Source organism: Tenrec ecaudatus, chromosome 18 (genome assembly GCF_050624435.1).
Source record: "Tenrec ecaudatus isolate mTenEca1 chromosome 18, mTenEca1.hap1, whole genome shotgun sequence".
Taxonomy (NCBI): domain Eukaryota; kingdom Metazoa; phylum Chordata; class Mammalia; order Afrosoricida; family Tenrecidae; genus Tenrec; species Tenrec ecaudatus.
This window is the reverse complement of record NC_134547.1, coordinates 3,036,959-3,106,101: the sequence shown is the minus strand read 5'-3', so window position 1 is coordinate 3,106,101 and position 69,143 is coordinate 3,036,959. Positions and strand designations below refer to the sequence as shown.

At 53.2% G+C, this 69,143-nt stretch overlaps 4 protein-coding genes across 6 annotated transcripts in view; 1 reads left to right on the top strand and 3 right to left on the bottom strand.

The window, feature by feature from the left end:
* The first annotated feature begins 10,552 nt into the window (after positions 1-10,552).
* On the top strand, positions 10,553-16,145 carry KMT5C (lysine methyltransferase 5C). Of its 2 annotated transcripts, XM_075537351.1 has the most exons (9): positions 10,553-10,614; positions 12,280-12,413; positions 12,523-12,688; positions 12,969-13,078; positions 13,811-13,974; positions 14,086-14,105; positions 14,536-14,672; positions 14,797-14,987; positions 15,147-16,145. In XM_075537351.1, exons 2-9 carry the CDS (start codon positions 12,304-12,306, stop codon positions 15,620-15,622), a joined length of 1,374 nt encoding a protein of 457 aa, XP_075393466.1. In that variant the 5' UTR covers positions 10,553-10,614; positions 12,280-12,303; the 3' UTR covers positions 15,623-16,145. The 2 variants fall into 2 exon arrangements, with proteins under 2 accessions (XP_075393466.1, XP_075393468.1); XM_075537353.1 differs by lacking the exons at positions 10,553-10,614; positions 12,523-12,688 and having other exon boundaries at positions 12,289-12,413.
* Positions 16,146-17,456: 1,311 nt separating this feature from the next.
* COX6B2 (cytochrome c oxidase subunit 6B2) lies at positions 17,457-18,488 on the bottom strand. Of its 2 annotated transcripts, none has more exons than XR_012780879.1 (3): positions 18,050-18,172; positions 17,654-17,754; positions 17,457-17,564 (listed from the first exon to the last, which is right to left on the bottom strand). XR_012780879.1 is itself a non-coding variant. In XM_075537451.1 (3 exons), exons 1-3 carry the CDS (start codon positions 18,486-18,488, stop codon positions 17,511-17,513), a joined length of 264 nt encoding a protein of 87 aa, XP_075393566.1. In that variant the 3' UTR covers positions 17,457-17,510. The 2 variants fall into 2 exon arrangements, 1 of the variants encoding a protein (XP_075393566.1); XM_075537451.1 differs by lacking the exon at positions 18,050-18,172 and adding an exon at positions 18,380-18,488.
* Positions 18,489-37,779: 19,291 nt separating this feature from the next.
* Positions 37,780-54,897, bottom strand: GARIN5B (golgi associated RAB2 interactor family member 5B). Its single transcript, XM_075537816.1, has 10 exons — positions 54,748-54,897; positions 53,077-53,231; positions 48,677-48,938; positions 46,718-46,745; positions 46,477-46,538; positions 46,288-46,391; positions 41,125-41,177; positions 40,955-41,028; positions 39,655-39,903; positions 37,780-39,045 (listed from the first exon to the last, which is right to left on the bottom strand). The coding sequence occupies exons 1-10, from the start codon at positions 54,895-54,897 to the stop codon at positions 37,780-37,782; spliced, it is 2,403 nt and encodes an 800-aa protein (XP_075393931.1).
* A 10,362-nt stretch (positions 54,898-65,259) lies between these two features.
* The window catches only part of IL11 (interleukin 11), a 4,148-nt gene continuing 264 nt past the window's right edge, over positions 65,260-69,143 (bottom strand). The window contains exons 2-5 of the mRNA XM_075537431.1: positions 67,906-68,078; positions 67,413-67,499; positions 67,154-67,315; positions 65,260-65,979 (exon numbers count right to left, since the gene is read on the bottom strand). Coding sequence (XP_075393546.1) covers positions 65,809-65,979; positions 67,154-67,315; positions 67,413-67,499; positions 67,906-68,078 — 593 coding nt within the window. The 3' untranslated portion in view covers positions 65,260-65,808. The remainder of the gene's footprint in view (positions 65,980-67,153; positions 67,316-67,412; positions 67,500-67,905; positions 68,079-69,143) is intronic.

Sequence of the window (69,143 nt, the reverse complement as noted above, 5' to 3'; positions counted from 1 at the left end):
CCCAATCGATTGTGGACCCTGGTACCCCACATCCTGCCACCATTCATTTCACTTCAATGCCTTTCATGCAAAACATTTCCCTACCACCCACTGCCCTCCCTCTTCCTCCTACCATGTCTTCTGCCTTGGCATCAGATTAGACTCATAGTGACACATAGTGACAGTGTTAATGGGTGCAGACAGCCTCATCTTTCTCTCAAAGAGTGACTGGTAGGTTCGAACCACTGGCCTTATGGTTGGCAGCACAACTCCTAACCCACGGCCCCATGAGGACTCCTTTGGCTTGGTCTTCTAGAGTCACTGCCATCAAGTTGATTCTGGCTCATAGCGACTCCATGGTGTTGGTATTAGATGTCATTAAGCTTGTTCCAACCTCTGGTGTCCGCCCTGTGCACAACAGAACCAAACCGCCCGGTCCCTTGCCATCCCCACAGTTGTTCTCAGCTTGAGCCCTTTGTTGCAGCATTGGTGTCTGTGTTAGTCTGGGTGGATTAGAGAAACAAACCCAGAGACATGCATACGTGTATAAGAAAGATCTTTATATCAAAGAGTAATGTATATGAAGAATACATCCTATTCAGTCCACATCAAGTCCATAAGTCTGATATTAGCACATATGTCCGATACCAGTCGATAAATTCCTCTTCAGACTCATGCAATGCATGCAATGATGCCAAATGCAGGGAAATCAGAGGACAGTGGGTGGAAAGTCTTGTGGACGCAGTGGGGTGGAAGCATCTCAACGCTGGCATGGGTCTCCATGTGACTCTTCCAGCTCCAGGGCTCTGGCTCTATCAGTGTACCTCTGTGTGGCTTGTCCGCAGGAATATGAAGCAGAGAGACTGTGTCTGGACTCCAGTGAGCTATTTATCTCCTTAGCCCCTCCAAATGAAGTCATCAAGCTACAACCTGATTAACTGGCTAAACTCCACCTCTTCACTTAATAGTCTCAAGTTGACACCAAATTATGTAACTACCACAGATTGATGGTCACAGCGGCTGCAACAATGGGCTGAGACACAGCTGTTGATTGTGAAGAGGGTCCAGGACTGTGCAATTCTGCTGTACAACCAGATGACAGAACTGTGTCCTCCCATTCCACCATCCTTTAAAAGACACACGAAACCAAACCCACTGCCAACCCATCGATTCCAATTCATAGCAGCCCTGTAGGATAGGGTAGAAGTGCACCTGTGGGTTTCCAAGACTGTAACTCGTCTTGTTTTGTTTTTGTTTAATCATTTTATCAGGGGCTCTTACACATGTGATGATGATCCATGTGTCAATTAGATGAGGCACAGTTGTACCATGGATGCCACCATCTTTCCATAGCACGCTCTTTCTTCTGGAGCTCCTTCATAGTAGCTCCCCTTTAGCCCGCCCCTCCAACTCCTTATTATTATATCTTATTACGGTCATGACTGTTAGACTTTCATTTTTTATCTATTTAAGTTTTGGGTTTCATTTATTAATTTTTAAGCCTCCACCGGTGAGTTTATTTATTACAAAGGTGTGGTTTTTTTGGTGTGGTTTTGCCCTCCCCTGCATATTCTCTCTCTCTCTCTCTCTCTCTCTCTCTCTCTCTCTCTCTCTCTCTCTCTCTCTCTCTCTCTTCTTGTACTCTTAATGGAGTTTTTTTTAATTGGGAGTAAATACATCAATCATATCATTTCATGGCTGAATCACATCAAGCAGTATTGTGCAATGACTACCACAATCTGTGTCCAAACTCTCTTCTCCTTCCTGGACTCCTTGACATCATCTCCCTTTTACAACTGCCCCCCCACCCCCACCCCAGACTGTAACTCTTTAGGGGAGTAGAAAGCCTTGGCTTTCTCCTGTGGAGCAGTGGGTAGTTTTGAACTGTGGGCCTTGCAGCCCAATACGTAACCACAATGCCACCAGGTTCTCCCTGATACTCCGTTAGAGGGGTCCTGGGGTAGTTACAAGATCTTGCATCAACATGAGGGTATTAAGAGGAAAGGGGTAGCATTTACCTTGTCAGTCGGGTCAAAGCTTGTTTGGAGGGTGGCTGAGATAAATGGCTTTCTGAAGACCGGCCTCCCTCTCTCTCTGCTTCACCTTCCTGTTGACAAGCCACACAGAGACCTGCGAGAGCCCTGGAGATGTTTCCACCACCACTGGATCCACAAGACTTTGCACCCACCAGCCTGGGGTCTTCCAGCATTTTGCATCATTGCATGTGCTGCATCAGTCTGAAGAGGGATTTAAGGTCTAGAATGTGATGGGTGGGCTAATATCGGACTTATGGGCTTGATCTGGACTAGGTTGGGCTGTTTTCTTAATAGACAATTACTCTGTAATAGAAAGCTTTTTCTTATACCTAGATGAATGTCTCTAGATTTGTTTCTCTAGTCAACCTGGACTAACACGCATGTACATTTCTGCCTCCTTGGATTGGAAGCCTGTTTCCCAATGGAACTGGAGATCCCTCCTTCCTGGGCAAGGACCAAGTAACTTTGCATTGGGGATCACCCTGGACCGAGACCACTCATGTCCGTGTCTGTCCTCAGCATCACCCAGAGGGCAGCTCCATGCAAGCCCTGGTTCACCCCTGGGCTCCCAGTTGCATGCAAAGGCCCTGGAAAAACCAATTCCCTTCTGGAAAGGGCTTTTGACAGTTCACGGAAGCTCAGGAGGTGGGGCCACTTTCCACGGAACAGGGTCCCCGGGGTTGGTGGGAGCCTTTCCTGGAGCTCCTGAGAGTTTATCCTTACTCTCAACCTCATGGGAATGGATTGAAACTGTTGGTGGGTCCTGCCCTGCCTACATTGTCCCTGCCATGCTCAAGCCCATTGTGGTCAGTGGGCATAGTAGTCATTGTGGTCAGTGGGCATAGTAGTCATTGTAGTCAGCGTCTTCCGAGTGAGGGTCACCACGTTAGTCCGAGTTGACTAGAAAAACTAATTCATTGACACTTATATAGGTGTGGGAGAGAGCTTTACATCAAACAGTGATTGTATATCATGAAAACACCCCAGTCCATCTAGATCAAGTCCATCAATCTGATCTTAGCCCATAAGACCATTACCGGCCCATAAATCTCTCTTCAGACTCACCCAGTCAAGTACAACGATGCCAATGCAGGAAGATCACAGTCTGGATATGAAAATTTTAAAAAATTGATCATGTGGGAAGGTGGGGGAGCTAGGGAAAGAAAGAGGAGCTGATACCAAGGGCTCAAGTAGAAAGAAAATGTTTTGCAAATGACGATGTCAACATATGTACAAATGTGCTTGATGCAATTGATTTATGGATTGTTGTAAGAGCTGCAAGAGTCCCCAATAAAATGATATTTTTAAAAAAAGGTTTTTAAAAGATCACAGGCCGGTGGGTGCAAAGTCTTGTGGATCCAATGGCGGTGGAAGCAGCACAGGCTGGAACAGGTCTCCATTCAACTCAATGTGTCTTGTCAACAGGAAGGTGAAGGAGCAAGAGAGAGCTCTTGTGGGTCTCAGCAAGTCGTTGTGTGACTTGTCAACAGGAAGACCAAGGCAGAGAGAGAGAGAGAGAGAGAGAGAGAGAGAGAGCGAGTGCGAGAAAGTTCCTCATGAGAAGGCCATGCCCACCAAGAGATACCATCAAGCTGTGACCTGATTGACAAGCTAAACCCCACCCCTTTACTTCTATATCTTCAAGCTGACAAGGCATTATGTAACTACTGCAGTCCCTGTGAGTCAGAATTGGCTTTGGTTTAGGTTTTAGCTCAACCAAAGGGGCTCGCTCATCAAACTCAAAAAACTCACTTCCAACTCATAGCAACCCTATGACAGGGAGGAACTGCCTCTGTGGGTTTCCAAGACTCTCACTCTGTCCAGGAGTAGAAAGCCTCATCTTTCTCCCACACTGTCTTTTTGTTTTGGTTTGGTTTTTAAATCATTTTATCGGGGCTCATACAGTTCTTATCACAATCCATACATACATCAATTGTGTAAAGCACTTTTGTACATTCATTGCCCTCATCATTCTCAAAATATTTGCTCTCCACGTAAGCACCTGGCATCAGCTCCTCATTTCCCCCCCTCCTTCTCCACTCCCCGCTCCTTCATAAACCCTTGATAATTTATAAATTATTACTTTGTCATATCTTACACTGTCTGATGTCTCCCTTCACCCACTTTTCTGTTGTCCATCCCCCAGGGAGGAGGGTATATGTAGATCCTTGTAATTGGTTCCCCCTTTCTATCCCACCCTCCCATTATCGCCACTCTCACCACTGGTCCTGAAGGAATCATCTGTCCTGGATTCCCTGTGTTCCCAGTTCCTATCTGTACCAGTGTACATGCTCTGGTCTCGCCAGATTTGTAAGGTAGAATTGTGGTCATGATAGTGGGGGCGGGGGAGGAAGCATTTAGGAACTAGAGGAAAGTTGTATGTTTCGTCATTACTACACTGCACCCTGACTGCCTCGACTCCTCCCCACCTCCCACACTGTCTTGGACAATATTCTATTATGGTCCATAGGGGTTTCCTGGGCTGTTTTATGGAAACTGATCTCACAGCTTTTCTTCCTTGTCTATGTTTAGTTTGAAAGCTCCGCAGAAACCAGTCCGCGGTGGTTGATCCTGCTGGTGCAGAAATGTCTGTGTTCCACCTTCCAGCATCCCAACCAGCCACCAGCCCCAAACCAAACCTATCGCCATGGAGTTGATTCCAATCCATAAAGTGGCTGCTGCGGAGGGAATTCTGACTCACAGCGACTCTAGAGGACAGAGTAGAGCTGCCCCTGTGGGTTTCCAAGAAGGTCACTTTTTACGGGAGTAGGAAACCTCCTGTTTCCAAGCTGGTGGTTTTGACCTTGTGGTTAGTAGCCCCAGGAACAGCCCACTATCCCAATGTTGCTGTTAGGTGCCATTGAGCTGGTCCCGACCCATAGCGACCCCGTGCACAACACAGCAAAACACTGCACGGTTCTATACCGTCCTCACAATGGTTCCTGTGCTTGAAGCCGTGGCTGCAGCCCCGGTGTCCAGCCACCTCCTCGAGGGCCTTCCTCTTGTTCACTGCCCCTCCACTTTACCAAGCCTGATGTCCTTCTCCAGGGGCTGGTCTCTCCTGGCAACATGTCCAAAGTCTAAAGACGATGTCTGGCCATCCTTGACTCTAAGGAGCGCTCTTCTCCCAAGACAGATTTGTTTATCCTTTTGGCCGTCCACGGTATTTTCAAGATTCTTCACCAACACCCTCATTCAAACTAATCATTTCTTCTTCTTCGGTCTCCCTTATTGAATGTCCAGCTTTCACGTGCATGTGAGGGAATTGAAGATGTCGAGGCTTGGGTTGGGCACACCTTAGTCCACAAATGTGGCGGGGACCGGCCTCCACAATCAAATGGGTCCAAGGGGTGGTTGTGTCATCGAAGGGTAAATTAATGGAACAACAGACAAGGCATGCAATTGTTCCCCTCTCCCATGGCAACCGGAACCAGAGTGAGGGGTGAACGTATTCTCTCACAAGCTTATATAATCTCGGGCACGCAAGCCACGTCATGCGCATACGTAACAAGAAGGGGTTGTGGTAGAGGCATACACCCAACAGGAAAGGGGCATACTAAGGACATAGCAGGGGATAACATAACAGTAACAAGAAAAGGAGGTATCAGGGCAATTCTCAACCTGTGGGGTGTGACCCCTTTGGGGGTGAAATGACCCTTTCACAGGGGTCACCTAAGGCCATCGGAAAACACATATTTCCGATGGTCTTAGGAACCGAGACACCGCTCCTCTATCCATCTCCAAGCCGGTCCACCCACATGCGGATATGCTGATGTGGTGAGAAAGAAGCTATCTCAACCTTCCCACTGACGCTGGCTTTTTGCTCAGACGTGGCAAAATGTAACAATGTAGTTTACTGTTGTTATATTGAGACTGTTACCCACACTATACCATGCTTCAAAACAAAATGTCATTTATGTGTCATTAGATATAAATATTCCACAATATATAATTACATATTGTTTTTGTGATGAATCACGATGCTTTCATGATGTTCAATTTGTAACAATGAAAATCCATCCTGCCTATCAGCTATTTCCATGATGATTCATCACAGTAGCAACATGACAGTTAGGAAGTAGCAACCAAAATAATTTTATGAGGAACTGTATGAAAGGGTGGCAGCACTAGGAAGGTTCAGAACCTCTGCTACATGAGGTCTCCAAGACAGTACATTTTTACGAAGCAAGAACCCTCTTGATGTATGGAGTTACAACGGAGCTGCCAACGGCAAGGTCACCAGTCGGAAACCACCATTGGGTCAGTCTGGATCAGAATCAACTCGATGGCTGTAAGTTCGGTGTTGGAAATCTTTATGGGAACATCAGCCTCATCTTTCTCCCACACAGCAGCTGATGGGTTTGAACCACCCACCTTTCGATTAGCAGCCCAATGCTAACTTATCAGAACTTCTTATCAAGCCAGTGCAGTTGGACAAACTGACAGATGAGTGGGCTCCGAGAGATTGGCGGGGGGAGGTGTCTGCTGGAGAAGGGGAGGAGTAGAGAAAAGTTTACTCCTGGGAGTTGGGGAAGGGGTGGGAAGGAAGTGTCGTGGGGTCAGTAGGTTAGACAGGAACCTGAGTGACGGAATGGTTGTCCATTGAGCTGCAATTCCACAAGGATAGGCGTCTGAAGCTACCAGCAACTGGGCTGGAGAAAGACGGGGCTATCTACTCCAGGAAAGAGTCCACCGATGGGAAAACTGCAGAACCTGTAGGAGCTTCTTTGGCATTGACATTCTTTATTGTAATTTTGTTAACTGTTTATTTTAACATTTTCTTCTTGTGTCACTGGAAAGATGGTCCTCAGTCTTAAACGTTACAAGTGTACAGGTTGATTCCCACTCAGAGCAGCCAATCCGCAGAGAAGATCACAGGGCCGGCCCCACTATGAGACACTGTTAAATCTCTCAGGGGAGAGCTACACCTCGGTCCTTGGCTCCGCAAGAAAGAAAGAAAGAATTCACACCGGAGCCTGGTTTGGGATCCAAGTGGGTTTATAGAGAACAGAAGCAGTTTCAGGTTCTACAGTAAATGGAACTCAAGCCAGACAGAGTCAGCGGCACAGTTACGGAACTTCAGCCTGGCTGCTCTGGAGCTTCCTGTAGCAGCAGCTAGGAAAGAGAGAGCGCCCAGAGCAAAACCTTTGACCTTTTCAGGGGCCCTGTTGGGAGGTGTGGTCGCCAATACTGGCAGACCCTATTGGCTGAATCAAATTCACCTGGCTTAGATGGGCCAATCCACGTGTAAGGCCTACCTAGATGTACCACCTCTTCCTGGCCAGAAGCTCAAACCTCTGAGCATGCATAATGGATGCCCCAGTCCCTGTGCTAGGTACCTAACACAACATCCCTCACTGACTCATAGCCCTACAGGGGCCAGTACTGGATCCCACCACACTGAGGTGGGACACTAGGGGGTGCAGCAGAGGAACAGGGGGAGCGGAGCGGCAAAGTCCTCAGGGAGTACCAAGAATAGACTTTGGGCCCAGGGCTTGAAGCCCTAACAGACTCGAGTAGAGAATACACCTGAAGGAATACAAACAGTCCTTGAACTAACTACAAGCTTTTCTTTCTTATTATGTTTTGTTTTCTCATTGGCTTGTTGTTGTTGTTGTTGTTTTGTTTTATTTTGTTGCTTGGTTTTGTTCTGTCTTATTTTTGTGCATGTTATTATCTCCGCAGGTCTGTCTAAATAATATAGGCTGGATGAACAATCTGGAGGAAAAAAACAATGGGACCGACAGTTCTGGTGGAAACATGGGAGAAGGGGTGGTGGGGGGAAAGGTAGTGGTGTAAACAAACCCAGGGACAAGGGAACCACAAGTGATCCAAATCGGTGGTCAGGTGGGTGTAGGAGGCCTGGTAGGGCATGATCAAGGGTAATGTAACCAAGAGGAATTACTGAAACCCAAATGAAGGCTGAGCATGATAGTGGGACAAGAGGAGTCAAAGGAAATAGAGGAAAGAACTAGGAGGCAAAGGGTATTTATAGAGGTCTAAATAAAGGCATGTACATATGTTTATATATGAGGATGGGGAATAGATCTATGTGTATATATTTATAGGTTTAGTATTAGGTAGCAGATATACATTGGGCCTCCACTCAAGTACTCCCTCAATGCAAGAATACTTTGTTCATTTAAACTGGCATTCCATGATGCTCACCTTCTCGACACAATCGCTGAAGATAAAGTGGGTGAAGAAGCAAATGTGGTGAAGAAAGCTGATGTTCCCTGGCTATCAAAAGATATAGCGCCTGGGGTCTTAAGACTTGAAGGTAAACAAGTGACCATCTAGCTCAGAAGCAACAAAGCCCACATGGAAGAAGCACACCAGCCTGTGTGATCACGAGATGTTGAAGGGATCAGGTATCAGGCATCAAAGAACAAAAAAAAAAAAAACCATCATTGTGAATGAGGGGGAGTGGGGAGTGGAGACCCAAAGCCCGTGTGTAGGCAATTGGACATCCCCTTACAGAAGTGTTGTGGGGAGGAGATGGACCGGGTGCAGTGTAGCAATGATGAAACATACAACTTTCCTCTAGTTCCTAAATGCTTCCTCCCCACCCACTATCATGATCCCAATTCTACCTTACAAATCTGACTAAACCAGAGGATGTACACTGGTACAGATAGGAACTGGAAACACAGGAAATCCAGGGCGGATGATCCTTTCAGGACCAGTGGTGAGAGAGGCCATACTGGGAGGGTGTGTTTGAAAGGGGGAACCGATTATAAGGGTCTACATAACAGAAAGTGGGTGAAGGGAGATGTCTGACAGGGAAAGATATGATAAAATAATAATTTATAAATTATCAAGGGTTCATGGGAGGGAGGGGGAAAATGAGAAGCTGATACCAGGGGCTTAGGTGGAGAGCAAATATTTTGAGAATGATGAGGGCAATGAATGTACAAATGTGCCTTGCACAATTGATGTATATATGGATTGTGGTAAGAGTTATATGAGCCCCTAATAAAATGATTTTTTAAGTGTACAGGTTGCTTTGTTACAATAAAACTAAATGTGTACACAAAGGGGGAGAAAAAGCGCTACAGTCTCAGGAACTCACAAGTGTAGTTCTACCCTATCCTGTAGGGTCACTATGAGTCGGCAATCGACTTGATGGCGGTGAGTTTTCGTTTTGTTTAGTTTTTTCCTTTCTGTAGGTCAGAGTACAATTGCCCCATAAGGTTTCAGACACTGCAGCCCTTTTCTGGAATCAGATGGCTACATCTCTCTCCCGTGGAGGTGCTGATGGGTTCGAACTGCCTCCCTTTCCAACTAGGTGAGAGCGCTACAACTTCCGGGTCACCAGAACCAAAGTAGCCCACCACACCTGGGAAGGTGTTAAGGACTCCTGGTTTCTCAGAGGCCCAGAGGTGGTGAGCCTCTGCCTCCTCCATGTGGTTCCCTCGGCTACCTCCCTATTGGTCCCTATCTCACACTCATTTATTCAGCCATAAATATTGATGAAGCCCCTACTAAGCGGCTCTCGCTTTGTTCCACGGGCACGGACAAGCACAGCAGCGAGCCAAACAAAGACCGAGGTCTCCGCGCGGAGTCCGCAATTCTAGTTGGGGTTGCCAGCGGAGGCTAATGACGTTTGCCTCCCGGGTGGGAGCTCAGGGCCCATCCCAAAGGGGAGGGGGTGCCCCTCGAGAAGCGCCCCGAGCGAGAGGGACACCTAGCTCCCAAAGCTTCCCCAACCCCACATCCCAATCTTCCTCCTGCCCACTCGCTCCTCTCTGAGAAGGCCTCGGGGGTGGGGGGGGGTCAATGTTTAATTAAAAAAGGAAACGGGCTGTGTGACGGGGAAACCGGGCAGCCTGGGAAGGAGAGGATGGGAGGAAGGAGTCCTTTGTGCACAGGCTGGGTTGTCAATAAAGTCTTGTTGCCTTGGCAACGCAGGCCTCGCTGGGCGGGGCGATGGAGGTGCGTGCGCATCCTCATCCTAGTTTTTTGTTTTGTTTTGTTTTGTTTTAACCCGCACCCTCATTTCTTGCTCCCCACTGTGGACGCAGGTTTCTTCAAAGAGAGAAGGGCTGGGGACGGGCGGAGACGTTAACCAATGAAAAGACGAGTCGTGCCAAGGCCAGCCAATCACATGCGAGCAGTGGATTCGGCCGAGCCCACTCTCTTTCCTCAGGGACCTGAATAACCTGACCCAACCCGAGTTTAGCCCGGAGCGACAGCGCTGCGGGCCAATGAGGGCGTCCTCTGAGAGCCCCGGTGGCGGCGGAGGCGGGGTCACGTCTCCATGGTTACCGAGGAAGGATAGCTTCGTGAGCCAGTAGCAGTAGTTGGCGGGTCCTGACGGCTGCGCGGGCGGGGCAAGGTTTTGTCGGGGCATTGGCGGGGGACGGGCTGGGAGAGCCCGAGTGAGCTTTAGCCAATGGGAGAGGCGCGAGCTCCATAACGACTGCTAAGTGGCGGCGGCGTTGGCCAATAGAAAGCCAGGATTCCCGTGGGGGGCGGGCCGGGCTCGGCGGGGCAGACTAGAGGCGCGGCGACCGCATCTGACGAGAGCTGGAGGCGGCAGTGGGAGGTGGTGGTGGCGGCGGCGTGTGCCCCTGAGGAGGAGGAGGAGGAGAAGCGGGTGAGGGGCGGCGCGGGGCCCGACCTTTGAACCCCCTCACAGACCCCGCTCTGCGCCGTCTTGGCTCCTAGTCGCCCCCACCCCCGACTGTCCCCCACCCCGCCGGGCCCTGGGCGCGTGAAGGGGCCTCACCTTTCGGGCCCTGGCCTCCCTGTGTCCCCAACCCCTTCCCGGTGGCTCCTGGCCAGCCCTGTCCCTGAAGCCTCAGACCCTTCCCGGCACCCCTAGGACCTCCTTCGGACGTCCAGACCCCTCCCTGCACCCCGGACCCCTCGTCTGAGTTCTGGGGCCCCTCCTTAGACCCCCACATCCGTCCCCTGGTCCCTCCTTTGGCCTCCAACCGCTTTGTAGGAGAGTGCTTCCGAAAGTTCCAGGAGATACCCCGTTCCACTGGCCCGCGAACTTTTGGAAGCACCCCCGAGTCCGAGCACAGTGGCCCCTGGATCCTTCCTTCTAGTGGATCTTTCCGGAACTCTCCCTGGAACCCCAGGGACTTCCTGAGGTCCCCTCATGCTCTGGGGGCCTCTGGCTGGACTTCCAGGCCCCCTCTGCCCACCCCCCCTACACACCCTGGGCCCTCCGACCTGTCCTGGGAAATCACTGCCCGCCCAGGGCCCTCCATGCACCCCAGGCCTTCCCTGGCCCTCTGCACCCGCAGATCTCCCCTAGGCCCTCCCTGCACCGAAGGCGGCCCTCTCTGCTTGCCTCTGATCCAGTCCCTTCCCTGGACGCTCTGGGGCTCCCCTCTGTCTCCGCCTCCACCTCCTCTTAGCCCCCAGGCCTGATCAGCACCCCCAGGCTCCTCTGTGCAGCCCCAGACGCCTCCCCCCTCCAGACCACATCCCCGCTCTTTCAGCCCACGTGACTCCTATTCTTGTCCCAGCCCCTGCCCAGGGCCTCCCAGTCCCTGCAAGATCCCAGTCCACTCCTTGCCCCTGTCCTTGCCTCTCCCACCTGTCCCCTGTCCCTCTCTCCTCTTCTGTGCCCCACACCCTCTGGGTTCTCACTCCCATCCTCTCCACTTGGGGTGCCTCCTCCTCTGCTCCCCCTTTTCCCACCTCTTCTGCTCCCTCGCCCCTCACCAGAGGGAGCAGGTGCTGGCTTCTCTCCTTGGCTCACCCTCCCCCCCTGGCTGCGGGGACTCCCTTATCCCTGGGGTGGGGGGAGGGGTCACACTCTCCCCTCCCCCAGTGACACCTCCCACAGGGCTGAGCCCTAGGGACCCCCAGACTGCAGGCTGATCAGCCGGGCCCCAGGTCCTTAAGGACTTGTCAGTGAGTGTGCACATGCACACAGACTCTGTGTGTGTGTGTGTGTGTGTGTGTGTGTGTGTGTGTGTGTGTGTGTGAGAGAGAGAGAGAGAGAGAGCCCACGCAACCGTGCACACATGGGGTCAGGAGTGATGCCGTGCTTGTCTGTGTGTGCACAGCAAGGGGGCTATCGGTGGGGTGCATGTGTGCCAGGGCCTGTGTGAGTATGTACTTGTCGGGGTGCGTGTTTGGGGGGTTGGGTCCTGAGCTAGAGGACCTGAGGACTGATGGTGCCCAAGGCTGGGTCATTTCCTGCTTGCTTCCTGCCATTACAGCTGGTGGTCCCGAGGAGCCTGAGCTTCCTATGGTCACCGGCTGGCTGAGGCCGAGCTGAGCGTCCTCTGCCCTCCTGCAGGAGCAGCATGGTCTGGGGACCACCATGGGGCCGGACAGAGTGACCGCCCGTGAACTGTGTGAGAATGACGACCTGGCCACCAGCCTTGTCTTGGACCCCTACCTCGGCTTCCGCACCCACAAGATGAACGTCAGGTGAGGCAGCCTCAGCCTTTTCACACCACCCCCCGGGGGGCGGGGGGCCGAGAAGGCCAGGAGGGACATAGGCCAAGGCCCTGGGACCCAGGCGTGCCCTCTCCCCCAGCCCCGTGCCCCCCCTGCGGCGACGGCACCACCTGCGCTCAGCGCTGGAGGCTTTCCTGAAGCAGCGTGACCTGGAGGCTGCGTACCGGGCCCTGACGCTGGGAGGCTGGATGGGCCACTACTTCCAGAGCCGGGGCCCGCGGCAGGAGGCTGCCCTCAAGACCCACGTGAGGGCGCCCTTCCCTTTCCTTCCCTGCCCCCACCCACCACCCCCACCACCCCACCTCCCGACCCAGAAGACCCAGCAGAGAAGAGGGGAGTTGGGGGGCCCTCTGAGATGGAGTCCCCCCTCTTCGTTTGACAGATGAGGAAACTGAGCCCCCAGAGGGGAAGTGAGAGCTCACAGCAAGACTAGGACCCAGAGCAGGACTAGCACCCCGGAGAGAGGGCCGTGGACATCCCTGCCTGCCGGCCTCCTCACCCTGCCCACTCCCTCACCTCCCCCAGATCTATCGCTACCTCCGAGCCTTCCTGCCTGAGAGCGGCTTCACCATCCTGCCCTGTACCCGCTACTCCATGGAGACCAATGGGGCCAAGATTGTGTCTACCCGATCTTGGTGAGATGCAGGACGAGGACCAGAGGGCGGAGAGGGGGTCCTGAGGTGCTGGGGTACAGAGGGGAAAAGGAGAAGGATGGGGGGGGAGCTGAGGGAGGACGACAAGGTGGAAACATTGTGGCAAACAGGCTAAAGGGCGCTGAGGGGAGGACAATGATGAGGTGGGAGTACTGAGGGGCATGAGGACAAAGGTGCCAAGGAGATGACTTGCAGTGCTGAGGGGAGCAGGACAAGGTGGGGGCTCTGAGGAGAGGCCCAGCACACTCTGGAGCCTGATGTTACTGGCTCAGAAGGGGACCTAGTGGGCCCCCAGAGACTATGGAAGGAGATCCACCAGGACCCTCTTGGGAGAAGTGGACCCAGCGAGGAGCCCAGGATCCCAGTGGCCAGAGAGGAGAGCTGCCCAGCTGCCTCTTCCTTCCTCCGTGTCCACCCGAGTCCTGCATGTGCCCCAGGGCTGGGTGAGGACAGGACTGAGAGGGCCTAGCCCTGCAGTCCTTCCCAGGCCCTGTTCTCCCTGCTTATCAGAGAAGGTACAGGGTGTACCAGTCGGGTCATTGGCTGGAGGAGGAGATCCCCCAGGCCACAGAGAGAGTGGGCAGACTCCAACCAGGACCCGTGTAGAGAGATTAGGAGCTGGGGAGGACTTTCAGGTTTGTGCAGATGGCCTCTGGTCCAGGGGCTGGTGGCCACCGACTGGCTCACGGTGGGTGCTGTCTGTCGCCCCCTCAGGAAAAAGAATGAGAAGCTGGAGCTGCTGGTGGGCTGCATCGCGGAGCTGCGGGAGGCCGACGAGGGCCTGCTGAGGGCTGGTGAGAACGACTTCAGCATCATGTACTCCACGCGCAAACGCAGCGCCCAGCTGTGGCTCGGCCCTGCCGCCTTCATCAACCATGGTGGGCCTCAGGGTGGGGGTGACTGGTGGGGCCCTGCCAGGGTCTCCTGGCCAGCCTGGCTTCTTACCTCTTCTCTCCCCTACCCTCAACGGCGTCCCCTGATGGCTCCAGACTGCAAACCCAACTGTAAGGTAAGTAAGCCACCTCCCGCTTGCTACTCTGGCTCAAGGTGACCTCAGAGGCTGACGGCCTGCCCCCCAGGGGTTTCTGGGCTGTAACCATGACCTGATCATAGTGTTTACACGTTGGGCTGCTAACTGCAAGGTCACCAATTCAAAACCACCTTGTCTTTCCTGTGGAGAGCCATGAGGGCTCCCTGAAGTGGAGGTGGTGACGGGTCACTTTCACTGCCGTCTTAGGCCATGAAGCTGTATCCCAGCCTCCTGGGCTCCCCACACGCTGCCTCGGGGAGTGGCAGGGCTAGAGAGGAGGGCCCCCAGGTGTGTGTCAGCCCGAGGGGACAGGTGGCCTGAGGTGGGCAGAGCCCAGAGTGGGGCCGAGGGACCTGGAGGCGCCAGTGTGGTGACTCCAGGGCGGGCGCTGAGCAGCATGGCCTCCCAGTTTGTGCCGGCAGAAGGGAACGCGGCCTGCGTGAAGGTGCTGCGCGACATTGAGCCAGGGGACGAAGTGACGTGCTTCTACGGCGAGGGCTTCTTCGGGGAGAAGAATGAACACTGCGAGTGCTACACCTGCGAGAGGTGGGGGCGGGGCAGGGCGGGGCCAGCGGGCCGCGGGCAGTGCATGGGCAGGGCAGGGCCCAGCCAAGCCCCTGCCCCGCCCACTCTCCTGTACCCCCCACCCACCTACCCACCTCCATCCCAGGAAAGGAGAGGGGGCCTTCCGGCTGCGGCCCAAGGAGCTCGGGCTGGCCCCGCCCCAGGCCCCTGACAAGTATGAACTCCGGGAGACCAAGCGGCGGCTGCAGCAAGGCCAGGAGGGCCGCAGCTGGCGGGGCCTAAGAGGGCTGCGTGCCTGCGCCCACCCATCCCTGGCTCACCCGGAGCTCTTCTGTGGTGAGCAGGGCCTGCACCCCACACCCCACCCCTTGCCCGGTTGCCCCTCACACCCTCCACGGCCACCGGCTGCTGCCCTTGTCTGCCTCTATCCCTGTGACATTGATGAGGACTGGGAACAGTGGGTCCTGAGGCTGCTCCTACTTCTGTCCCCCACAGCCCTCTGCCAGCCCTTGCCTGGTCACCCTGATGCCGTCACGCCCATGTGGTTCCAGTGGCTGCTGCAGCCCCTGTCCCAGCCACGCCCACGGAGACGCCGCCGTCGGCGGCCTCGCCGGGCCCCCGCGCCCCCTAACCTGCCCGCTGTCCGCATCGCCCTGCACCCTTGGGGAGGTTGTGGGTCTGGCTGCCGCCTGCGGGCTGAGGCTCGCGTGGCCCTGGATCACCTGCCCCCCGCGCGCTGGACCCCGCAGCAGGATTGGCACTGGGCCCGCCGTTATGGGTTGCCCCACGTGCTGCGCGTGGACCTCAGCCGGCTGGCCCCCGCTGCCCCGGCCGCACCTGCCAGCAGCCTGGGCCCTGACCCCATCCCCAAGCAGGCCCTGGCCTTCACCCCCTTCTCCCCACCCAAGCGCCTGCGCCTGGTGGTCAGCCACGGCTCCATCGACCTGGACGTCAAAGGCGACGAGCCCTGACTGCATGGTGCCTGGGGGGCAGAAGCGGCCCCTTCCAGGTCCCCGTGGGGACCCACTGATCTCAAGGAGGAACCTGGAGCCTCTAGAAAGGTGCTGACCGCTGACCCATTCTGACATGGCCCGGGCCAGCTTGGACAACTCCGGGGAGCTGATTCCTGACTCTTATGACTGCTGATCCCTGAGCCACGCCCAGCCCGGCAGGAAGCCCCGGTCCTTGCTGCCCCCCCACCTGCCTCAGGACCCAGGGGCTGCCGCACCCCAGGGAGTAAAGCCATAGGGGGCACCCCCAGAAGGCCTCAGGAGGTGGAGCCTGTGCCGGGGTAGGGGCTCCCAAGTCGTGGACGCCCATGGGGCTACTGGGTCTATGCCCCACCCTGCAACTGTGTAAGGGCGGGCCTGGAGGCGCAGCCTCGCCTGTCTCAAGGTGCTACTCCTGGTGCTACTGGGGGGCAGGGCCCGCCCCCACGCCAGCGCGGCCCGCCCAGGATTAGAAGCACTTGAACTTTTTATTAAATCCTTGTTTTAAGCAGCCCCCTTTGAGTATGCCATGTAGAGGGGCGACACATCACTGGGGAGGGAAGGGAAGCAGGCCCACGGGGCACTGGCTGCCCCTCTCCCATCAGCTGACAGAGGGCTGCCCTGTGTGTGGCCCCAGAGAAATAAGGGACTCCGTGGCTGCGACCTGGTTCTCCCTCCAGTCACTCTGGTCCCTTTTCAGGTCGAGGGAGGCCTGAGTTTTAAGATGCTCTGGCATGAGGTCTGACACTTAGCTACAGGGTGAAGAGGGGAGTGGGGAGGGCACTCTGGGTGGAAGGCTGGGAGGGCTTTGGTCATTGGGAGGTGACAGTGCTATGTGATGTCCCCGTGAGCCCCTCTTGTGGCATAGACAGCAACGGCCCTTTCTCCTCCACCAGCCCAGCCTCGTGTCACCTGCCCCGTCAGCCCCCTGTGGCCTAGTCTGCACCCTGCCTGTCCAATCAGGGTCAAGGGACACAGGAGAACCCTGAAATGGGGTCACCATAAGATTACACACCTGGCTGGGTCAGTCTGGGCTGAGAAGGAACAGCCCTGTTCAGGGAAGGTGGAGGTCAAAGCCCCATCCATTCAGGTGGCACAGCTAGCGCTCCTGAGCAGTAGTGGCCACCTTTAAGCAAAAGACATTGCTGGCTCATATTGGCCCTATAGGACAGGGTAGATCTGCCCCTATCAGGTTGCAACACTTGTAGCTGTGTAGGGCATAGAAAATCCTCTTTTTCCCTCAGCACCTGGTGGTTTTGACCTGCTGACCTTGCAGTTTAGTAGCCCAAGACGCAACCAACTGTCTTTGGGAACTGGGAATCCCTGGTGGTTTGCTGGCGGGGTGTTCTCTGCTAACAATGGGTTGGCGTCTCTAGCAGACCGACCTAGTCCCGTAAGGAATCATCGCAACCCTACAGGACAGTAAAGCGCCCCATAGTGGATGCTGATGGGTTTAAGCCCCGCCACCTCCACGTTGGCAGACCAACAGGAAAGAGTTCAACTTCTCACTTGGTCCAACACTCCTCTCCCCCTTCCAGGCTGTTACCAGTGAAGATTTTCACAGGGGAAAGGGAAGAACTAAGGTGGGGAGATAGGAAAGCCGGCGGGGGGTGGAAGCGATCCAGAGCGGTCGGCCAGGTGGTCTCCGGTGAAGGAAACTGCGGCCTGTGGGATGCTGGAGAGCCTCAGGGGGGGCTCGGCCGGTTCCCACCTCCACCCCCGTCAGCAGAGCACCCGGTTCACTCCTGGCGCCCTGAGCAACCCCCTAGAAAAACGGCTCCCATCCATCCTGGGCAGACAGTCCAGAGGAGCGCCGGCAACACCATGGCTTTATTTATGCCTGGGGGCGGAGGTCGCCAACGCTGGACAATCAGATCTTGCCCGCGAAGGTGCCGTCTCGGATCTGCTCATTCCAGCGCTGGACCTGGGGAGGGGGTAGAGGGTAGTCCAGAGCGGCTCAGCCCGACTGGAGCCCACCCCCGGCCCCGCTGCGGCCCCGCTCGACCCCCTCACCCAGCTGATGGGGCAGAGCGAGTGGTACACGCGGAAAAAGTACTCGCAAGGTTGCGTGCTCTTCCCACGCCGGCTCATGGTCTTCATGCAGCGGTGGTAGTCTGCAGGAGGGGCGGGGTCAGGTCATGCAACAAGCCACGCCCACACGCCTTGGCCCTCCCCGGGACAAGCCCCACCCACCACAGGACCTCCGTCCCTTCCCTTTAGCTTTGTCGCCCTTCCCTGTCTGGCTCTGCCCCCTCACTCCTAAGACCCACCCCTTCACTCTCGGCTTCGCTCCACCCCTCACCCTAGGCACCTCCTAGGCTCCCGGCCGCGCCCCGCCCTCTCGCCCCCAAACCCGCCCTATCCCGCTCCCCCTCCCCTAGCGGCCTTGCTCCACATCCTCCCTCTTACCTTTCGGTCTGGTCTCCCCCAATTCTCTGCCTGCGGCCGTGGTCTGCTCTTCCCTCTTGGCCAGGCCCCGCCCCCACACTCCAGGCCCTCCCACATCCCATGCTCCTACACTCCAGGTGTCCCATGCCAACCCAGGTTCCGCCTCTTCCCTCTGGCCCCGCCCCGACAGGAGAGGCCACCGCCCCCTCCATTCTTAGCCCCGCCCCTCTAGGTCTCACTGGCACCTGCCCTGCACCCCAACTGCCTCCGTCAGCCCAGGACGCCCGCAGTGGTGTCAGACTTTTCGGATGAGGCTTCACCCTCTAACCCCGACCCTAAGCTCTCGCTCACCCAGAAAGTTCTGGTAGCAGTTCCGCGTCTGGTTCTGGTTGGGGAAGCGAGGGTCGAAGGGAGGTGTGGGCCATTTCCCCTTAGGGGGTTTCTGGATGATATCCAACATCCACGGAGAAGGCGGGTCCTGCGGGGCAGGACAAGGGGTTGCGTGGGTAGGGGCGCCCTTGCCCCAGCCCCCAGCTCCACCCCCCAACTCACCCAGCCCTCCGGCCTCACCAGGCTGATGGCTACTTGCGCTGAGTTCCTGGCTCCTCTGACTGGGGTGGGGGTGGGGGTCCCACCGAAGCACGCAGACTCAGCTTCCCAGACCTTGGTCGATTGGCTGGAACCTCCCAGTATCCCCTAGCCAATGGAGGACGGTGGAGGAGCCTGCTCCCTCCCCCTTTGGCCTCCTGCATGTAACCGACACCACCCCCCAGCCCCCACACCCCTACCCCCCCTCACCCTGGAGTCAGAAACCCACCAGGAAGGCCAGTCAGTATACTCTAGGGCCCTCACAGGTGGAGCAAGAGGAAGGCACGTGCTGAGTCTCCGCTTCACGTTTAATCTGCGAAACTGCATTACTGTTGGGGCTCGCCCCTGTCCCATTCCCTGACACCCCCAATAAATGAATCTATAAATAGCTCTGGTCTCTACTGGAGAGGGAGAATGCCCCGGCCCCGTTTCTTCAGCACCCTGCTTCTTACAGTGAGGGTGCGCTGAACCTTGGGAACCTGCGCAGGCAGAGGAAAGAGAGAAGGTGAGGTCTCTGGCGTCCTGACATGGGGGTCAGGCAGGTCTTCAGGGCCTCAGGGGTACCTGGCTGCACTGCGCTCTCCTTCAACTGAAGTTGAATCCCCTGGTTTTTGCTGTTAAAAATCCCGAGGTTGCTGCATGCTGGAGGGAGAGAGCGAGAGACAGAGAAAGCAAGTGGTGAATTTGGGGGGTGGGGTGACAATAAATAGTTGTGCCCACTGACTGCCACTCACTGGACCTTGCAGGTGGTAATGGTGCCAGACGGGTGGAGCTTCCAGAGTCAGGCTAAGGAAGCTGAAAATCAGCTCTCTAGAACCCTAGGACCACAGCCTCTTCTCCCCTGAGACCCGAAGAACTAGATGATGCCCAGCTATCCCTGCCCACCATTCTACTGCGAGCCAGAGTGGATGGACCTTGGGTAGGATGGGAGGAAGGTGTGAACGGAGCCTCGGGTTCCTGAAATAAGTGCGTTCATGTAAAAAGACCTCCTGGGCTGGTTGAATAGGCGTCCCGGTGACACAGGTTAGGCATTGGGCTAACTTATGAGGTCAGCAGTTCAAACGCACCCAGTCCCTCTGGAGGGAGACAGACAAGGCTTTCTGGTCCTGTACAGAGTCAGGATCTCAGAAACCCACAGGGGCAGTTCTACCCTGTCCTGTCGGGTTGCTGTGAGTCGAGGTGGCCTCGCTGGCATTGAGGTTGGGTTGGGTTGGGTTTGAACTGGTTGAGGCTGGAGGACTCCCCAAACCATGGTCAGGAGCGTCACCTGGGAGTGCTAAGCTCTAATTAAGAAAATCCTTCATGAGTGTGGGAATCAGCCTTACTTCGGCCGGGTTCCAAGGAGTGGTTGTGTCATTGAAAGGAAGTAATTACGAGACAAGTGAAAGCTTTGGGGTTTTGGGGTGCTCAACTCCACCATGGCTTCAAGAACCAGGTCTGAGCAGAGAGCGATTGTATACTCATCATTATCTTATAGACTCTTGGGGCTTGCAAGCGCCCTAATTACAGGTAACCTCATCTGTAACAAAGTGGGCTGTACCCATAGCCCCAGAAGTCCCTGAGTTCATTGGGAGAGTAACTAACACCAGTGCTGGACAGGTAAGGGGGAGTGGCTGTCCCCTGAGCAAGAAAAGCAATAGCAATATGTTTACCCCTATAATTAAAGGTGCCAGCCAGATAGCTATCAGCCATGTGCTTGTAAGGCAGCACTATGATGGGGGGTGGTGTGGGTAACAACTTTAGTGATGAGAATGTGATTGGAACTCATCGCTAACCCACTATTGTGAAGGCCTCCCTCCACCTAGAATCCTGGGCTGCCAGGCTTCTTAAAATAAAGAATCTGTCTGCATACTCTCTCTCTCCCAGATCCTGTTTCCCACAAGGAGAAAGGTCCTCCATCCTTTTAAAACAGAAGGGAGGGAGTGGGGGCGGGGAAACCAGATGGTGGACATGCAATAAGCAAAACAGACCCCGGACTTGGTGCAGGACATGCCCACCCCATGGAGCCACACAACTGACAGCCGTAGGGAAGGCCGGTGGGGGAACCGGGAACACGTGAAATATTACCAACTGACCGGCCGACACCCTGTGGCACATGATTGGGCAGTCTACCACTGGTCGTGGGGTGGCACAGCACCAGTGGCAGGTAGCCGCACTGTGTACAGGGTCCCCATGAGTTGAGACTGACCCCTCCGAACATCACTGCAAGTTCCCGCACCTCCCAACACCACCCTCAGGGCCCCTCTCTGAGGCAGTGACTGAACTGCCTCTCCATCCTGCCTCCTCACTCCCAGGCCTGGCTCTGGTCCTTGGTCCCAAAACCAAACGTGAGCCTTTTTCTCCGCCCTTCAAAAGCCCCGGGGAAGGAGCTCCCCACCCCTCTAACCGTTCCCGCAGCATTTTTCAAAAGAGCTTGCCTCCAAGTCTCCCATCCGCTTCTTTTTTAAAATGATGGTAAAATTCAAAAAGGATAAGCAAAAGTACTCATGACCATGGAGTCGATTCTGACTCATAGCGATCTTATAGGACTGGGTGGGTGCAACTGCCCCTGTGGGTTTCTGAAACTGTAACTTCCTCCCTCCCCACTCTGCTGAGACTGGAACTCTGTATGGGAGTAGAAAGCCTCCTCTTTCTCCCTGGGAGTGGCTGGTGGGTTCAAACTGCTGAACCTGAGAGTCTGCAGCCCAATTCATGGCAAAGCACTCATGGCATAAAATTCACCATCTGGTAGGAGGAGTCACTATGGCGCCCAGAACTGGGAGTGTGCGCACAGACCCCACCACGGCGCACCAAACCAGCAGGGCAATGAAACCACATGGAAGATTGCATGAAAAGACTGGGCTACAGGGCCGGCCCCAACCAGAGCCAATTTGGCCCCCGCTCTAGAAGTATGTGCAACACAGAACCACACTGAACCTTCAGGTGGGGGAAAGGAGCCGACTTATGCCCACGGGGAAGCAAACCAAGAGGGAAAAAGAGACTCCACATTGGCACACCAAGCCGGAGGGTGATGTCCTTTCACAGAGCTGCTTGGGCACAGGGAGAACTGTAGGACCAACAACAGCTCAAGACATGTTGTCCCCTAACGAGTGTACTGCAACAGAGCGCAGTAATGAGGACACACGGCAGGAGATAACGTGGCCTGAATCCCCCGGAACGGGACAAACCAAGAAGGAAGCATAACCGATCCGCAATTGGAACAAAGCCAATCCACAAAGCCCCTAAGAGCCCCCAGAATGAACATTGGGCTGAGAGGGGTAGCCCCTGAAATTCTTACTGTTTGGACGAGGACATTGCTGATTTGCCTATTTATGTAAGACAGACATGGGAAGCAAGATCAGGGAGAAAGCAATGGGGCCAACGACCCCAGAGGGTCTTGGGAAAGAAGGTGGGGGTGGGGGTGGTGAGCAAACAGTGCCACAGACGGGGGAACAACCAGGTAATTTGAACCAACATCTAGGAGGTTGTAGCGATCCCGTGGGTATTAGAGCAACACCAACCTAGCTGAGGTGGAAGAAGGGGGGACGTGATGGTGGGGCAGGAGGAGGCAAAAGGAAACAGGAAAGGTCTAGGAAGCAAAGCTCTAGATAGAGGTATTAACAGAGTTGTGTATTTCTCATGTAAAGACATGAGTCCATAAAAATAGAGGTATTGGCCTATGTACATATATTTATTTATAAGGCAATACACTGAGACTGCGGACGGGCCTTGGGCCTCAGCTCATACCCTCCCTCAACACAAGAACACTTTGTCCTAACAAAATGGCAGTTTGTTATGCTCCCCCCACCCAACAAAAACACACATGATCACTGAAGACAAAATGGGTGCATAAGCCGATGTCAAGACAGCGGATGGTGCCCGCTATTAAAAGATATTGCATCTGGGGTCCTAAAGGCTTGAAATTAAATAACCGGCCATCAACAGTGAAGCAACACGCCCACATGGAAGAAGCACACCAGCTAGTGCGATCGTGAGGGGTCGTCGGGACCGGGTAACAGGCATCAGAAGATTCATAACAAACAAAAATGCATTCATGATGGGGGGTTGGAGTGAACACCCAAAGCTCATCTGTGGACAATGGAACATCCCCCCACAGAGGGGTCACAGGGAGGGGATGAGTCAATCAGGGTGCAGTAGAGCACCATTGGATTGCACAATATATCTGGTCCCTTGAGGCTTCCTCGCCCCCCACTATCATGACCCCAGTGCTGCTTCCCACTCAGGACTGGACCGGAGCATGTACATGGGTGTAGGCAGGAGATAAAGCTCACGGCACACGGAATCCAGGAACAGGACTGGGAATGATGATACCAAAAGGGTAGGGAGAAGGGGGGAGAGGAGGAGAGGGGATGAAGTGGGTAGTGATCTCAGTGAATGGCACATCACCACACACCCCCCTCCAGGGGGAAGAACAACAGAAACCAGAGGGGAAGGGAGACCGCTGTCAGTGTGAGATAGGAAAATAATCATCTATAATCTATCAAGGGGCCACGAGGATGGGAGGAGGGAGGAAGGAGGAGGGAGGGGAAAAACAAGCTGATCCCAAGGGCTCAATAGAAAGTAAATGTCTAGAAAGGAACGATGACAATTTATGTACAGACACATTTGATACAATTGATGTACGGATTGTAACAAGAGTTGTAAGAGCCCCCAATAAAAAGATCTTAAAAAAATTCACCATCTTAACCATTTAGAAATGTACGATTCCGTGGCACCACAGAACGAAGGCGCACCTGACCCAAGCCCCGTTCTTTCAATTGCCCCCAAATGCATATGGCGGGGCAGACCATGAGGAAGGAAGACTGCGGAAGAGTGGCTGCCTGTGGATAATGGAGCTGGCCGGGCATACTGGAAGCACCGTGGACTGCAGGCAGGAGGAGAGGAAGCCTGCCTTGGAGGAAATGGGGCCAGGATGCTCCTTAGACACCGGCTGGCAAGACGTCTAGAAGTAGCCACCGGAAGGGACACGCGCTGGAGCAGGACATCATGCTTGGTAAAGTGCGGTAGAACCCCGGGACTGGACCGCAACAGTGCTCCACACCCTCGGATTTCAACGTGAATGTGGAGAAAGTTTCGCTTCGGAGCTCGAATCGGAACACAACCCTTGTCCTCCCTTCTCTGCTTCTTCCACCTGGTGTCAAGGGCACACCCCAACTTCTCTGTGACACCCCCACCCCACCTGGCACTTCATGTCTGTTTCTTCTGGACGGAACTGCCTCTCCCCCATCCCGCCATCCACCCAAAATATGACTTTAATTAAAAACAGACAGACCACGTGTTGTAAATGCTCACCTCTCTGGCTGTGGTTGGAAGCCCATTTGGGAGTGGGTAGTTGTTGTGTAGTGAAGTCCCTGTCATGCTTCCTTAAGATGAGGGGGTATTAAAAACAACAATAAAGGGAAAAGGTCCACTAGGCTAGGTGAGCATGAGCAACTCTGAGTTAGTGCACCCAGTGGCAATGCCTGGGAAGGTGATGGGAGGGGAAAAAGAGCTGATACCAAGGGCTCAAGTAGAAAGAGAATGTTTTGAAAATGATGATGGCAACACATGTACAAATGTGCTCGATACAATTGATGTATGGATTGTTATAAGAGCCCCAAATACAATGATTTTTTTAAATGCAGAGACAAAAAAATATTCACAGTCGCAGAAACCCACAGGGCAGCTCTACTCTGTCCTCCAGAGTCACTATGAGTCGGAAATGACTCAATGGCAGTGAATTGAGGTTTTGTTTTTTGGTAACTTCCACTAAATGACTTTTTCCGGGATCAGGGAAGGTGGGGGAAGGATCCTGATTGGACTCTCTGATTCTGTCATGAGTGAATGGTGGTTGGAATTGTGATTGTAAACACTTGGATTAAGTGGAGAGCAAATGCTTTGAAAATGATGAGGGCAATGAATGTATAGATGTGCTTTACACAACTGATGTATGTATGGATTTTGATAAGAGTTGTATGAGCCCCTAATAAAACATTTTTAAAAAATACTTGGAATCGAACTAGGGGATTCGTGAGGTTTTGTCATCTTGCTGGCTTTTAACGGAGCCATCTCAGAAGCAGGAGGTGAGGAATCTGGTGCCAGAAAGGAGGGGAACGTGTCCTTCGGACCCTGAGATACCTGTACACGGAACCCCTTCTATCCGGGAGACAGCTGTGAGGCTGTGGCCAGCAGCAGAATCAGGAGCCGGAGCATGAGACAGGGCAGTGGACTTCCCAGCTCACAGAGTAGGTCAAGTGGAATGTCCTTGGGCAGGATGCTGGCTTATGAAGTGGGCTGTCTCCTGGAACTCAATTGGGGGAACTAGGTTTGCTGACCTAGGGAACTAGACCTGAGTGCTTTCAGGGCTGAGGCTTATGGCAGAGTAGCATGCCCTCTGGACATTTTTTGGCAGCTCTAAAAGAGCTTTGCTTTATAATATTGCCCAAGCAGGGCAGAGGCCAGGCCAAGCAAGTTCACTGCTGCTCCAGTGGGTCCTGACTGAAAGCAGCCCGGTGGGACAGGTAACATGATGAGTCTAATCGAACAGACCTGTGCACTCCTGTGCTGATTGCAACAGTTTCCACAATAGCAGTTACCTGGAAACCACCGCCATCCCTGCCTGGAGAGGCATGGATGAACAAGCTCAGGTACACTCCGCCTGCAGAACTGCATCCACCTGTGAACCACAACGGTCACCCCCTTAAACATCTCAAGATGTGGGCAGGACTGGAGAACACTGTGCTTAGCAAGCTCAGCCCCTCTCACAAAGGTAAACGTTTTAAGGTCGCCATTGTTACAGGGAAAAACAAAGAAGAAATGCCATTTATACACCGACAGACAAGACTGGCTACTACCAGGAGGCACTGGGTGTGGTTGGGGGGAGGACCACTGGTACAGGGAGAGGGGAGGGACGACAACATCAACATCAACCACATCAACAACCACATCAACATCAACTACATCAATATCAACAGTATCAACATCAACTACATCAACATCAACTACATCAATATCAACAGCATCAACATCAACTACATCAACAACAGCAACCACAACAGCATCAACTACATCAACATCAACTACATCATCAACCACATCAACAACAACAGCAACATCAACTATATCAACAACATCGACAGCAACCACATCAACAACATCAACATCAATCAGCTACATTAACATCAACTCCATCAACAACAGCAATATCAACATCAACTACATCAACATCAACTACACCACCAACATCAAATCAGCTACATTAACATCAACAAAATGCAGGATTAAACTTGAAAGAAAAAATGTTTTGTTTTTTAATTGCTTCACAGTAGAAAAATAGAGACAGAAAGAACCCTCCCGATTCCTTAACCCTCAGATCTAGTCTTCTGTCCGAGAGGCTGATAGAAGTGGGGAGAGTAAAACTGGAGTGGACTTGGCGTCTTTAAGGACATGCAAGTTCATTTCAGACCTTTTTTAAAAGCCACGGTTTCCTGGTGTCCTAGACATCCATCTGCACTCGCTCTACTTGCCAGTGGCCTCAGGCTCCCTCGCTGCCTTAACTACCATCCACAGGTGAACCACCATGTCTCATCCCCTGGGCTCCAGCGCCACTTATCCATCCACGTTGCTGCCGACCCAGTGTCTTCACCCAACACCTCAAAGCCCTGGCATTCAACTCGAAGAAGCTCCCCATCTCTCCTCTCTAAAACCTCCTCCCCTCAGCAGCTTGGCTTCCTTGGTGCTCTTGGTGCTCACTCCCTCCTCCCTGAGCCTCGCAGCCTGAACCTCACCATCACCCTCCACGCCACTCCTCCCTCCACATCTACATGCCCAGCCCGTGCACCAAGCCATTGGCTCCACCTTCAGACTAGCTCCTGAAGCCATCGCTTCTCAATGTCCCAGCTCTTGTCCAAGCCACTGCTACTCTACACGTGGCGCCCAGGCTCTGGGGGCCTAATCAACAGCCACTCCAAGCGGAGCAGAGGAAGAGACACACTGCTTCCTTAGGAGGCAAGCCCGCGGCGCATCCTTCAGTAACTAAGGCTGTTTGGTGGGTGCACAACTTCTCCCATCTTCCAAGTGACAGTTATACTGCTTTTTCCCCCAACACTAAGAATCGTGAATGACATGCAAGTGGGTATGTCTTCTTAAGATACATGGCAGGGCACCGTGGCAGTGCCCAGGCAACGCGGCTAGGGGGAACCTCTCTGTGCCCGTCAGCCCACAGGGATCTGGCAAGCACCCTCCTCACAGCCAACATGCCCAAGAGGAAGGTCAGCTCTGGCCATGATGGAGGGGAGGGAGGAGCCGGAGAGGAGTCCTGTGTTAGGTTGTTGGTGAAACCCACCCTTGCCAAATGGAGACAAAGCCAAAAAAAAAAATTTTTTTTAAAGCAGCAGGAAATGATACATCTTCAGACAAAAAAGTGCAAGCCAAAGGGAAAAGGGGGAACAAAGGGAAAACAGGCCGAAGTCGCTGAACCAAGAAACTGGAGCCGATCCACCTGCCGAAAATGGAGACGGAAAACGAGGAGAGTCCAGCCTCGGGGGAAGCAGGAGGAAAAGAAACCGAGTCTGAGGAAGGTCCAGCTACCATGTCTAATCAGCGGCCCTGCTGTCTCCCTGCCAGTACAAACCACAGGAATATTTTTCTCAATTATACTGCAAATGCAAGTTTTTTTTAGTAAATCTAGAAACATTTTTAGTAAATCTTTAGTAAACATTTTTAGTAAATCTAGAAACTTCATCCCCTGCCCTTTTTTTCCCCCAAGTGTAAATGGTTTTTAAGATGTGAGATCATTTACAGGTTGTTTAATTTGGGGTACAATCAGAAAATAGTGGGATGTCAGATGGTGGGAAGATTTGCCTGTCTTGGGTATCAACATACCATTCCATGGGGGGGGGCGGGGGGGGCATTTTCTGTATCCCTAACACCAAATGTACCCAATGACAGTTTGGAGTCACTCTCATGCACTTGTATGACCTGAACAGTTAACATTTTGTTTTCCGTGTTTTCGTGTTTCTTAATAGAAGTGGGTCTGGATACCACTTGGTCATCATGGCTTTCTGGTCGGAACTGTGCGCGGTCCGTTGTCGACTTTGCCCGTGGTGGTCCTGTTTTCCTGATACCTTTGTTATGCGCTGTGAAGGACTGAACATTGGAATGGACCACCTGTGTCACTTTAAATTGTGAATTGGTGGGGCGGAAGATGGAACAGCTTATCAACATCCAAAGGTAAGGTATTTGATCATCTCTTTTTAAAATGTTGCTTGCTTTCCCCCCACCCCCACTATCATGTCCCCAGTTCTACTTTAATAACCTGGCTGGACTAGAGCAGGTACACTGGTACAGATAAGCACTCTTGACACACAGAATCCAGGACAGATTACTGCACGCCCCCCTCTCCTCCCCCACCACCCGCCAAGAACAGTGATGGGAGTAGCGATACCATGAGGGTGGGGGAATGTGGGGAGAGAAACAGGGGCTTGATCGCAAGGATCAATGTATAACCACACCCCCACCACGCCCAAGGGGGACAAACAACAGAAATGTGGGTGAAGGGAGACAGCAGACGGTGTAAGATATGAAAATAATCATGATTTACAATTTATCAAGGGTTCACGAGGGTGGGAGTGGAGGGGAGGGAGGAGAAAAATGGAGCTGATACCCAGGGCTCAAGTAGAAAGAAAATGTTTTGGAAATGATGATGGCAACCTATGTACAAATGTGCTTGACATAATGGATGGATGGATGGATTGTTCTAAGAGCTGTAAGAGCCCCCAATAAAATGATTTATTAAAAAAGAAAAGAAAGAAAAACCGCACCCCAACAACTTTTAAACTACCACATAAAAACAAAATGAAAAACAGTAACATTGCTTCCAAATTCAAAGCTGGGCAGTCACCAGACTGCAGAAACGAATTGTATCTGCATGCCATTTTAGGATTTTGGTACGCGTGCATTAAGGATTGTGTACACATTGTTCGTGATATCTCTGTGCTGATCTCAAAACAACCAATAAAACGCCGGTTACGAAAGAAAAAAGAAACAAGATTCGTGAGAGGAGACAGAAAAACCACACAACACGGACAGTGGAGAAAACCCAGTGAAGGTGCCTGGGCTCATCTTGACATCTACTCTCCGACACAACCTTATGCCATGGAGCCCTTGGGAGCAGTCCAAACGTACAGGGTACTATGATGGGATCTTAAAGGCTTGAAGTTACACAAGCCGCCACTCAGCAGTGAAGCAACAAGTCCACGTGGAAGAAGCACTCCACCGGTGCGGTCATGAGGAGTCATAGGGACCGGGCAATAGGCACCAGCAGACTCATAACAAACATAAACATATTGTTGAGAACGCGGGGCGCTGGAGCGGAGATCCAAAGCCCATCTGTAGACAGTGAAACAATCTCCCCATCGAGGGGTCACAGGGAAAGGATGAGTCACCAGGGTGCGGTAAAGCATCGGTGACGCACACTATATTCCTCTGGTTCCTTGAGGCTTCCTCACCCCCCACTACCATGACCCCAGTGCTGCTTCTCCATTCAGACTGGACCGGAGCATGTGCACAGGAACAGAATGGGATGTGAGCTCACGACACACAGAATCCAGGAACAGGAGTGGGACTGGTGATTACAGAAGGGTAGGGATGGGGAGAGGGGGAGAGGAAGCGAGAAAGGGGGAACCCATCACAATGACTGACGCATAACCACACACCCCTCTGCAGGGGGAAGAACAACAGAAAATATGGGGGAAGGGAGACAGCGGTCGGTGTGAGAGATGAAAAAATAACAATGTACAACCTATTACAGGATTATGAGGGGGAAGGGAGGGATTGAAAAAAAGAGCTGGTATTGAGGACTCAATAGAAAGTAAATGTGTAGAAGAGAATGAGGGCAACATATGTACAAACATGCCTGATTCAACTGATGTGTGCATTGTGATAAGAGTGTACGAGCCCCCAATGAAGTGATTTTTAAAAAAAAGAGTACTACAAATCTGGCCCTACTGTATTGGAGTTTTAATTCTGAGCACTGTTTGCAGAAGGCTGTGGACGACAAAGGCCAAAGGCCACGTGCAGAGCCCCCAATTGTAAGAGGAGGCCTCCAGGGGATTCTTTCTGGCCCTGAACCAGAGCTGTGTGTAGTCCCGCCCCGGACAGAGGACACTGGAAAAGTGGATTACTTCCATCTCCCTGAACGGCCTGGGTAGGTGCAGTGTTCCTGAGGACCTTGATGGAGATCACTGCTCTGGGGGTGGGGGTGTCCTGCGGTCTTGAGTTGTGCTCTGTAAGCCATGCTCTGACTGCCTTGGATGTAAGGCCCCGGCCCTGGATCAATCCCTTCAATTCTTCCAGGTAACAAATGTCCACGTTCCCAAATGGGGTCGCCTTCCCGCTGCCGCAGCCCCACCTGTAACATGATGACCTGATCTGCCGCCAATCGTGTTTTCACGGTCGTTTCCTTTGCCTCCCCCACCCCGACCCCCAAGGCCTTTGAAACACTCTGTTATCTCAGTAAACTCCAGGACTCCATGATGACCTAGTGCTAAAGGTCTCCCTTCATCTGGATGATGTCGCCTCTTTGTCCTCTGGGCCTTGTCCTGCTTAAAGAGACAGTGTGAACATTCTCCTTGCGTTGTGTTTGAGATGTGGAGTCTCTTTTGTCCCCTATCTTGTTCCCTAAACCAAGACTTAACAAATGGTTGACTTGGCAACCCAACAGAGAGGACTGCAGGGCCGGTCCCACCACAAGACACGAAATCCCCTCACTGACCCACAGTGCTATGAGACACTGGGTGGAAAGCATGCCCGGTCTACCACAGACACACACAGAGGGGCAAAACACAAAGGGAGTGACTTAGGGGCACAAGGGGAACAAGGTAACAAGGTCCCGAGGAATCCCGAATATTGACCTCTGACTTGGGTGGGGGGGGGGGGCAGAGTTTGGCACCTCCTCAGACCCCATCAGAAAACAGTCATAAGGATCAGCAGGCAGGCCTGGAACTATAAGGCTTCCCCCCACCCCTCCTTTCTTTTGTTTTTCTCTATGTCTGTCTATATAAGATAGGGAGAAGCAACAAGGAACAGGGGAGGGGAGGGTAGAGGAAAGGGAGAGGGGAGCTGGCAAACCCAGAGACAAGGGAATAAGGGATCTAAAATTGATAGGGGGGTGTAGAAGGAGGAGGGTGGGGTTTGATCAAGTGCCATGTAATCAAAAGGAATCACTGAGAGTGGACTGAAGGGCAAACATGATAGTGGGACAAGAGGAAAGTAAAAGGAAGTAGAGGAAAGACTATTTATAGAGGCAGGAGCTATTTAAAGAGATATAAACATAGGCACGTATACATGTAAATATATTAAGTTATAATGATAGGGCCCCAGGTCTAGTACATATATCTACAGGTCAAGCATTAAAGCAGACAGACTTTGGGCCTCTACTCAAGTCCGCCCCTCAACACAGGAACACTTGGTTTCTAATAACCTGGCATTCTGTGATGCTCACCTTCTCGACAAGATCGCTGAAGTCAAAATAGGTGTATAAACAAATGTGGTGAAGAAAGCTGATGGTACATGGCTATTAAAAGATTTAGCTTCTGGGGTCTTGAAGGCTTAAAGTTAAACAAGGGGCCATCTAGCAGGGAAGCATCAAAACCCACATGGAAGAAGCACCCCAGCCTATCAAAGGGATCAGGTAACAGGTATTAAAAGACATAAAAGAGACAGTTATAGTGATGCAAACGAGGGGTCAGAGTGGAGACCCAAAGCCCATCTGTAGACACTTGAATATCCCCTCACAGAAGGGACGACGATGCCGCAAGGGTGAAGCATAGCACCGACAGAACACACAACATCCCTCTAGTTCTTTAAGGACTCCCCCCTGCCCGCCCCCCGACACTATCATGACCCCAGTTCTACCTTACAAATCCTCCTAGACCAGAGTACATACATTGGTACCCATATAAGCTCTTGACACATGGAATCCAGAATAGGTAAACCTGTCAGAAACAGAAGTGGGAGTAGCGAGACCAGGAGGTTAGGGGGAAGGTAGGGGGGAGAAAGGGGGAACCAATCACAATGATCAACATATAATTCTCCCCCCTGGGAGACAAACAACAGAAAAGTGGGGGAAAGGAGACAACCAACAGTGTAAGATACAAAATAACAATAAGAAAATATAATTGTTCAGGATTCACTGGGGGTGGGGTGGGGGGGTGAGAGGGGAGCGGTGGGGGAAGGGAAGGGAGGAAAGAGGAGCTGATACCAAGGGTTCGAGTAGAAAGAAAATGTTTTGAGAATGATGATGGCCACCATTGACAAAAGATACAAATTTCCTCTAGTCTTTTAAGGCTTCCTCTCCCCCACTATTCATGACCCCCATTCACGTTACAAATCCAGCTAGAGGTGAGCATGTACACTGGTACCGAGAAGAGCTCAAAACTCAGGGACTCCAGGACAGCTAAGCCCCCCAAGACCAATAATGAGAGTAGCCATACCAGGAGGGTAGGAAGAAAGTGGGGGGAGAAAGGGGGAACCGATCACAATGATCTACATATAACCCTCCCCACAGGGGAACGGATAACAGAAAAGTGGGTGAAGGGAGACAGCTGACAATGAAGGATATGAAAATAATAATTTATCAATTACCAAGGGTTCATCAGCGAGAGCGGGTGGGGGAGGGAAAAAATGAGGAGCTGATACCAAGGGCTCAAGTAGAAAGAAAATGTTTTGAAAATCATGATGGCAACAGATGTACAAATGTGCTTGACACAATGGTGGATGGATGGATGGATGGATGGATGGATGGATGGATGGATGGATGGATGGATAGATGGATGGGTGGGTGGATGGTGATAAGAGCTCCCAATAAAATGATTTTTTAAAAAAGAAAATGGTGATGGTAACCTATGTACAAGTGTACTTGATACATTTGATGTATGGGTTGTGATAAGAGCTGTAAGAGCCCCCAATGAAACGGTGAATGAAAAAAAATAAATAACATTTCAGAAAGCAGAACAAGCATTGCTGACTCAAAGCAAAATGGCTGTGGTCTCACTCACAGCTCATGCCGGCACCATCTCTCAACACACTCCCTGTGGTGCGCACGCGCGCGCACACACACACACACACACACACACACACACACACACACACACACACACACACACCCGCCCCATTCTCCACAGAGGAACAGAACCCTTTCAAACTTACGTGCTCTCACCACCTTCCTCCTCAGGACAGTAGTGCCTCACTCAGAGTCAAGGGCAAGCTCCTTAAGTGGCCTGCAAGCTTGGGTCTACTCAAGCAAGTCTCGTTTCTCCTCCGACCAACTTTCCTGCCCCCATGCCCCACCCACTCTTGCTCACTCGGCTCTGTATCTCACCTTGGCGCCCCCACGCCTCAGGGCCTGTGCTCCTTCCACTGGGAATGCTGTCCCCTTCTGCCCCATCCTGCTCAGGTGTCTTCCCACAAAGGGCACCAACTCAGGGAGGCCTACCTAGACCGCCCAATCCAATAGGGTAAGCTGGCACCCCTAACCCCCTGCCCACAGAACTCATTATCTTTTAAACCGCACTGTAACGGACTCTTTTTTATTGCCTGGCACCATCCCCCCGGGACAGAGTTTTGTGAATGGTGAGCAAGACCAGAGCCATTTTGAGGCAAGTCGGACGTGTTTCAGTGTGCTCAATCCTGTTACAAATTTAGCACTGTATGTTTGACTTTCTCCAAGGGCTCAAACAAGGGTTTGAGGTGTTAGTTACTACTGGAACCCTGAGCCCTGGAGGCACTTGTGAGGAAGCAACTGCAAGGTCAGAGGTTCAAATCCACTAGCCGCCCTGAGGGACGAAGATGAGGCCATCCACTCCTTTCAAGTCCCCTCGTTGACAGCCTCGTTGTTAACTCTTGTGCAGATAAAACTAAGTTGCAGTTCATGAGGTCTTTTTTTTCTTTATCTATATTTGGAGTTAAAGCTTCCGATAGCAACTGCATCCTATGCCGATAGTATGATCTAATGTTGTTATTTTAATCATTTTAGTGGGGGCTTGTACAACTCTTATCACAATCCATGCATGCATCCACTATGTCAAGCACATTTGTACATTTGTTGCCATCATAATTTCAAAACATTTTCTTTCTACTGAGCCCTTGGTATCGGCTTCTCATTTTCCTCTCCCCCCTCCCTCATGAACCCTTGATAATTTATAAATTATTATTTTTCATGTCTAATACTGACTGATGTCTCCCTTCACCCACTTTTCTGTTATCTGTCTCCCTGGAGGGGTTATATTTAGATCATTGTGACTGCTTTCCCCTTTCTCCCCCCACCTTAACTTTACCTTCCTTTACCTACTCTCAATATTGGTCCGGAGGGGTTTATCTGTCCTGGATTCCCTGTGTTTCCAGTTCCCATCTGTACCAGTGTACATGCTCTGGTCTAGCCTGATTTGTAAGGTAGAATTGGGGTCATGATAGTGGGGAGGGGGGTGCTGGGATGGGAAGCATTAAAGAACTGGAGGAAAGGTGTACGTTTCATCAGTGCCATACCACACCCTGACTGGCTCATCTCTTCCTTGTGACCCTTCTGTAACGGGCTGTCCAATTGTCCACAGATGGGCTTTGGGTCTCCACTCTGTCTTCTCCCTCATTCACACTGATATGTTTTTTTGTTCTGAGTCTTTGCTGCCTGATACTTGATCCCATCGACCCCTCATGGTCACACAGGCTGCTGTGCTTCTTCCATGTGGGCTTTGTTTCTTCTGAGCTAGATGGCCGCTTGTTTATCTTCAAGCTTTTAAGACCCCAAATGTTATACCTTTTGATAGTTGGGCACCATCAGCTTTCTTCACCACATTTGCTTATGCACCCATTTTGTCTTCAGCGATCCTGTCGGGAAGGTGAGCATCATGGAATGCCAGTTTAAATGAACAAAGTGTTCTTGCACTGAGGGAGTACTTGAATAGAGGCCCAATGTCCATCTACTACCTTAACACTAAACTTATACGTATATGTACATATATATTTTCCCATCATCATATATAAATATATTTACATATGTACATGCCTGTGTTTAGACCTCTATAAATGCCTTTTGCCTCCTAGTTATTTTCTCTATTTCCTTTGACTTTCCTCCTGTCCCACTGTCATGTTCAGCCTTCATTTGGGTTTCAGTAATTCCTCTTGATTACATTGCCTTTGATCACGCCCTACCAGGCATCCTATGCCCTCCTTGCCATTGATTTTAGATCACTTGTTGTTCCCTTGTCCCTGGGTTTGTTAACACCTACTTCCTTTCCCCCACCCATGCCCAACACCCACTTCCCTCCCCAAACTTTGGTCCCATTGTTTTCTCCTCTGCATTGTTTATCCTATCTTATCTAGATAGACATGCAGAGACAATAATACACAAAAAGAAGACAGAGCAAAAGCCAAACAACAACAAAATCTCGACAGAAAAACAACAGCAACAACAAAACCTATAAATAGTTCCAGGTCTGTTTGTTGACCTCTAGGAGTGTTTTCCAGTTGAGTCTGATGGGGTGCCATGCCCTGGCCCTTCAGTCTCCTTTGGCGTTCCCGGGGGACTTCCTTGCTCTGCTCCCCTTGCTGTTCTGTTGCAAGCCCTCAGTGCTTCACCCGCAGTGTGGTGGAGTCAGATTGGGCACAATTCCCACACTGCACCTCCAGTGTTGTCCCTTGTAGCACTGTGGGTCAGTGATGGACGTCGTGTCTCCTGGTGGGGCTGCACACTCCTCTCTGTGCAATGGCTGCTCTGAGGAGGGATATTCCGCGGGGCTTGTTGGGCCAGTTTTTGTTCTTGTTTTTTGAATACTCTACATTCACTAAAAAGAAGAACCATTTATGAGCTTTGTTCACATAATTCGGTGAAGCCCTCAAAGTCCCAATCGGCTGGGTATTGTGAATTGTACCCCCTTCCACTTGGTCTCTTCCAGACTCCATGTTCACAGGCAGTTACCGCGCTTGAAAAGTTTGTAAACATTTTCTTTGGCACATCATCCAAATGCGAGAGAATTCAACGTACCACCGAGTCCCGACCAGTTCTACCATCATCTTCGCCATCGTTTTCATGTGCTCTTCTTGCTGGGACTCAGTGCTCCTTCCTCCGCGTTTCTCTTCAACTTCTCCTGCGGTAGGTACCCCCATCAGTCAAGGATCCCGTGACTTTCCTCTCTAGATCCACCTGCCCTGTATTTCATGGACAGTCACACACACACACACACACACACACACACACACACACACACACACACACTCCTGCGGTAGGTACCCCCATCAGTCAAGGATCCCGTGACTTTCCTCTCTAGATCCACCTGCCCTGTATTTCATGGACAGTCACACACACACACACACACACACACACACACACAGAAGCAAGGACAAAGTAAAACAGTCCAGGGAAACCTCATCCAAAAAGAAAACATTAAAAGCCAGAACAAATTAAAAATGCGTCTGAAAGCAGAGCCAGCGATAAGGTGTTTGTTACATTGTAGCCTAACGGTATCTGCCCGCATCCCCTTCCCGGTGCACTCTGCGGGGGAGCAGGCGGCTCGCCTCCCTGGAATGCAGTCAGATGGGGGTTCACCAGCGGAGGCTTGATCCACAGTGTCTTTCCCCTTCACCTTTTTTGGTTTTTTGCTTTTTGTACACAGACCTTTGGAATTTTTCACACGGTGAGATTCAGATCAGGCCTCTGCCCGGCTGACTCCTCCCTACTCAGCATTCCAAGCACAAATGCAAGGTCACTGAGCATGGCCGCCCAGTACCGCTAGACACCCCTTGCTAGACAAAGGACACCAAGTACATTGTTGCACTGGAAACACGGTTGCCTTCGAACGCTTCCCAATCAGCTTTTGAATTCCTTTTTTTTTTTGACCCCAGTTTAAAGACAAGAACTAAAAAAACTAAACAAGAACTTTCTTTCAAAGGAGGCATCTGAATGTGTCTCCAATTTTTGTATATGGTCTTAGATCTTGAAACCAGTAAGAAAACCTGGTATTACATTTTTTTTTGAAAAAAAAAAAGATGCTAACCAGGAGACAAAGGGGCTGGGAATGAAAAAAAAAAAACAATTCTATGTAGGGTCCTTCTGAGTCATACAGACACAATGGCATTGTGAGTGTGTGTGTGTGTGATCAAAGTGACCATTTCAGGCTTCCTTGGTCACTGTGCAGAACTGATGAGGAGCGGTCGGTCCATTGGAAAGCAGACTAATGAATGGCAGATGCTTTTTTGCGCTCGCTGTGTTCCATACTTTATGACTGTGTGTAGCCGGCTGTGGACCTTCAGCGTTATACTCCACCTGCGATCAACGTGGCCAGAAGCAATCAGTAACAAAGAGCAGCTGCCGGGTTGGGTGCTTCCTGGGCTCCACTCCTAATGAGCTGGGGGTTTCTCTCGGTCCCTCGTGCAGTGGTCACTGATCAGGCTCATCGCTGCAGGGCATGGCCCACATCCTGAGGTGACATTTTCTCAACCTCAGTAGTATCGAAATGTTGGACCGAGTTATATGTGTGGGGGGGGGGGCGTGTAAATGTGTGTGAGAGAGAGAGAGAAAGAGGCAGGTGCTGTCTGGGTGCACTGGAGGGTGCTCATAACACTCTGGGCCTCCATCCGTTACAACACAAAATCCTAGACATAGTAAACTTAGAAACAGCAGAATGTAAAGTATAAATATTCATATTTTGGGGCCTAATACATCTTCGCTTGTCTTTTCCCAGGTGCGCGTCTCTAGTATACAATTTGATTCAGACTTACAGTGAAATTAAAATAATATAGAAATATATCAAGCAAATAGTAAAAAACCCTCCATCTTTACCCCTTCGTGGATATTTGTAATTATTGGTTCAGACATTGACCCACATTTTTTTCTTTTTAACATAATGGTTTCACGGTGATGTCATAATGCACCTCTGGTCACTCGATGCTCATGTCCCTTGTACCGACAGCATGTCTAACACTCAGTCATATGGAGTGCATTGATCTTTTCTACCCCAGAGACTCTCCCCGCCCCCCACTGTCCCCCCCACCCCACCATTGCTAGCCTCCACAGTGCTCTATTTCCTGTGTCGTGAGCAATGGCTGGCATAGAGTTACTGCTCAAGATAGACTGGGCGCACACACCGAGAATAAGTGGGCAGAGGGAAGGATCTTTTCTACCTTACAGATAATCAGGATGGCAGGGAAGGTTGGCTGGCACTCAAATACCTGGACTGGGCAGGCACCTCCACTGGACCGGCTGTATCTCTGCCACCCTTGGTCTCCAAGATCAGGGGCAAGAGAATGTCTGGCGACGTCCCCATCATGGCCAAGGGCTGCTGGTTGGACATCTGGATGGGTTCTTGAGATACTCTCACGAGCTGCTGGGGGCTCCTGGTTAGCACCTCCACCCTTGGGGTGGGTAGTGGGGTGGTTGACTGCGGTAGGTCCTCCCACTTGGTGGCAGGAAGAGGGATGGGAGGCTTAGGGGCGGCCTCTAAGCTTGGGCGGTTGGATGCAGGCAAGGACCGCAAGGAGACCCTGGGGCGGTCCTCTGGGCTCCAGCGAGACTCCTCCATCCCCATCCAGTGCTGCAGACTCTGTTCCACCCAGGAGACGGGCTCTGGCTGCTCTCTGACCACCACTGGGGACCCCTCCAGCCAAGACAACTGGCTGCGCTTGGGGGACATGGAGGCCACCTGAGGCACAGGGGGCCTCTCAGCGTTGATGGAGAGCCAGGAGGGCAGGGTCAGGACGGCGGGTCTCGAATGCTGCTCCTGGGATCTGGCCATGATCATCAGCTTGGCCAAGGCCAGGCCCTCCACAGACAGGGGCCTCCTGTGCTCCGCTGGGGGTCCCTGCAGGCTCAGCTCCGTGGTCTGCACCCACATCTTCCTCTGCTCTGTCCCCTTGGACTTGAGGCCTGGCAGATCCATGGTGGTCTCCTCCTTCTTCTTGATGACCCTCTCCTCCGACTTCCCCGTGCCCTTCAACTCCTCGATGGTCATCTCCCGGGTCCGGCTCACCAGGACCTCCTCCGACGTCTTCTTGGTCATGCTGAAGGGCAGCTCCAGGGACTTCTCCTGGGTCCTCCGCTCAACCACGTCCTTCTTCTGGGTACTCACCATCACCGGGGGCATGGGTCTCGCTTCTGGCTGGCGCCCCTCCAGCTGGTCTCCACGCTGACTTCCTGCCAGCCACAAGCTGGGCTCAGCAGGGGTCTTTTCCAATGAGGGAGGGGGGCTGAAGGCTCTCTGGTATTGGGCAGGTGAGGTCAGCGCTTTCTGGGATGAGGTAGGCAGGAAGAAAGCCTTCCGGTTTGGGGCACTAGGGGGAATGATAGGGGCAGGGGGAACCTTCTGGGATGGGCTAGGTGGGGCCTTCTGGGATTGGACAGGAGGGACCTTCTGGCGTGGGATCCGCCGAACCTTTTGAGTTCGGACAGGGCCACGGGGAACCTTCTGGTACAAAAGAGGAACAGTAGGGGGGACCTTTGGGGATGAAACAGGAACAAGTGGGACCTTCTGGGAGAGGTCGGTGACAGATGGGACCTTTTCTGAGGGGACAAGAATACAGGGAGCCTTCTGGGCTGCATCAGAAGCAACTGGGGTCTTGTGGGAGGGGGCAGGGACAGGGTCAGGGGGGAACTTCTTGGATGGGACAGGAACACGAGAGGCCTTCTGGGAAGGGTCAATGACAGATGGGACTTTTCGTGAGGGGACAGGAATACGGGGGGACTTGTGGGATGTAACGGAAAGAGGATGGGCTTTATGGGCTGTGAGAGAATCAACTGGGGTCTTGTGGGATGGGGCATGGACAGGGTCGGGGGGGAACTTCTTAGATGGAACAGGAACACGGGGGGCCTTCTGAGAGCGGGCAGTTGCCACCGGGGCGTTCTGGGATGGGGAAAGGCTATTGATGGCCTTTTTGGGACTAGCGGGTCCAGCTGCAGCTTTCTGGGGTGTGGGGGGTACAGTTTTGACCTTCTGGGAACGGTCAAAAAAGAACGGAGTCTTCCCAGATGTGACAGGGATTGATTGGGCCTTCTGAGAGGCTGGTGGCCGGGCCTTGACTTTGTGCCCAAGGATGGAGGGGTACGGCGTGCAGCGGTGGAAGGCGGTGGAGTGGATGTTCGGGGAGAAAGAGGACGTCAGCGTGGTGGACTGGGTGTCCATGAGGTCTTCTATGTCCTGCTTCCACAGGATCTGCTCCAACTGGTCATAGGCCACCACCGAGGAGAAGGCAGGGCTGTGCTGCGAGATACAGCGTGGAGGGGTCACGCAGATGGTCACCTCGCCGGGCTCAGAGGAATGGCCCTGTGGGTGGGCAGGGGACAGGAGCGGTAAGAGTCAGAGGCAGTGGTGGGTAAGAGGGAGGAGAGAATAGGGATTAGGACCAGCCCATCTTCTCTCAGGCTCTTAAATCCTGACCCCCCCAGCTCTCCCGAGACCAGGAGTCCTGACCCCCCAGCCCTCCTCCCTCAGACCAGGAGTCCTGACCCCCAGCCCCTCCTCCCTCAGACCAGGAATCCTGACCCCCAGCCCTCCTACTCCCTCAGACCAGGAGTCCTGACCCCCAGCCCCTCCTCCCTCAGACCAGGAGTCCTGACCCCCAGTCCTCCTCCTCCCTCAGGCCAGGAGTCCTGACCCCCAGCCCTCCTCCCTCAGACCAGGAGTCCTGACCCCCCAGCCCTCCTCCCTCAGACCAGGAGTCCTGACCCCTCAGCCCTCCTCCCTCAGACCAGGAGTCCTGACCCCCCAGCCCTCCTCCCTCAGACCAGGAGTCCTGACCCCCAGCCCTCCTCCCTCAGACCAGGAGTCCTGACCCCCAGCCCTCCTCCCTCAGACCAGGAGTCCTGACCCCCCAGCCCTCCTCCCTCAGACCAGGAGTCCTGACCCCCAGCCCTCCTCCCTCAGACCAGGAGTCCTGACCCCCCAGCCCTCCTCCCTCAGACCAGGAGTCCTGACCCCCCAGCCCTCCTCCCTCAGACCAGGAGTCCTGACCCCCAGCCCTCCTCCTCCCTCAGACCAGGCGTCCTGACCCCCAGCCCTCCTCCTCCCTCAGACCAGGCGTCCTGACCCCCAGCCCTCCTCCCTCAGACCAGGAGTCATGACCCCCCAGCCCTCCTCCCTCAGACCAGGAGTCCTGACTCCCAGCCCTCCTCCCTCAGACCAGGAGTCCTGACCCCCAGCCCTCCTCCTCCCTCAGACCAGGAGTCCTGACCCCCAGCCCTCCTCCTCCCTCAGACCAGGAGTCCTGACCCCCAGCCCTCCTCCCTCAGACCAGCAGTCCTGACCCCCAGCCCTCCTCCCTCAGAGCGGGGAGCCCAAGGCCCAGTGGTCCCGCGGTCCCCAGTGTATGGCTGGCCTTGGAGGACTCTTTCTGGTTGACGGTGGTGGAGATGATACTGAAGATGGTCCGGATGGTGATGCTGGGCTTCTCTGGGGGGCAGAGCGGGGAGAGCAGCCTGAGCCGCTAGGCGGCAGACAAGCTCGCAGCACGGATCACTTCCGGGGCGGCGGAGGGGGCACCCTTACCGGAAAGCGGGATTTCCGCCGGACCGCTGTCCTTGGCGGGCTCCAACTGCGACCTGCGGGGCGGCAAACGCAAATCTGAACGCATTTAGCTTATTTCATTTTTTCAAGCGCACTTTGTTGGGAATGCGCACGCGTGCCACACATCCCCCAGGGACTGTCGAGTGTGACGCTGGCGACGACCTCCGAGTGGAGCGGCCTTCTGGATCCTTCTCCGCGCCTGGAAAGCAAGCTCGCTGTCCCCTCAGTGTCCTGTCCGCTCTGTCCGGTCGCCGCGGTCGCGTCCATCTCACGGCGACAGAGCCGAAGAGAACGTCATGTTCAAGCCGGCCTTTCTTACTTCCTTGCATTGGTTTGCTTTGCGTCATTTTGCTAGTTAAGCTAAGCTAGCGTAGCGCTAGGTTTTCAGAACATCGCAGGGGAGATCATGTCTCTATTTTGGCTAAGGTGCAAATGTGATCTCGGGGCAGGCGGTGTCGTCGCCCATCGACCCGACCCTTGATGTCTCCACAAAGTCTGGGGTTCCTAAACATTTTGAAATTTTGTTTTGCCTTCCACCCCCCCCACTACCCCCAGCCTGCCACCACCACCCGCCTTTTGATCGGGGTCCTGCTACAGCAGCTGTTCTCAACCTGGGGGTCACAACCCCTTTGGGTATGTGTGTGTCAAAATGACAGTGATGAAGTAGCCACGAAAATAACGTTATGGTTGGGGGGGTCACCACCACATGAGGAACTGTCTTAAAGGGTCGGGGCACTCAATAGGAAGGTTGAGAACCACAGCCCTATGGTATCTTTGATCAAATGATTCGGTAGTAGCATCTGGGCACCCATCTAGTCCTTCAGGTCTCATGATAAAGTAGACCATGGTTCACGAGGCCATTGGCTACCGGGTCTCTATCCTCTTCCTATCCCTCCCTCTGCTGCTCCCTGGGAATAGAGTTCAGCTGGGCCTCGGATAGCCCCTTGCACGCTCTCAAGGCCCCAGACACTACACAATGAACTAGGAGGTAGCACAGCAGGACTCAACACATCACTAAGTCAATGAAGTGAGATATCCCACAATACCATGTCCCTAGCCCTCCACACCAAGGTCCCAAATCCCATAAGGGGCTTGGTCATACATCAACAGCCTCAATAGCTTCTCCCTCCTTCCTCTCTGTGTTTGTGGTAAATATGCCTATCACACAACTTTGGTCCATTCAACTGTGTAGGGTTGGTCAGTTTCCTGGACAATATTGATCATCATCTGTTGTAGAAACATGTATGTGTCGAGCTGGCTCAGTGGTTTGGCCATTAAAGCCTCCCCCAGGTTCTGATCTAACAACATAATCCATTCCATGAGGGGGATCTTCTGTGAGCAGCCAAAGTAGTTGTAAGATGAGGGTGGAGTAAACCCCCTCCCTCAAGTCATAGCCCTGGTGCAATTGGAAGGTGGTTTCCTGGGGGGTGGGGGGGTGGGGGGGAAGGGATGTGGCCTGCTTCCTACAGAGGTCCTTGCTTGCCCTTTGCTGAGTATGGATCCTGCATCGGGCTCATGGACCACTGGTTCTTTGGACAGTCGGTTGGCCTACCATATTGCCTGCAGATCCAAGGAGTCATCATCAACCTGCCTTCTGACCTACCGACCTTGTATTCACCCCCTCAGCAGCCTAAGGGATTCCTGAAGCCCCCAAAGCTATGCAAGTCCAGAGAAGCCTCCAGAGTAACCCCTGACCCACAGACTTGAAAACCAGATTAGACTTACCCACTTCTACAACTCTGCCAGCCATGTCCTAATATGAATTTCTTTCTGCGTACACAAATATAAGCATCGCTAGTGTTCTTTCCCTAGAGAACTTAGCTTACCTTACCTATTGGTTGTGTCTTTGTGTATGTGTGTGTATGGATATATATAATCATTTTATTGGGGGCTCTTACAGATATTATAACAATCCATAAATCAATTATATCAAGGAAACTTGCACATATGTTGCCATCATCATTTGCAAAACATTATCTTTCTACTTGAGCCCTTATTATCAGCTTATCTTTTCCCCCTCTCCCACCCTCCCACCCCTCGTGAACCCTTGATATATATTGCAATATGAATTTATATCATGATATATATATATTCATATCATGATATAAATTCATATTGCAATATGTATTCATCTTTCAATATGAATTCATGTATGACACCATCCACTGTATCCCTTCACCCACGTTTATGTTATTCATCCCCCTGGGGGGTAGGGGTTATACATCCATCATTACTATCGGTTAGTTGATTCAATTTTTAAAAATCATTTTACTGGGGCTCTTGCAGCTCTTATCACAATCCACACATCCATCCATTGTGTCAAACATATTTGTACCTATGCTGTCACCATCATTTAAAAAACATTTCCTTTCTATTTGAGCCCTTGGGATCAGCTCATTTTTTCCTCCCTCCCTGACTTTCTGTAGAATTTAAAGTAATAACTCCCCATGCTTACTCCCTGCTCACATTTAATAAACTCCAGTCTCTGTGTTGATGTTGGGTGCCATTGAGTGCGTTCCTTCCCATGGGGACTCTCTGCACAACAGTGGAACGCCCCGCAGTCCTGCATCACGTTCCTGTGCATGAGCCTGTCCTAGTTACATCATCGGTTGTCAACTTGAGACTATGAAGAGTGAAGGGACGGAGTTTAGCCTGTCGATCAGGTTGCAGCTTGATGACCTCATTTGGAGGCGCAAAGGAGCGAAATAGCTCATTGGAGGCGGAACACCGACACAGTCCTTGCGAGACATTCCTGACGACAAGCCACATGGAGCTACACTGATGGCAGCCAGAGCCCTGGAGCTGGAGGAGTCACGTGGAGGAGTCAGCTCTAAGATGCTTCCACTGCCACTGGATCCACAAGACTTTCCACCCACTGACCTGGGATCTTCCTGAATTTGGCATCATTGCATGTGTTGCAGAGTCTGAAGAGGAATTTACAGACTGATACTGCACATATGGGCTAATACTGGGCTTGATCTGGACTGGGCTGGGATGTTTTCTAAATGTACAATTACTCTTTATAGAAAGATCTGTCCTAGACACACATGAGAGTCTCTGGATTTGTTTCTCTAGTCAACCTGGACTCACAACAGAGCTCATTGTTGTAACCACTGTGACCATCCACCTCATTGAGGGCCTTCCTCTTTCTCGCTGTCCCTCCACTTTACTAAGCATAATGTCCTTCCCCAGGGACCGGTCCCTCCTAATCATGTGTCCAAAGGGTGTAAGACAAAGTCTTACCATCCTTGCTTCCAAGGGGCACTCTAGCCGCACTTCTTCCAAGATAGACTGGTTTGTCCTTGTAAGAGACCCTGTATTTTCAATAGTCTTCTCCAACACCACAGTTCCAGTGCACTGATTCTTCTTCAGTCATCCATGTTCTCTATGGACTTGACTGCTCTGAATAGGTTGTCCATCGGTCTCTCTGAGATGGACTGATTTTATTCAGCATCATGTTTTCTAGCGCTTTCATGGTGCAGCATGCGTCAGAACTTCATTTCTCTCTGTGGCTCAACTATGTTCATAGACCACGTTTTGTCTCTCCATTCATGTGGGGTTTTTGTTGTTGTTGTTTTTATCTTTACATATGTTTATTATATTTTATAGACTTAGCAAATGAAAATGTGCCAAATTCAGGATTTCTTTTATTCTCCATTCATCTGTTGATGGACACTTGGGCCGTCTCTGCCGTTGGCCTACTGGGGATCATGGTGCTGTGAACACTAGTGTACAAATATCTGGTTAAGTCCCTCCTTTCAAGTGCCCAGGACTTGGGCTGCTCAATGCGAGATTGCCACTTCCATCTCACCAGCCGTTCCTCAGGGGGAAAGGAGGCTGTCTGCTCTAATAAAGAGATACTTTACAGCCTCAGAGATCCTTGGTCCTTTGAGGACTAATGTGTGCCTGACCCAAGCTGTGCGTGGAGTTTCCAGAGGCCTCACCTGCTTGTGGAAGGCGGTCCATGAATACAGAAGACTGAAGAAGAAGGGATGCGCTTATGTTGTGGGGCTGGATGAGGGTCCTGAAGGCACCATGGGCTGGGAGAAAAGCAAACAAATCGGTCCTGGAGAACGTACAGCCAGAACGCTCCTTAAAATCTAGGAGTCAGACTTGGTCTCACGTACTTTAGACATGGTATCCGAAAAGACAGATCCGTGGAGAAGGCCATCCTGCTCGGTAAAGTAGAGGGACGGGGAACAACTGGAAGGCCCTCCACAACACGGGCAGGCACTGTGGCTCACACACTAGGACAATGGCAAGGACGGGGCAGGACCGGGCAGTGAGTACGTCCAAGGGTACACGGGGCTCAGGGTGAGTCTGACCTGACTCGATGGCAGCTAACAGATAACAGGAGGAGTTGGAATCAACCGGAGGACGGTGAGCTGTTTCGGAATGTAATATGTAGGTGTCGGGGGCTAGGGGGGGGGCTGCTGTCATAGCTGTTCCGTATCAGCCTGCTGACCGCGAGGCCAGCTGTTCCTCAGGAGAAAGAGGGCGCTTGCTTTAACACGGGGCAGAGTGCCAGCCTCTGAACCCCCGGGACCATTCCACCCTGTCTTACACCATGGATGGATGGACGGATTGTGATAAGAATTGTACGAGTCCCCAGTAAAGTAATTTTTTAAAATAACATAAAAGATGAATGATTTATATATATATATAATGAATTGTAACAGGAGCCATAGTGGTGCAGGGGTTAAAGCATTGGGCTGCTAATCAAAAGGTTGACAGGATCCCCCTAACTACTCCTCTGGAGAAAAATGGGGCTGTCTGCCCTGGGAGAGAGGGACAGCTTGGGGGGAAGCTCTAGAGCAGTTCTCCCCTGCACGAGAGGGGGGCTCAGAGCTGGCATTGACAGGAAGGCCATGAGTGATGGGATGCAAGAAGTTACACAAGCCGGTAATTCCAGAGAAGCTGGAGATCGGGGTTCAAAGGGGTCCCCAGCTCCTCCGGAGACAGAACTAGCAGCCTGCCTCTGTGAGGATGTCGGGACCTCGGACACCCCCTTTCCCACCCCAGGCAGCTCTTCTCAGCCATAGGGCATCCACAGCACCCAGAACAGCATCACCTGACTTTGGGGACCAGGCTGCATATCCCTCATCTGGCCCACCACCTACAGTGGAGGGGGTGGGGCAAGCCTACCTCTGCTTCTCGGTGGGACTCTCTCTACTCTCCGTCAACTCCAGGTGAGACCAGATAGGCACGGAGTCGCCCACGGCCTGGGACTTGAATGTTCGCTTCAGAACCTGGTGTGGGGTCAGGGAGGGGCACTGAGGCCAAGAGAGGCACCCCTCCCTCCCACACCCAGCGGGTGCCCGGGGAACCACTCACCTTGGCCTTCCGCTTGTGGAAGAACAGCTGTTTGTAAGGTAAGTTGTACTTGGCAAAGGCGACTGGGAAGAGAGGAAGATACAGAGGGTCAGGGAGCTTCAGGGAGGAACAGAGTGGGGCCACCAGGTGGGAGAGGAGGGGGGCTGTATGGAGGGCTAAACGCTCTATCTCATTGGGGGCAGGCAGGTGGGGGAGGTTCGAGTTAGAAAAGGCTGACCTAAAGGGACCAGGAATAGCTCACCTGGATGGTGCCTGATCTGGGACGGGGCCTGTGGGCCAGAAGAAGCTGTCAGGAGGAGGACCACCTCCCCAGGGCCTCCACCACGTACCCCTCAGACCCAGAAGGCCTGACCTAAAGTCTTCCTCTCATATCAGGAGTCCTGAGCCCCAGCCCTCCTCCCTCAGACCAGGAGTCCTGACCCCCAGTCCTCCTCCCTCAGACCAGGAGTCCTGACCCCCAGCCCTCCTCCCTCAGACCAGGAGTCTTGACCCCCAACCCTCCCCTCAGAACAGGAGTCCTGACCCCAGCCCCTTCTCCCTCAGACCAGGAGTCCTGACCCCCAGTCTTCCCCCCCCTCCACAGACCAGGAGTCCTGACCCCCAGCCCCTCCACTCTCAGACCAGGAGTCCTGACCCCCAGCCCTCCTCCCTCAGACCAGGAGTCCTGACCCCCAGCCCTCCTCCTCCCTCAGACCAGGAGTCCTGACCCCCAGTCCTCCTCCTCCCTCAGACCAGGAGTCCTGACCCCAGCCCTCCTCCTCCCTCAGACCACGAGTCCTGACCCCCAGCCCTCCTCCTCCCTCAGACCAGGAGTCCTGACCCCCAGCCCTCCTCCCTCAGACCAGGAGTCCTGACCCCCAGCCCTCCTCCTCCCTCAGACCAGGAGTCCTGACCCCCAGCCCTCCTCCCTCAGACCAGGAGTCCTGACCCCCAGTCCTCTTCCCTCAGACCAGGAGTCCTGACCCCCAGCACTCCCCCTTCAGACCAGGAGTCCTGACCCCCAGCCCTCCCCCTTCAGACCACGAGTCCTGACCCCCAGCCCTCCCCCTTCAGACCAGGAGCCCTGACCCCCAGCCCTCCTCCCTCAGACCAGGAGTCCTGACCCCCAGCCCTCCTCCCTCAGACCAGGAGTCCTGACCCCCAGCCCTCCTCCTCCCTCAGACCAGGAGTCCTGACCCCCCAGCCCTCCTCCCTCAGACCAGGAGTCCTGACCCCCAGCCCTCCTCCTCCCTCAGACCAGGAGTCCTGACCCCCAACCCTCCCCTCAGAACAGGAGTCCTGGCCCCCAGCCCCTTCTCCCTCAGACCAGGAGTCCTGACCCCCAGCCCTCCTCCCTCAGACCACGAGTCCTGACCCCCAGCCCTCCTCCCTCAGACCAGGAGTCCTGACCCCCAGCCATCCTCCCTCAGACCAGGAGTCCTGACCCCTAGCCCTCCCCCTTCAGACCAGGAGCCCTGACCCCCAGCCCTCCTCCCTCAGACCAGGAGTCCTGACCCCCAGCCCTCCTCCCTCAGACCAGGAGTCCTGACCCCCCCAGCCCTCCTCCTCCCTCAGACCAGGAGTCCTGACCCCCAGCCCTCCTCCTCCCTCAGACCAGGAGTCCTGACCCCCAGCCCTCCTCCCTCAGACCAGGCGACCAGACCCCCAGCCCTCCTCCTTCCTCAGACCATGAGTCCTGACCCCCAGCCCTCCTCCCTCAGACCAGGAGTCCTGACCCCCAGCCCTCCTCCTCCCTCAGACCAGGAATCCTGACCCCCCCAGCCCTCCTCCCTCAGACCAGGAATCCTGACCCCCAGCCCTCCTCCCTCAGACCAGGAGTCCTGACCCCCAGCCCCTCCTCCTCCCTCAGACCACGAGTCCTGACCCCCAGCCCTCCTCCCTCAGACCAGGAGTCCTGACCCCCAGCCCTCCTCCCTCAGACCAGGAGTCCTGACCCCCCAGCCCTCCTCCCTCAGACCAGGAGTCCTGACCCCCAGCCCTCCTCCTCCCTCAGACCAGGAGTCCTGACCCCCCAGCCCTCCTCCCTCAGACCAGGAGTCCTGACCCCCCAGCCCTCCTCCCCCTGACCCTGGACCCTGCCCCAGCCCCATTCTGGGGATCCTGGACTGGACTCTGTCCGTGCTGTCCCCGGGGTCTAGAATCCCTTCTCCCGCCCCCCCCCCTCCCCGTCGCGGCCGTCCGTGGAGGGCGCAGGGCACACCTGGAGGCGCCAGGTGGAGGCGAAGGGCGTGTGCTGGGAGAGGTGCAGCGGCCTGAGCTCGTGCGGGGTCCTGGCGCGCCCCCTGCTGGCGGGCTCGCGGAGCTGGTTGATGAGGCGGATCCAGCAGTCGAACAGGAAGGCCCCCTCGTAGTAGGGGGCGTCCAGCTCCAGGTAGTAGTAGCGGCCCGTGGCCAGCCGCAGCTTCAGGCGCCAGGCGGCCAGGTCGTGGACGTAGAGGTGGACCAGGTCCATCGGGATCATCCTGGCGGCGGGGGAGGGCCATCGGGAGAGGATGGGGGTTGAATCGATTGAATTGTGACCCCACCCCCTCAAAAAAAATCTGTGTTGTAAATCCTAACCCCCTAAACCTGTCGTCGTTGGAGCCCTGGTGGCGTCCTGGGTTTGGTCGCGTTGGGCTTTGGCTTCCTGTACAGTTACCCACGGGGCAGTTCTAGCGTCCTGTAGCGTCGGTGGCAGTGAGCATAGATCGATAGGAGCGTATCCACTGGTAGTTGGAGGCGTGGTAGGTGATGAATTGGACTGCTAACCTCAAGGTCGGCAGTTCAAACCCACCAGCCCATCCGGGGAGAAAGATGAGGCTGTCGGCTCCCGCAAAGAGTTAGTCTCACCAACAGCGAGCGCCGGAAGAGACCGCTGTGAAATCGATTGCTAATACTATGGACTTCTGCAAGGGTGTAGCCTGTGGGGGCAACGATGAGCTGTCACTTCTGAACTACAAATACGAAACAGAGACCACATTTTCTTTCTACTTGAGCCCTTGGTATCAGCTCCTCTTTTTACCCTTCCCTCCCCTACCATCCACCCTGTGAACCCTGATCAATCATGTATTGCCATTATAATTTTGTATCTTACGCTGTCCGTTATCTCCCTTCACCCACATGTCTGTTATTCATCCCCTTGAAGGGGGGGCTATATAGTCAATTTTGTGATGGGTTCCCCCTTTTCCCCCCTTCCCCATGCAGAGGTACTTCTCTTTCTTTTTAAAATCATTTTATTGGGGGCTGTTACAGCTCTTATCACAATCCATCCTTCCATCCATTGTGTCAAGCACATTTGTACATAGGTTGCCATCATCATTTTCAAAACATTTTCTTTCTTCTTGAGCCCTTGGTATCAGCTCATTACCCCCCTCCCTCTCCACCTTCCTTGACGAACCCTTGATACTTTATAAATGATTATTTTTTCATGTCTTACACCGACTGCCACCCACTTTTTTGCTGTTCGTCCCCCTTGGGGTGGGGGTGGGGCGTTAAGTGTTGATCATTGTGTTTCGTTCTGAGAAGTGCTTTTCAATTGAGATTTTTCTGTGTTTTGCTCTGTTATTGTGTGTGTGTGCTTTTTGTTGTGTGTCTCCCTGTATATGAAACCCAGGATGGGTACAGCTATAGAGACAGTAACTAGCATCCTAGCTTCTTGGGGAGCCCGGCATGGGAGGCTGAGGGAAATGGGGAGCAAACAACAAGAATGAGAAAGAAGGAAATGTGCTAAGATTGATCGTAGCAATGACAGCGTGACTCTTTTCAGTATATTTAAACTATTGGATGGTATGTGAATTGCAGGTCAATCAAACCGTTAAAATGAAGACAGTGACAGTCCCAGGAAACCACAGGGGTAGCCCTACTCTGACTTTTGAGGTCACTAGGAGTAGTACCCCCTCAATGGCAGGGAGAGTTTCACGCCTGTGGTTTTCAACCCATTGGGAATGGGCCACGCCCCAAGCTCACAGCCAGTGGGGCTATTGCCAGTCACCGTCAGCCTAGAAGCCTGGGTCCATCTGCTCCCTAGGTTTGCCCAGGCTGTCGGTCTTTCCCAGGACAGACAGCCTCATCTTTTCCCTTCAGAGCACCCACTGGGTTTGAACCTTAGCATTAGCAGCCCAAAGCGGAACCCACTACACAACCAGGACGGGATTTAAACCAGACCCACATGTTTGGGAGTCTAATCCAAGGTGGAACTCTTTCTGAAAGCAGCTGCCTCATCTCCCCCACCCCCACCCTGCCCCGCCCTAACCTACAGCGCCATCAGGCTCCCCAATCATGCCCCTGCTGTGTGAGGGAACAGATGGAGACAGCAAGCAGAGATGAGGGCAGAGAGACGTTCTCCACAAAGACATGTGACGCTGTAGGAAACCAACACGGAGGGAAACAGGACACTGAGGACGAGGACTCTATTCCCTAACTTATCACAGAGGGAATCTGGAAAGCTGGTATTCCACGGTAGGAAAGCCTCCACTTTGGTCAGTTAGAGGTCAAGTCCAAATACAGGATCCTGCTTTAAATATTCCCACGATTCTCCCCTTAACAGCTGTGCTGCCTTAAGATGAGCTCAGGGTTGACTGTATCTCCTTATAGAAGCAGACACGATCCTTTTGCTCTCTTCCCGCTGTGACACCCAATCCCCCTTGTACCTTCCCCCAATGCAGGTATTAGGTGTCCTCACCTGTGAGCTCAGGGACCTAACTGTAGATTCCACTAACCTTGTGACCTATGTGACTACTGAATAAGCATGTCTGATGGCTACCTATAAATATCCCAAGATAGAAAAGACGCTCCTCTCTTCTCCCAGTTCCACATAGAGCATCCAGAGGGGCTGAGATGAGCATGCTACTGTAAAATGTGTCTGACCCCTCTATTCTACTCTCTCCTATCTTTCCTATCCTCTATGACTTTACTATCATCTTTATATATTATCACGGTACAAGTGCACCTACTGACCCTTCCATTGTTGGAGGCTGGTTTCCTCTGGCATGCCACCAAGGGCCATTCCCTGCTTCCAACAGGGAGATAAAACTTTCCCCCACAACCAGCACCCCAACATCTAGCCTCCTAAAGGGGCCAGTCCCTAGAGGAGGACACGCATGCCTGGTAAGGTCGAATGTCAACAAGAACAACATCTCTGTCTGGGAAGCAGTTCAGCCAGCGTGATCCTTTGAAGCAAGGATGGCTCGACCTCATCTCTGGCGATATTGTCAGGAGACACCAGTGCTCTGGAAATGTTGTCAGGAGAGACCAGTCTCTGGAGGAGGACGTCCTGCTTGGTAACGTGGAGAGTCAGCGAAGCAGGGGAAGGTCCTGGACGAGATGGAGGGACACAGTGGCGGCATCACTGGGCTGGACTACAACAGTGACGGCCAGGATGATGCAGGACCGAGCAGCATGATCTTGTTCTGCATGTGGGGTTGCTATGGGTTGGACCCTACTCGACTGCGCCTAACCATGACGACGACGTGTTCTTTTGTTTGGTTTTGTACACTGCTGTAGAGCCGACTCCAGCCTCGCGGTCACTGGCCCCACTGGGCATCTCCAAACTGCGGGGGGGTTCAGAATCATCAGAGAGACCAGGTGGACCACTCCGATAACCCTGGTGGGTGCCCCAAGACCATGGCCCTCAGTTGCCCTGCATATCTGGAAATGAATTCACCCCCGGGGTTCGATTTTCAGCCACACAACAGTGGTGCCAGTGAGTTTGCCACGGGCCTGGTTTTAACTCACAGCGACCCCCGGCCCAACAGGAGGAAGCACAGCCCATCCTACGCCCTCCTCACAGGGGCTCTTCTGTCGGAGCCATGGTTGCAGCAGCTGGGCCCACCCTTCTGGCAGAGGGTTTTCTTCTGTTCCGACGCCTCCCCACTCTCCCAAACGCGACATCCTTCTCCAGCGACTTGGTCTCTCCTGACCACGTGTCCAAACTACCAGAGGCGAAGCCTCACCCTCCTTGCCTCCCAAGCAGCATCTTGGCTGAACGTCTTCCAAGACAGACTTGCAGACAGGTCACCTTCAAATAAGTAGCCATTGGATGGTGACCCAAAGGGCAGCGCTGACCTCAGGGCAGCGTTCAGAAGGGGGAGGGGAGGTGGAGGCATGGAAACAGGAGACACGGGGCGGTGGGGAGAGGGATGAGGGACAGAGAGCTGGGTGAGCTGGAACAAGATGTATGTGCCTTCAGGGTTGAAACTTAGCCTGGTGATCTGTTCTGTAGACCTTCACCGAAGTCACCATAAAATGGTGTTTGGTCGGAGGTGGGGGGCGGGACAGGAAGGGGGGAAAAGAGGAGCTGATACCAAGGGCTCAAGTAGACGAGATCAGGTGCGTTCAGGGGGTAGACAAGGGCTCAAATAGAAAGTAAATGTTTCGAAAAGGATGATGGCAACCTATGTACAAATGTGCCTGATACAATGTATGGAATGTTGTAAGAGCGGGCAGAGCCCTAATAAAATGACTTTAAAATAATGGTCTTGTTGTTTTTAACCAATAGATTCCTGTGTGTTGAGCCACCCATATGTGGAGTGTCAGTCAGTCACAATGCCGGCAGGTGTCAGTTATCAGTCGGGGTGAGGGTGGGGGGATGGGGGTATCAGGGCTGGCTGGGGGCATCTGTACCTGGTGAGGATGAGGCTGGAGGAGTCCTTGTCCTCGGGGGGCCTGGCGATCAGCAGGATGTCTGGGAGCCCCAGGCTGGGCAGGGTGGAGGCCACGCCCATGGTCAGGCGGTTGCTGTCATGATGTAGGTACACTGGACCCCCTTGGTGGGTGACCTGCAGCGGCCAGGGAGAGGGGCTGGGACCACACCTTTCCTGAACTCCACCCGAACCAAAAGGCCAATTGGAAGGCCGTCCAGCTGGGGGCTGGGGTCCCCTGGGGTCTGCCGGGCTGAGTTTTTGGGAGTGGGGGATGAGGTCTTTCTTCTAAGGCACCTTGTGGGTGGCCTGGACCCTCCATGGGCAGCCAAGTTCATCACCCTGGACTTCAGGTCCAGACCCTCTCCCCACCCCAAGCAAAAAGAGCAGCAGTCTCCTGCAAGCCGATCCTGGCTCAGGGTGACACTGCGGGTGTCAGATGGACCAATGTGCCCCCCCCACACACAGAGTCTGACCCCTGGGAAAGGAGCCCTAGTGGCTCCGTGAGTAAAGCACCGGTCAGCTGAGCACCAGGTCAGCAGTTGAATCCCACTCATGATTCCACACTGCGCCGGGTCAATCTGTCACCCAAGACCTCGTTGAAGTGTTGAAAAGCAAGGAAGTGTCTGAGGACTACGGTGCACGGAACCCCAGCCGGGGTCTTTTCGATCACCTCCCGTGCGTGTGAGAGTGGGACATGGAAGAGGCAGGCCAAAGAAGAACTGGTACATTGGGACCAGGGTGTTGGCAAGGAATATGGAAGGCACCCAGGACGGCCAAGAGAACAAGCAAATCTGCCTTGGGAGACGTACAGCCGGAACGCTCCTTAGCATGGAGGCTTTGTCTCATGTACTTTGCACAGGTGGTCAGGAGGGACCAGTCCCTGGGGAAGGATAGCGACAAAGAGGAAGTCCCTCAACAAGATGGACGGACACCGTGGGTGCAGCCATGGGCTCCGACATAAGAGGCAAGGTGAAGAGGGTGCAGGCGTGGGTGGCAATTTTGTTGTGCACCAGGGGACCGGTGTACTCTGTCCTTTAGGGTCAGGACGAGTCAGCATCGACTCAATGGCAGTGCATTTTTGTTGTTGTTTGGTTTGGAAAAGAATGTTGCTAGTATGGTGGTTCAGGCTTTAGCCTGCTAACCACAAGGTCAGTGGTTCAAAACCACCAGCAGTTCCTGGGGAGAAAGATGAGGCTCTCTGAGCCTGTGAGGATGGAGAGTCCCAGTAAACTCCATACAGGGTCAGGATGCGACCGAAGAAAAGCCGAGGGCAGTGGGTGGGGTGCTGCCATTTGGAAAGGAGTGGTGGCACAGTGGGTTAAGCACCCAGTTGCTAAAGGAAGGGTCGTTGGTACAAACCCACGAGCCCACTCAGCCGAGAGCCTCGGAGCTCAAACACTTGGCCCCAGATCCGCTGCAAGGGGGTCTGTCCAGACACACAGCGTCTGACCCCTCCGGTCCTGTCCTGAAGGGGCCTGTGAGCCTGACCAGACTCAGCCCACGGGTTGGTTGGGGCTTTGAACCCTTTGGACACAGCTCACCAGGCTCCTGAGCTGTGGTCACGCTCACCCGCCCCCCACCACCTCCAGCCCCACCTAACCCTGCCCCTGCCCAGCCCTCTGTCAGCCCCAGGGCGAAGGGAGCCTGGGACCTGAACAAAGTTACTCTCGAACATGGGCAGCGGGTGCAGGGGCAGGTACTCGCCCTTCTGAAGCGTTTTCTGCAGCTCCCCCAGGATGGGGACCCACTTTGGGGGGCCCTGGAGGAAGTCAAAGAACCCCAGGTTCCGGAGCCTCTTCATGGTGGCCGCTGGAGGGCGGGTTGGACACCTGCCAGGGATCCAGGCGCCCCGCCCCGCCGGGCCCCTCAGCCCTCGGGTTCTCACGGGTCGCTCAGTGGCCACACAGGGTGGGGCTGCCCGGGGGCTGGGGGACGAGGGCCGGGGCCATGGCCAGGAGGAAGGGGAGCGAGGGGGCTGGGGGCGGAGCCTGTGGGGAGGGTCTTTGTGACGTCGTCAGACACCGGGATTCTCCTGGGAATCCGCAGGCTGCCTTCTCCTCTGGGCAGACAGCCTGGAGCCCTGGGAAGGGTCTCCCCCACGCACCCACCCCCTTCCAGACCCCACCCAATGACAAGTTAGAGTCCCTGGGCTGCTAACTGCAAGGTCAGCAGTTTGAAACCCTAAGCCACTCCGTGGGCGAAAGATGAGGCTTTCTACTCCCGTAAAGAGTTACAGTCTTGATATGTAAATTACTTGCCAATAAACCTGTTGGGGGGCGAAAAGAAAAATTTTTAAGTATATTAATCTTTTAAATGCTCCAGAAAAAATGTTCTTTCAATAGTATCTACTCTAAATAATATATATATTTAAAGTTACAGTCCAGGAAACGCACAGGGGCAGTTCTACTGTGCCCTATAGCGCCGCTCGGAGTTAGAAGGGATGTCATAACCATACAAAGCTTGCTTTGTTGGGAGTCTTTAAAGGAAGGGTCCTGGTGGCACAGCGAGTTAAGCATCCCAGGGGTTTGAGCCCACCAGCTACTCCTCTGGAGAAAGAGGTGTCATCTGATTCCTTAAAGATTTACAGCGTTCGAAACCAGAGGATAGCAATCACACAGTGTGGTAGTCTCAACAGGGCTTCTAACCGCTTCTACTTTTTTTCTTGGTGGGATTTATCCGGCTGCATAAATATGAAAACTACAAGGAGGTACCCTCCAAAAACAGATTTCCCCCCAAAAGCTATGTGTTCAATTTTTTTTACCAAAAAAAAAGAGAGATCACCTTCAAAGTACTTACTCTCCATACACGTCATACATCAAGTCTGCGATTCCATTCTTAGAAACATTTTTTTCAAACTCATCTGTTCGGATGGCTGAGAGCATCCGCCTCGTTTTTTTCTTCGCCTCTTCTATGTCTACAAATCACAGAAACTAAGTCACACAGAGCGAGGTTGGGTGAGTCAGCTGCATGCAGCAAGAGAGGCATGCTGTTTTTTGCCAAACCTGATGCAGCGAGATGGCTGAATGAGCAGGTGCGTTATCGTGGTGACCAAACCAGTCCCCCATCTGCCACAAGTCAGGCCTTTTGGGGGTCACACACTCCGAAGCTCTAAATAGAGAGCTTGATCAACAGTCTGACCCGGTGGAATAAACTCCAAATGCACTGCGCGTTGACATTTTTATCTGTCCGGGAAGTTGACGGACGTTCAGAACAAGGCTTGTCGTCAATCGACATTTCAACTTGTTTGAAATGAGAAAGCCCCTCATGCACTTGAGCTTGTCCCCTAGCGCTGTCCTTGTAAGAACAGTCTCTGCCGCACTTTCCCTGAGCAGCACACAACTTCACAGCTGCACGCTGTTCTCTTACGTCAGCCGCCATCACCCCCCAACGAGGGTCAAGCAAACTGCTTTTACAAAAATATTCACTGTGACCAGAGAGAACCTTCCCAGGTGACGCCACTGGGTGCACAAACTCAGAGCGAGTGGCCCGATGCTTGACTATTGGGAAAAAATTCCATCTAAGAAAGCTCTGCCCAGCAGAGCTTGTTTCCACTGTGTGTGTGTGGTTTTTTGGGGGGGGTACCTCCTCTTACGTATCATCTATGATGATGTACAATTATTACTATTTTTAATTTACAATTATTAAAATTAAATTAGAGACAAAACGAAACAAAAAGTCTGACCTTGTGGTTAGCAGCCAAACACCATAAGCAACCCACTGTACCTCAGGCTCTGTGGAAAACCCTCCGGGGTGCCCCACTCTGTCCTGGGGGGTTGATGTGTGTCAGAACAGACCCCCGCAGCCGTGAGTGGGTGCTCCAAAAAGCACATAGTCTTTGCTTTTAAAATGTGCCGTGCAAAGCACACGGTCCTTGTAGAAATCATATCAATCATTCATAATCCAAACCCTCCCTGTCCATTTTGAGGTGGGAACCCTGGGCACACGCAGGCGCTCTTTCGTACAGAATTGTCTTTTGGGTTTGTTTTTAAACTTTTTTGCTGTGAATGAGTTGAAGGCTTACAGAGCAGACCACTGGTCTGACGTTCAACAACCACATGCATTTGATTTCAATTCATCCAACGCCCGTCCCTCCAGACACCACGGACTGGCCCTCATCCCACTTCCTCCTGTGTTCCTGCTTCCACCCCTTCTGAATGTCATCCTTGGGGCAGTGCTGCCCGCTTGGTCTCAAATGATTGCTTATTCTAAGGTGTGTACCCCTCACTAAGGTCATTTTTCCCCTTCAGACCTGTCTGCTGCTTGAAGACTAAGCTGTGGGGGTGAGTTAGGTCCCAGACTTGAAGGGTGGCAGAAGGTCAGTCTCAAGGGGTCCACCAGTCTCTATCTGACCGGTGATCCTGCGTGCTTTTGTGATTGTGAGTTTTGTTCCACATGGTTCTTCCCCACCACACCCCCATCTGGGAAATTCTAATGTGACCCTCTCAGAGCAGGTAGTGCTGTGGGTTAGGAGCTGATGTGCTCACCACAAAGCCAGAGGTTCAAATCCACTAGCTGCTCCTCGGGAGAATAACGGAGCTTCCTGTTCCCATAAAGATCTAGGGTCACAATGAGAAGGAATCAACTACATAGCAGAGGGTTTGAGGTCCGAGCAATTGACAGTTGTGGTACATATGTCGTTTCATGTCAACTTGATAAATAAGTGTTGGGGATGGAGTCTAGCCTGTTAATCAGGTCACTACCTGATGAAGCCTCCTTGTGGGCATGGCCTTCTCATGAGGATGCTGGGAACTTCCTTTCTCTCTGCCTTGTCCTTCCTGTTGACAAGCCACATGGAGACTTGCTGAGACCTGGAAGAGCTCGCGCTCTCTCTCTCTCTCTCTCTGCTTCACCTTTCTGTTGAGGAGCCACGTGGAGGCCAGCGCTGAGATGCTTCCACTGACATTGAATCCACAAGACTTTTCACCCCTCCAGCCTGTGATCTTCCTGCATTTGGCATCAATGCAGGTTCCATGTGAGACTGAAGAGGAAATTTTGGACTAGTATTGGCTAATATGGGACTTGTGAACTTGATCTGGACTGGACAGGGATATTTTCTTGATATCCAATTACTCTTTGATATAAAGCTCTTCCTTATACATATGAGTGTCCTTGGATTTGTGTCTCTAGTCAACCCGGACTAACACAGCTGTGGTCTATATATTTTTTCATTTATATACAAACTCACTGCCATCGAGTCAATTCTGACTCATAGTGAGCCTGTAGGACAAAGTAGAACTGCTTCTGCGGATTTTCAAGACTGTAATTCTCTATGGGAGTAGCAAGCCTCATCTTTCTCCTGGCAAGTGTCTAGTGGTTTCTAACTGCTGCCCTTGTGGCTAGCAGCCCAACAACTAACCCACCAGGGTGTGTACACACACACACAAGCATATACATATAGATATATATGTTGTTGTTATAAGGAGCTTTAGTGCAATTCTTTCCTTAATATGACCCTCCAGCTATAGTCTTTGTTACTCGCACATAGTGATTGGATGGGACTATGCAAATCAGGTGCAAGGAACTCTAAAGAGGGGATTGGTCAGTTTTGCCATCTCTCTAGGGTTAACGTGGACCATCCCAAGAGTTGATGGAAGAAGTTCACTACCACCAAGAAGAGATGAATTCAGAATGCATCCTTTGGACTGGGGGTCCCTGGGCTGAGAACCTCCTAGACCCAGGAGGCAGAGAGAGAGAGATGAGACCCTGGAGATGGAACAAGCCAACAAGAAGCAGAGGCAGAGCATGCCTGTGTTTATTACAGTGGTGTCTGTAATAGCAAAACCGTGGAAGCAACCAAAGAGCCCGTCTGTGGAGGAACGGATAAACAAGCTCTGGTGCATACACACAATGGAATATTGTTGTTGCTGCTGCTGTTGTTAGGTGCCATTGAGTCCGTTCCGACCCACAGTCACCCGGGGCACAGAACGAAACATGAGTCTGGAGATGGATTTATGGACTACATCTGAACTGGGCTGGGATATTTTCCTGATAGAGCCCTACTTCTTGATCAAAAACTCTCTCTTACACATGAGTGTCAACCCAGCCCAACCCATTAAAGAGAAAAGTCACAACCTTAGAAGCCTCCAGATCCCTTGCTCCTCAGACCGAAACACTGGTCCCAGCGGTTACAAAAGGAGAGAAGGTAAAATGGGAACAGACTTCAATTCTTTTGTGACACACAAGCTAGTTATCACAAAACAATGAAACAGAAAGCAATGGCTGAGAAATGGCAGGAGCAGGACCAGGACATGAGATCCACATGGAGCAAGGAGGTGACAGCAGTGAGCTCCTGTGGGCATGAGGCTTCCCAAGGAGCACAATGACCCAGGGCCCTTAACCGTGGGAGCTCAAGAGTGTTGAAACCCTCGTCTGAGTAGGGCAGGGGCCAGGTGAGCCCAAGATGGTGAAAGACCAAGAGACTGCGGGCCCAGGAGAAGCCTACCTTGGGGCACAGCTGAGAGGAGGCTCTCCTGATCGAAAATTCCTGTTCCTGAAGGGGAACCATTTCTTCCCTAATACACTCGCACAGCTGTGAGTGCCTGCGGGAGGCAGCGCAGTGGGAAGACCGCACAGGTGGACAAATTCTTCATTCTCATAAGAAACTTGGCAGGCCAGGATTCTTAGGTGGAGGGAGCCCTTCACACCTGTGAGTTAGAGATGACTCACATTCACATAATTAATATTGATCCCCACACTCTCCTCCCATCACAGTGCTGCCTTAAGTGACCTCAGACAAGCACATGGCTGATGGCTATCTGGCCGGCAGCTTTAACTACAGGAGCAGACGTGTGCTATTGCTCTAGGCTCTGAAGACAGCCACTCCCCCTTACCTGCCCCAGCACTGCTGTTTAGGTTGCTTCTCCAATGTACTCAGGGACCTTCAGGGTTAGGGGACAGCCCACTTTGTTAGTATGTGGTCAGCTATAATGGGGGGCGGGGTGCTTGCACACCCCTAGAGTTTATAAGCTGATGTTGAGAATACAATCTCTGTGTGTAGACCTGGCTCCTGCCATCATAGCAGAGCACCCCAAAACTTTTGTCTGCCTCTTAATTTCTTCCCGTAAATGACACAACTGCCCCCTTAGGACCCTTCCGGGTGTGAGACTGGGCTTCAGAAATGCCCTCTGTGAGTTGCAGAAAACGATCAAGCCCAGAAGAGCAGAAAGCAGAGGGGAAGGCTGGCATTGACGAAAGACGTGCTGGAAAAGGTGTGTCTGTCGTCCCGTCATAGGAATCAGTCTTTTGGCTGTGGGTCAAAATTCTCCTTCCCTTGGGAGAAAGACGGGGCCTTCAACTCCCGCCAAGAGTTACCGTCTTGGAAACTCGCCGGCACGGTTCTACCCTGGCCTGTGAGCTGGCATCTGCTCGATGCCAGTGAGTTTGGAGGTCTTTGGTTTGGGTTATTTTGGCGAAGTTAGAGGAGGCCCTATACCTCCCCCAGCACACCATCCTTCTTGTTTATTTTTAATCATTTTATTGGGAGCTCGTACAGGTCTTATCACAAGCCACCCATCCATCCATCCGTGGTGTCAAGTACATTTGTACCTATGTTGCCATCACCGTTCTTACAGGAGCCCAGGTGTCACCATGGTTAGAGAGAGCCCAGCTGCTAACAGGAAGGTCGGTAGTTCGAACCCACCAGCCACCCCATGAGGAAAAGAGGAAACTGTCTATTTCTATAGAGATTCGCCTCCTCGGACACCCTGTCCTGCGGAGTTGCTGTGAGTCAGGGTGGGCTGTTTGTTTGGCTTGTGTTCTGGTTTGGTGGTTGTGGGTGGAGGGAGTCGACTCTGACTCAATGGGTTTGTACCGGCAACTTGTCAGGTGGTGGTGGAGCGTGCGCGCGCGCGCGCGCACACACACAATGGACTCCCACTGTGGTTCTGCAGCCTGCTCATTCATGATCATTGCATTGGGGGCTCATGCAACTCTTATCATGATCCACTTACATCCATTGTGTCAAGCACATTTGTACATGTGTTGCTCTCATCATTCTCAAAACATGTGCTTTCTACTTGAGCCCCTGGTATCCACTCCTCATTTTTTCCCCTCCTTCCCCAACTCCCCTCCCCCATGAACCTTTGATAATTTACAAATTATTTTTTGAACTTGTCAAAGATTTTATTTTATGTGAGTCCCCACCAACACCCATGGACGCAGCAGTCAAGAAATCACACGATGTATTACATTGAGAAAAATCTGCTGTCAAGGGTCCCTTTAAGACAGCAATTCTCAACCTGTGAGTCGCGGCCCCTTTGGGGGTCGAACAACCCTTTTACAAGGGTCACCTGATTCATAACAGTATCAAAATTAGAGTTATAAAGTAGCAACAAAAATAATTTTATGTTTGGGGGTCACCACAACATGAGGAACCGTCTTAAAGGGTGGTGGCCTTAGGAAGGAAGGTTGAGGACCACTGCTTTATGACGTTAAACATCAAAGATGTCCCTTTGAGGACTAAGGTGCCCATGCAAGCCATGGTATATTCAGTGCCTTCATATGGATGTGAAAGTTGGATAATGAATAAGGAAGATCAAAAAGAATTGATACCTTTGCATTGTGGTACTGGTGTAGAATACCAACCTACTAGCAATTCCAGATGACTCACCAATGTACTTCTTGGATGAATTACAGGCCAGCATGATCCTTGGAAGTAAGGATGGTGGGATTTCCCACATGAACTTTAGAGAGGTTTTCAGGAGGGTCGGTCTCCAAAGTAGGACTGTGTGCTGGGTACATTTGTTGCTGCTGTTCGGGTCTGGCAAGTCTGTTTAGGCTCCCTGTTGCTGCCCAGTGGGCTCTAACTCATAGGCACTCTGGACAAGAGAACAAAGCACTGCCTGGCCCTGCACTATACTCACAATTGTAATGCTTAAGCCCATAATTACCACCCTTGTGTCAATTCAGCTCATTGAGAGTCTTCCTTTTTAATCATTTTATTGGGGGCTTATACAGCTCTTATCATAATCCATCCATCCATCCATTGTGTCAAGCACATTTCTACATTGGTTGCCATCATCATTTTCTTCCTTGTTCTTTTTAATGACTTTTTCTTTATTTTCTTTTTTATCATTTTATTGGGGGTTCATACAGCTCTTATCACAACCCATACATACATCCATTGTGTCAAGCACATTTGTACATAGGTTGCCATCATCACTCTCAAAACATTTTCTTTCTACTTGAGCCCTTGGTATCAGCTCCTCATTTTTCCCCTCCCTCTCCCACTCTCCCTTCCTCCCCCTTGATAAGTTATAAATTATTATTTTTTCATGTCTTACACTGACTGATGTCTCCCTTCATGCACTTTTCTGTTGTTCATCGCCCTGAGAAGGGTTTATATGTAAATCATTGTGATCGATTCCCCCTTTCAGCCCCCACTTTGCCCTTACCTTCCTGGTATTGCTACTCTCAATATCAGTCCTGATGGGTTTATCTTTCCTGGACTCCCTCTGTTTCCAGCTCTCATCTGTACCCATGTACATCCTCTGGTCTAGCCAGATTTGTAAGATAGAATTGGGGTCATGACAGTAGGGGAGAGGAAGCATTAAAGAACCAGAGAAAAGGTGTATGTTTCATCGGTGCTATACTGCACCCTGACTGGCCCATCTCTTCCTTGTGACCCTTCTGTAAGGGGAGGTTCAATTGTCTACAGATGGGCTTTGGGTCTCCACTCCACACGCCCCCTCATTCACAATGATATGATTTTTGTTCTCGATCTTTAATGCCTGATACCAGATCCCATGGACACCTCATGGTCACACAGGCTGCTGTGCTTCTTCCATGTGGACTTTGTTGCTTCCCTGCCAGATGGCCACTTGTTTATCTTCAAGCCTTTTAGAAGACCCCAGTTGCTATATCTCATGATAGCTGGACATCATCAGCTTTCTTCACCACATTTGCTTATGCACCCATTTTGTCTTCAGCAATTGTCAGGAAGGTGAGCATCACAGACTACCAGGTTATTAGAACAAAGTGTCCTTGCGTTGAGGGAATTTTTTTTCTTTTTAATCATCATTTTCAAAACATTTTCTTTCTACCTGAGCCCTTGTTCTCATTTTTCTCCCTCCCTCTTGAACCCTTGATAATTTATACATTTTTTTCAAGTCTTACATTGACTGATGTCTCCCTCCACCCACTTTTCTGTTGTCCGTCCCCCTAGGAGGAGGTTATATGTAGATCATTGTGATTAGTTCCCCCCTTTCCCCCAACCTTCCCTTTATCCTCCTGGCATCACCACTCTCATTATTGGTCCTGAGGGGTTTATCTGTCCTGGGTCCCTGTGTTTCCAGCTCTTATCTGTACCTGTGTACATGCTCTGATCTAGCCTGATTTGTAGGATAGATGTGGGGTCATGATAGTGGCGGGGGTGGGGAGAGGAAGTATTAAAGAACTAGAGGAAAGTTGTATGCTTCATCAGTCCTGTACTGCACCCTGACTGGCCCATCTCTTCCTTGTGTCCCTTCTGTAAAGGGAGGTCCAATTGCATGACAGCATTCCATGCCTTCAGCGCCCTCCCCCGCCCCGGTCCATCAGTGTGTCACACTGCTAGAAGTTCCTCACTGACATTTGAAACACCAGCAGGGCCACCCAAGGCAAACAGGGGCCCCGGGAGCTGCCAGATAACCAAGAAGGTCTAGGCGTCTACTTCTGACGGATGATTCCCTGAAAACCTGATGGGCGGCAGCAGGACATTGGCTGACAGTGTGATGGCTTGACGCGGCGCCTGCAGCAAGGGGTTGAAGCATAACCATGATCATGAGGACGGCGGCGGAGCGGGCAGTGTTTGGTTCTGTTGTGCACGAGGTGGCTATGGGTCAGGGACCACTGGACAGCACCTTGCCATGACAACCGGGTCTTCAGCACCATCCAGAATCACCTTCTTTTTCACTCTTGGAAGGTGCTTCACCCCCCTCCTGATGTGACGTCGTTCACTTAAGGGGTCCTGGTGGCTGCTGAGTGCTCAAAGCCCTCGGCCGCCTTCCAGAAGGTAGGCGGTTGGAACCCGCACATCGCTCCTCGGGAGAAAGATGAGGCTGTCCGTTCCCTGAAAATCAGCAGACTTGGAAACCCACAGGGGCAATTCTGCTCAGTTTTCTAGGGTCAGAACTGACTCGATGACAGTGGGTTTTGTTTTTTGGGTTTATCCTAGCCCTGAGGCCTGGATGGTTCAACTGTTGGTGGCAATGTGCTTTGTATGGGAGGGGATGTCCCTCCATGTAGTTGATTCTGACACGGGTGTGCGGGGTGCAACTGCTTCTGTGAGTTGAGTTGAGCTGCTAACCACAAGGTCAGTCGTTCGAAACCACCAGCCACTTCCTCAGGAGAAAGATGAAGCTTTCTACTCTCATAGGTCACAGTCTCGGTAACCCACAGGGGCAGTTCTACCCAGTCTCAGGGTTCCTGTGACTTGGCATGGACTTGATGGCAGTTGAGTTGGGTTTAGGGTGGTCTTCTGAGGTGCCCCTTCCCCACCCCCCCTGAGCTTCCAGGACACTTAACCAGAGAGACCGTTGAGTGATTAAAGCCTTTGACTGCTAACCAAAGGCTCAGGGAGCTGGAGTCCACCAGCTGCTCCCCACGATGAAGATGAGGCCCGAGTCTACTCCTGTGAAGAGTTGCAGTCCTGGAAACCCTACTCAGGGTCAAAGGTTTTTAGGGACATGAAAAGAGGATGTCCTTCAAGGAGATGGACTGACACTGCCGGGGTTTCCACAGTGGGTCTGCACTGTTTGGAAGATGGTCCAGGACCGGGCAGTGTTTCCGTCTGCTGGGGTCATGATGAGTCAGAACTGACTTGACAGCCCCTCCCAACAACAAATAACACTGTGTGTTCCCCCCCAGTGGACTGTTGGCCTGCTCACCGCAGCGTCGGCAGTTCAAACCCACCAGCTTCTCCAGAGACGACAGAGGAGGTTATCTGATTCTGGAAGGATGGACAGTCTCAGGAGCCCCCGGGGGCAGTTCTGACCCATCCTACAGGGTCGCTGTGTGTCAGAAGTGGCTTGATGGCAGTGAGTTTAGAGTGAGTTTGAGAGCTCACAGCCTCTCCAACCACCAAAGCCCCCTTTCCCGAGCTTTGTGCATTTAATACGCGATCTGCCACCCTCCGGCATTCAGTTCTCAGCATCCCAGTTCCAAGAGATCAATCACTTCAGATAGGTAGAATATGACAAATTTAATGTAATCATCTTGCAAAGGCATCTCATCCCCCCAATACAAAATCTCACGCCCTGTCCCTCCCACCTCAACAACAACAAAGTCCTTGTATAATAAATAATAGTCACTGCAGGGCGCTCAAGGAGTGAGAGCCAATGGGAGGGGACACAGGGGCCAGGCTTCCCAGAGACCCAAGAATCCCGGAATTCTATGCCCACTTCCTTAGGGCCCATCCCCACCCCAAGTATCCAGGCTCTCTGTTCCTACCTCCTTAGGGAGCCAGGTGCCCCTCTGCCTCCCACCTCCTCAAATAAATAAGTATAAATAAGGCACGGATGATTCCCCCACCCAGGTCCCCTTAAGGGACCATAGCGAACTAGGGGGAGATGGTTGGAGGGCCGGGGACATGGATGGTCCCTTGGCTGCCACACGGCCCCCGTCGCCCCACCCCCCGAGTCCCTAAATAAATAAATAAATAAGATGTGACTTTGAAGGGTGCCCGCTATGTCGGCTTCCCGAGTCGCGACATCCGGTTCTCGGCTCCGGTTGCAGATCACAGCCGGTTCCTCAGCACCAGCAAGCCCCGCACACCCCAGTCCAGCGTGAGGTGCAGGCCCCCCAGGATGGCGTGGGCCGCCCTGACAACCCCCCAGGCCGAGGCAGGAGAGGCCAGTGGGGGTACCGGGGGGTCTGGCGACGCTTGGGGCAGGGCCAGGCGGGCCATCTGTGGAGAGAGTAAAGAGCAGCCGGTTGAGTTTGTAATAGGTGTAGGCTGCAAGATGACTAGTTTGAATCCCCCAGCCGCTCCTTGGAAAGAGGAGGCTTTCCGCACCCAAGGGGAGGTCCTGTCTGGGACTCCCAGAGGGCCGGTCCTGCCCTGTCCTGTACGGTTGCTGTGAGTTGGCTTCGCCTTGAAGGCAGGGAGCTGAGTGGGGGAAGGAAGGGTGTTTGGGGCACCTGTTGGATTTGGGGTGGGGAGAGGTGGCTGGGCAGCTGGGGTTAGGAAACTCAGGCTGAAGGCAACACACACGTTGGTCATGTCAGGCTCCCGGTTGAAGGCTGGTGTCCCAGGGCCGAGTTGGGAGGGGTGGGGGGATTGAGGTAGGGTCTCCAAGAAAAGGCTAGGGTCTTGGAAGAAGTACAGCCAGAGTGCTCCTTCGAGGCCAGGATGGCAAGACTTTGTCTTACACACTTTGGACATGTGGTCAGCAGAGACCAGTCCCTGGAGAAGGACATCATGCTTGGTAAAGTAGAGGGGCAGCGGGAAAAGAGGAAGGCCCTCCACCAGATGGACTGACCGTGACTACACTGACGGACTCGAGCATAGGAACCAGTGTGAAGATGGCCCTGGACCAGGTGGTATTTCCTTTCTGTGCTGCATAAGGTCGCTATCTTGGGAGCCAGGTGAGAGCTGGCGTCTGGGGTCTCTATGGTTGGGTGGTCGGGGCTGGAGTCTTGGGGCCAGAGTCTCCAAACTGGGCAGAGGGTCTGGACCCTAAGGGTTGGGGTCTTGGGTTTGGGGATCTTCAGACATCGGGTCTATAGTTCTAGCACAGATCTTAGAATCTGGGTTTCAGTGTCTATGATCTTGGGGTTGTAGTGCCAGTCCATGAGGTCCTGGGATCTTGGTCTAAGAATCTGTAGTGTCAGCACAGGGTTTTCAGGACATGGGATCTCGTGGGCTTAGGTCATGGGATCACAAGACCTTGGAGCTACAGAACTGGGGGCTTCAGGGCCAGCAATTACAAGTGTAGGGTCACAGGTTTTAAGGACCTTGAGGTCACGGGGTGGGTGATGTCTCAGAACCGGAGTCTCACAGTGGAGTCTGGCTTTTCAGGGCCAGAGTTTAGGGTCTGGAGTCCTGAGCCAGTGAGGTGCCCCAGGGTCTGGGGTCTTACCAGGAGCTGCAGCCGGTGCAGCAGGCGGTCCAGCCGAGCCTGCAGGTTGCCCAGCTCAGGCTCCAGTGCCCGCAGGGAAGGGACCCCTGCCCGACGTAGCCACTGCACATGCCGCAGGTAGGACAGCAGGTCAGTCCTCAGCCGCGTCAGCACACCGGGGAGCTGTGGACCGAGGGAACAAGTGGTAGAGACAAGTGGCCCCCAAGGCCCTTCCCCGCCCAATGTCCAGGGTCACTTCCAACACTGATCCCACCCTTACCTGCAGGGCTCCCAGCGTGCCAGCACGCATGGCCAAGGTGGGCAGGGTGTCCAGGCTGTGGTCCCCGTCAGCTGGGAATTTGTCCCTCTAGTGAGAAAACAGATGTAAGAGGGACCTGCTCCCACCCCTGCCCAGCTCAGAGCTCTCTCTGGTCACCTGTCCCCTTTCCTCTCCAGCCTCAATCTCCTAGCTGGCCCTCGCACCCTGCTGCTCTTCCTGCCTCAGTTTTCCTCCCAGAGCCCCTGTGCTGGTGTCCCTGGGTGTCAGCCCCTCGAAGACTCCTACCCCCACCCCCACCAGCTCTCTGGGTGGCAACGAGGCCACACCCAGGCTCCACCTCTCTCTCTCTCTCTCTGAGGGTCCCCATGTGTGGCTTCTCAGTCATGGTCATCGTCACCAGGTCTCAGGTTTGCTCCTTCCACCTTGGTCCCTCCCTCCTGCCCTCTCCTTTGTCCCCTCTGCCCACTCCAGATCCAGGGTGCCCAACTCTCACTAGCTGCGCCACCAGCTGCCGAGTGTCCACCAGCAGGGCTCGGGTCAGGAGGACGGTGTTGTCCACCTCTGCTCGAGAGTCTGGGGGTATTTTCGGGGGTCCAGGCGGTGGGCCCAGGGCCAACACACTGTCGGGCCACAGGCTCAGCACGACCAGGATCAGAGAGCAAACACCTTGGGGCAGAGGGGGCACAGAGAGCTCCCTCAGCCTCGGGGTCTGAGGGAGGAGGGCTGGACTGGAGGTCAGGACTCCTGGTCTGAGGGAGGAGGGCTGGGCTGGGTGGGGGTCAGGACTCCTGGTCTGAGGGAGGAGGGCTGGGCTGGGAGGGGGTCAGGACTCCTGGTCTGAGGGAGGAGGGCTGGGCTGGGTGGGGGTCAGGACTCCTGGTCCTAGGGAGGAGAGGAGGCTGAGCCCCTGAACTCCTGGGTGTGCAGGAGGGGGCGGAGGGCTCGCGTCCGTCCGAGGGTGGAGCGCCCGAGGCAGGTCCCAGGCCGGGCGGGCTTCCCTCCCGGCCCTGGCTGCCCCGCCCGTCGGAGCAGACGCGGCCCGGGGCGGGTAGACGGGCCGGGCGTCTCCCGTCCGCCCCCAGACGCCGGAATCTGGGCCCCGGGGCGGGGCGTGAGGGGGGAGGCACAGGCCAGAACCTGTCCCCTCCCCCGGCCCCGTGAGCCCAAGTCGGACTTGGGGGCTGGGAAGCAACCAGAGAGCCCTGTCGCGCGCCTCCCGGGACCCGCGCAGGGGCCGCCCTGCAGGTCCCCGGGCGGCGAGGGCAGCGGCCGCCGCGGGGGACCCCGAGCTCACCTGGGCACAGAGGCCTGGGGCGGCGAGCCTGAGCGCCCCGCGGGGCGTGGGGGGTCGGGCCGGGCCTCCCCCGCAGCCCACCCCGAGCCCCGCCCACCGGCCAAGCGCCAGCCAATCAGCGACCCCCCGGCCGTCCACCCCGTATCACACCCCCAGCCCGCCCCCTGGTCCCCTCCCGCAGCTGTGGGCCCATCCAGCCGGCGTCCGACGGGCCCTACAATCAGTGTCACACCCCTCTCTGGGACAGGACCCTCACACCCCCTTCCCGGGCGCCCTAGCCCGTGGCCGCCCTGCCTCAGTTTCCCCGCCGCAGCCTCTCCTCTGTCAGGGCCCCCGGGGAGTCTGGGTGATCACCGACTCCTTGGGGGGCGTGGGGGTTACCTGCACCCTGTCCACCGCTCTCTGGGACACCCCACTCCCGGGATCCCCGGCTCTGA

Bases quoted from the DNA above. Each gene is read 5' to 3' on its own strand.
- GARIN5B (XM_075537816.1), bottom strand. From the start codon at position 54,897: ATGAAGAGGCTCCGGAACCTGGGGTTCTTTGACTTCCTCCAGGGCCCC. The intron at 46,539-46,717 runs GTGAGCTATTCC...CTCTCTTCCCAG, and splicing joins CCAGATCAGGCACCATCCAG to TCGCCTTTGCCAAGTACAAC. The intron at 39,904-40,954 runs GCCAGCCATACA...GCCCACCCACAG, and splicing joins ACCAGAAAGAGTCCTCCAAG to GGCCATTCCTCTGAGCCCGG.
- KMT5C (XM_075537351.1), top strand. From the start codon at position 12,304: ATGGGGCCGGACAGAGTGACCGCCCGTGAACTGTGTGAGAATGACGAC. The intron at 12,689-12,968 runs GTGAGGGCGCCC...CACCTCCCCCAG, and splicing joins AGGCTGCCCTCAAGACCCAC to ATCTATCGCTACCTCCGAGC. The intron at 13,079-13,810 runs GTGAGATGCAGG...TCGCCCCCTCAG, and splicing joins ATTGTGTCTACCCGATCTTG to GAAAAAGAATGAGAAGCTGG.
- COX6B2 (XM_075537451.1), bottom strand. From the start codon at position 18,488: ATGTTGGATATCATCCAGAAACCCCCTAAGGGGAAATGGCCCACACCT. The intron at 17,755-18,379 runs GTGAGCGAGAGC...CCCCTCCTGCAG, and splicing joins CTGCTACCAGAACTTTCTGG to ACTACCACCGCTGCATGAAG. The intron at 17,565-17,653 runs GTGAGGGGGTCG...CCCCCTCCCCAG, and splicing joins CGCTCTGCCCCATCAGCTGG to GTCCAGCGCTGGAATGAGCA.